This window comes from Cryptomeria japonica, chromosome 8 (assembly GCF_030272615.1).
Source record: "Cryptomeria japonica chromosome 8, Sugi_1.0, whole genome shotgun sequence".
NCBI classification, from domain to species: Eukaryota; Viridiplantae; Streptophyta; class Pinopsida; order Cupressales; family Cupressaceae; genus Cryptomeria; species Cryptomeria japonica.
Genome location: NC_081412.1, coordinates 62,780,944 through 62,853,032, shown reverse-complemented (window position 1 = coordinate 62,853,032; position 72,089 = coordinate 62,780,944). Strand labels below are relative to the sequence as shown.

The following is a 72,089-nucleotide window of genomic DNA, read 5'->3' as shown; positions in this document are numbered from 1 at the left end:
TCTAGGGAATTTCGCTCTAGACCCTCTGGAAGGGTCAAGAGTGAAATTCATAATTGGGCTCAAAATTTTCATTTTCTATAGTTCAAAACCTATTCAAGGCATTCCAAATAGGCCTTTTCACTGAATTCCAGGCTTTGTTTCATTCAAATTAGGAGGAAAAAGGTGATTTTAGGGTTTTTCACCCTGGACCCTCTAGAAGGGTCAGGAGTGATTTTTCCTCCTTAGGCTTACTCCTTTATCAACTTTTGTTGAATCTTTCACTCTTAGCTAGGCAATGTTCTCCCTCATTCAATCCACCCAAATTTGACTTGATCATGCAAGGTAAAATAGGGGTTTTTCAAATTTTCGCCCTAGACCCTCTAGAAGGGTCAGGAGCGATTTTCCCTCTCTGGCCTAGAATCATCAAGTTTTGAAGCAAACAATTACTCATTAATGGTCTTAAAGGTCATTTCTACCTTAGTGCATCCTTGCCTTAGCAAAAACTTAAAAGGAATATGTTTATTTTATGATTTTTGCCCTAGGCCCTCTAGAAGGGACAGGAGCGAATTTTGAGTTTTAGGCACATTCCTTCATGCTTTTAACTTCAAATCACTTCCAAGGCAGAGAACATCATGCCTCTCTCCCATTCAAATCATGAATAGCAAGATTTTGTCTTAAATTTGCAAGAAAGAGGGAGAATTTAGAAATTTTTCCTTGGACCCTCTAGAAGGGTCAGGAGCAAATTTCTTCCTTGGTTTCAAAATTTTCACTTTTAACAATCCCACTTCACTTCAAGGAAATCCAAACATCATTTTAAACCCATGCCTAGGCTTAGCTTTGCTCAAACTTTGGAGGAAAAGATAGGATTTAGGATTTTCACCTTGGACCCTCTCGAAGGGTCAGGAGCAAATTTCCTTTTCTAGGCTTGGTTGCTTCTTCTTGACTATCCCAATTATCTTTAAAGGACAAAAGATATTTCCTCACACTCATTCAAACCATAAAAAACCAAAAAATTGTTTTGACCTTGCAAGAAAAAGGTGATTTTAGAAGGGCCAGGAGCGAAATTCACAATTGGGCTCAATTCTTCCACCTTTCAATAATTTATTTCAACCTTAACATATTCTCAGGGGCAGTTTTTTCTGATTTTCATCTTATCCCCCACTTGCTTTAGCCAAATTTGATAGCAAAAAGGTGTTTTTGAGAAAATTTGCTCTGGGCCCTCTAGAAGGGTCAAGGGCGATTTTCACTATTTTGACCAAAATCCTTCATTTTTTCACCTTGAAGCTTCTTTGCTAAGTATGATTTCACCTTCCACTATGCTAGGAATAAAGTCTCATGTCCAAGGAAGGCCAAAAAATGTGATTATGAGGAATTTCGCTTTGGACCCTCTGGAGGGGTCAGGAGCGAAATTGCCTTTCATGGGTAGAATCCTTCATTTTCTTCATCTCCAAACATACCTAAAGGTTTCAACATTCTCTTTCCACCTTTCATCATGCCTTTAATATTCCAATTTGACCAAACTGAGCAAGAAATGTCTCTCATAAAGATTTTTGCCTTGGACCCTCTAGAAGGGTCAGGAGCGAAAATTGGGTTTTAAGAAAAATCCTTCAATCTTTTAAGTTGAAACTTTCTCAGGAGGAAAAAGGGATTTTTCCTTGTTTCATTCATGCCCAAAACTTGACCCTTTTCATTGCAAGATGAGAGCTTTTCAAAATTTCACTCAGGACTCTCTGGAAGGGTTAGGAGAGAATTTGCCTTCCTTGTCCAAAAATCTTCATTTTGCATGCTTCCAAATCTTCAAATGTATCAAATGACACCCAATATTTCCTCCAAGATGCCCTGCACATCACAATTTAGCTAAAGCCAGTGAAAAATAAGGTCAAATAAAATTTTTGCCCTGGACCCTCTTGAAGGGACACGAGCGAATTCCCTTTTCTAAGCCAAATTTGATCAATTTTCAAGTTTGAAACCATCTCGCCAGGCAAAGTTAGATCATTTTCTAGGCTACGAATAGGATTATAAGTCAACTCAAAGCAAGAAATAGTGTATAGAATGAACTTTGCTCTGGATCCTCTGGAGAGGTCAGGAGCGAAAATCCTCTTTCAGACATTATCTTGCTCTCCAAAATCTATCAAATCCCTCTCTAGGAAAGAACACATAAATTCATCTTCAAACATGTCAAAATGTAGCCAAAATTGTGAAGGAAATCCAGTCTACAAAGAATTTCGCTCTGGACCCTCTGGAAGGGTCAGAGCGAAATAGACATTTTCAGGCCCTTGATTCATTTCATTCTCCATTTAACCAAATCAACTCCCTTTCTTCACTGACCATGCTTAGGTAACAAAGACTCAGAAGCAAACAGGACCCTACCAAAAAAAAACTTCCCTCAATCTAGACCTGACCTATTCACCCTGCCTCTGACCTAACCAATTTGACTCTCCTGAAAGACATGTTTTATTCTAGCAATCTTGAATCTTTAGGCAGACCACTCACTCACTCAAAATGCTAAAAGAAGAGAGAAAAACAAGCAGAGAGAAAGCAAAACCAAAAGCAAAAGAGGGGGTCCCCATTCTAATGGGGCGATGTGTGAAATGGTCACAACAGGTTCCCACAAGAAACACATCAAAATTCAATTTAAAGTGCCCTTGCAAAAGAGGTTTTCAGCAAGCAAAATTTCTCTTACTTATAGCATTAGTCTTATTTAAAATAGATCCATGAGAAGGTAAGACTGATAACTTTCTCCAAACTCAAGTTACCCTACCATCTCAATGAAAAAAAAAGGTAAGGGTTTCCAAATTCTTATAGATAAAAGACAAAGCAACTTTAGAGATGGAAGATTCAATCCTTAATAAAACCTTAGCCAAGGAAGAACTTGTTTGTTTAAAAATCCTATTATTACGCTCTAACCAAATATTCCAAATCACAATAGATGGAGAAATAATCCAAAGACATGCATAGAAAGATGAGGTAAACAAGAGAGGCCAGGCTCTAAAGTGGGAAAGGAGATCCTTACCAATAACAAAGGATAGATTAAGCTTTTCAAACAACCACTGCTAGCAAGCATAGGCAAAATCACAGTGAAGAAACAAGTGTTCAGAGGATTCTAAGTTTTTATTACAAAAGACACAAGAAAATACTGCCATAATACCCAACCTGTACAACCTCATTCCTGTAAGGACCCTATCCTGCACTGCTAACCAAGCAAAAGCACTAGCCTTTGGGAGGCAAGCCATATGCCAAAATAGCTTGTATGGCCAAGTAGATAAATCTTTAGCAACCAAGAGAGAATTATAGCCATCCTTAACTATGTACTTACCAGAGATATTCTTTGTCCAGATAAGCTCATCATCGGCATCAGAAAGAATTATTACTCTCTCCCCCAACATCTTTTCATATTCCAATTTCACATTTTGATCAATATCTAAAAACTCAATTGATTTCCATTTTGCCACCTTAAGATTCCCACTATACTCAATTTCAAAATAATTAGCCACAAAGACACCCCAAAGGGAAGAAAGAGTGGAAATTAAAGGAGACCAATCCCTTGAGTTCACCAAAGGGGGATGTCCATTCCAAACTTCCTCCCAAAACCTGACCTTTCTAACATTATGAACAATCCATGAGAGATGAGGCAAAATCACTGATCTACATTTACATAGAAAATTCTAAATAGCTGAACCAGATGGTAAATTAGAAACTTGAAAAACATACTCTCTTGGTCCGTTATTTAAATATTTAGCAAACATAATTATTGCCCAAAAGGAGAATGGTCTCTCATACAATTTCCAAACCAACTTAGCACCTAGGGCTAAATTTTGACTTTCCAGACTCCTAATGCCTGTGCCCCTAAGGTTTTTAGGCAAACAAACTTTATCCCATGCTACCAAAGGGAGTTTCTTCTTACGTTCTTTATTATTACTCTAAAGGAAGGACCTAAGAGTATCTTGCAAACTAACAAGAACTACTTTTGGAGACTACAAAACCGACATGAGATAAATAGGAACAACATTTAGGACAGACTTAATAAGAACAATCCTACCAGCCAAAGATAACCATCTATGATTCCACGATAGGATCCTTTTAGAGATAACTGAAATGATCTTATCCCAAAACTCAACTCTATCCTTCTTAATGAAGAAAGGTATAAGAAGATAAGAACAAGGAAGATTTCCAGATGCAAATCCCCAGAAAATCTTCAATCTATCCTGAACCAATTGTGAAGCATGAAGGAAAAAAATCTTTGACTTATCAACATTGACTCTCTGACCAGAAAAGGATGCATAATTCTGTATTATCCCCTTTATCACTCTTGCCTCACCCAAAGAGGCCTAACCAAATAACAAGGTATCATCTACAAACAAGCAATGTGAAATGCTTTGTGGAACATTATGAATCCTAATTCCCTTCCAAAGCCCTCCTAGCTTAGCGGCTCTTATAGCCCAACTGAACGTATCAGCTAGAAGAATGAACAAGAAAGGAGACAGGGGATCCCCTTGCCTCAAACCCCTAGAAGAGGAGAAAAAACCACAAGGGGAGCCATTAATTAGAACCGAGAACCTTGCAAAAGAAATACAAGCATGAATCCATTTGACCCATGCCCTGGAAAATCCCAATTTAAGTAGAACAACACACAACACCCCCCATTCTACTCTATCATATGCTTTCATCATATCTAATTTGAGGATCATGGTCAAGATTCTCTGGGTAGAAATAGAATGCAGAACCTCATGCGCCACTATAGCTCCCTCTGCCGTCTCCCTTCCTGGAAAAAAACTACCTTGTTCTAAAGAAATGATCCTAGGTAGAATTTTAGTCAACCTTAAACAAATAGCCTTGGTAAAAATCTTGTACAAAGTATTACATAAAGCAATAGGGAGAAAATTAGCAAATGTCTTGGTAACCTCCTTTTTAGGAATAATTGCAATCATTGTAGTATTAAGCTCTTTCAAAATAGATCTATTCCTTCTAGCTTCCTCAAGGGCCAATAAAACATCATTTCCCACAAAATCCTAGCATTTCTGAAAAAATAAAGGAGTAAATCCATCTGGTCCCATAGCCTTATTAGGGTTCATTGCAAAAACAACATTCTTAACTTCATCCAAAGAAAAAGGAGACATCAACATTTTATTATCTTCCGAAGATACCAAAGAAGGAATATTAGAAGAAATGTTATTATGAAGATCTTCATGCTCTGAAGATAATAGTGACTTAAAAAACCTAACTGCCTCTGAAGCAATATCCTCATGTTCTGTTAAAAGTCTGCCATTTGGACACTCAATACAAGATATCCTATTTCTACTTCTCTTAATTTTTGTTGAAGATTGAATTCTTTTTGTATTTCTATCACCATCTGAAAGCCAAATCTCCCTCGATTTCTGTCTCCAATAGATTTCTTCTATGGATAAAACTTCTTCAAGCTCCAGTTTTAGCAATTTTAGTTCATCAAAAATAAGAGGCACCATACCATGTTGAATCACATCTGAATTAAGACATTCAATCATATATTGAATCCTCAGTTTTTCCTGAAAGATGTTCTTAAAATGCAATATATTCCATTCTCTAATATTAAATTTCAAAAATCTCAACTTCTTAGCAATTTGAAACATTTGGGATCTAGAGCAATAAGGAGCAGAACTCCACCATTTTTTGAGCAAAGGCAAAAAGGAAGAATCTCTAAACCACATAGGTTCAAATTTAAAAGGTGACTTAAAAGGAGCTTTATCTTCAAGAAATGATAGAGAAATTGGAAAATGATCTGACCCCGAAACTGGAAGAATAGAGGAAAAAAATTTGAACTCTGAATCAATCCAAACATCTGATAACAAAAACCGGTCTAACCTTTCTGCAATCTGAGAAAAATCTCTTCGCATATTTGTCCATGTGAAAATCCCATTCTGAAACTGACAATCAAAAAGATGCATGTCCTTAATGAACATCCCAAAGTCTTCCATAATTTTTTTATTAGGCAGAATACCTCCTTTCTTTTCTCCCAAGTCAGTGATAGCATTAAAATCTCCCCAAAAGATTATAAAGGGACCACGCCTTAAAGGGGAGGAAATCTTCTTAAGTTCTCCCCATAATTTAGTCTTCCTTTGAATACCAGAAGAAGCATAAATATTAAAAAGCCAAAACTTAACCTTCGAAAGCTTGCTTTTAACTAAGGCCAACATCCAGTTTATAGTAGAAGCAACTAGCTCAACCTCAATGTTATAGTCATTCCAAAGAAATGCCAAACCCCCTGATGCACCACAAGCTGGAGAGGAGTGGAATTCCCTCTTTCTCCAAGAAGAAAAAACCAAATCAGAAGACTCCTTTGACAATTTTGTCTCTTGCAACATGAAAATATCACACTTAACTAAGTCCATCTAGGACTTAATTAAGTGCCTCTTGTTAGGGGCATTTAAGCCCCTAACATTCCAAGATATAATTCTCATTGCTCTCAAGGGGAGACCAAGGCTCCCCTCTTTCCTTTAGATGGAGAAGAATTTCCTTCTCCAAAACTATGTTGAAGATTACACTTCACAGCCCCCGATCTAGTCACAAGAGGATTGATAATAGACCTCTTACTCCTCTTTCCCTTAGGAGTACAACTTCCTTTTATAGCGTCACTAGGAGAAAGAGACAAAGTCTGCTGAATCCCAGCATCAATTTCTAATTGATTCTTTTGAATCTTTGGAGGCCTACCCCTACTAGGAGAAACCACATATGAAGCCCTAATTAGAGTAGTTTGAACAATTGGTAAACTCTTACTTGACTTAGGAGAAGTCATGACTAAATTATCTATGATGCCCACTTCTGATGAGGCCAAAATCTCAAAAGGGTTAGTAGATGCAGAAATAGGAAGGATCAATTTAATTCCCCCAAGTCATTCTCAATGGAATAGATAACCCTATTCGTAATGTCCTCATCCATCTGATGCTCATGATATTTAAAAAGATCATTTACTTGGTGAACCAGATTTTCACTTGGCACAATAACAGGAATGTCCCCCAACTGAATATTATTTCCTAAGGTGGTGTTAGTATCCGCATCCACATCAACATGCTGCAAAGAATTAGACACCAATTCTTTGACTTGTTGAGCAAGGATAGCATCATTAGGAAACCCTTGAGAAGAAACCCCAACATTAGACTCTGAAACAACCCCATCATTCATCGCAAAAATCTGACCAATCCCTTGACAACTTTCTAAGTATTCTTTTGACTTCACAGGACAGGTAGGATTCCCACCACCATCATTTAGTGACTTATCCAAGGAATTCGAGGTAGTGAGATTTAGAAGCAGATCATCCACATTGATATCCCCCGAAACCACAATATTCTGGTCAGCTACTGTCTTATCCTTACTAGTAAAAAACCCTACAGACTCAGGATCGTGAGACCCAACATAAACCTCTCGCTTCCCAACATCCCTCATAGCCTGGTTAACCTCAAAAGTAATGGGAGGTTTCCCAGTGGAACCATTAACTAATAGTTTACCCAAAAATGGATTATCATTACTACCCAAGCAATGTTTTGCCTTATCCAGAACAAAGGATTTCAAAAAATCCATAAGCAAAGTAGCATCCAATTGCAAGAAAGTTTTACCAAAGTCTTTCTCTAGCTTATTAATTGGTTGTTTCCAGATACCCTCATGAGATTTAATGATATAGGTTCGAGGGCAAACATTATTAGGGTTAGTCAAGACACAAATTTTTACCAAGACCTCCCCCTCCACAAAATCAAATCTTGATGATAAGAAAGAACTACAAGTATTACCAATTTTTCCAAAACCTCTCGATCCATAAATTCAAATGGTAATTTGGGCAAGCCAAACCAAAAAGGAACTAATTTAAAGCTTGACTAAGCAGGGACATAAAATGGTTTGCAAGCCAAAACAAACACTAAATTTTTACCAAACCAGTAATGTGAAGATTTTAAAACTTCATCCCTAACAAAAGAAGAGTTGAAAACAATAATAAATGCATTTGCAGAGAGTAATTGAAAATAATGTATATCAGACTACTTTTTCTACAATGTATGATGAGATTTAGATAAACTAGTTGCATCCCCCCATATTTCCCTAGAAATAGCATGTGTATGCAAACAATGAGCTTTCAAATCCACAACAGAATCAAGTAAATCAATACATGGAACAGGAGCCCATACCTGTGAAGACCCACCTCCTAAATTAGAGCCGGTTTGATTTTCACTTGCCTTATCGTCTTTTCTTGATGTTGGAGATTCCCTTACCTTATCCCCCCTTTGATGTGATGAAGATAAGTCAAGCGGGTTACTGTTAGATTGTTTGTCCGTCATCTTTTCACCAGTGTTCAGCTGAGAAGCCCTAATTGCCTCATTTACAAATGAAAACTTCACAACTTTCGCATAGGGCAGTTTTCCTCCCAGCTCTATAGATCGTTTACCTGGAAGCCTCTTTTAATGATTTGGGATAAAATTTTGCCTCGGGCCCTAACCAAAATGCCAACGATCCAAAAATCGTTGATGCCCATCACCAGATCTGTCAATACTCCACCAATTTCCACTGCTTGGACCTCTGAAAAAACCTCGAAAATACTTGGAGACCGGTTTGAAATTTCGTAAGTCTGCCCTCAACCAATTCTATGCTGCCATATCTACCCATTTTCCCCTTGTGAAGACCAGCTGTGGGACATGCCATATCTACCGATTTTCTGTCATGAATCATTTTATTTAATATTGTGCAATTTAAAGATGTAATGTGATTTTGAAATTTAAAATAGATTAGATCATTCATAATCTAGTATGAGGAAATATAATATGCTTTTTACTCCTGCAAATGATATGAAATTCAATATTCTTTTTGGGTTTGTCAATGCTGATTAAATTTTGAGTGCAAGTAATGTAGGATGAGGTGAAGGAGGTCGAAGGCGAGAACACAAATTAGGTAGAATTGCTTTTAACTAAATGACTTTGATAGATAAGGGAATCTTTCACACACCACATTAGGATTTATAATTTGCATCTTGAAAATGTGGATGATTTAAATGATCTTATTTGAGTGTTTGTTCAAATTGAAATGATGAATTTGGAATGAGTAGTAGATTGATTTAAATAATTATACATGTGTATTGATTGTATGATGTGAGTGGCGATTGAATTGAATTTAAGTTGCATGAGTAATGGTGAAATATTAAGCTTTATGGTTAAAAGAGATAAAATGTGTACATGATTCGAAAATGAATATCGACCCTAGGTTTTTATGTCCTTCTTGTTCAAGTATGTAAATGTATGAAAAGAGTACTTACGAGTTTAAATTTTGTAAATTGAATAATAGTCATATATATATATATATATATATATATATATATGAGAAATTTATTCAATCATATACATATATCAATAACCAATTATCGTGAAATTTGACTTCGTTAAATGTTTTGTCTATTCATACGAAATTTGTCTAATAATAATTTGATCATCTATTTGTAAATATTGAATATGTATGTATGAAATTAAATTAGGAAATGAAAATCAGATATATATATTTCTTTATCAAAGAAAAGGTTTATCAAAGAATATATTAAAAACAAATTTTAATGTTTAATGAAAAGTCATTTACAAATAAATTATAAAACAAACCATATTACACATATAATATTATATATCACTTTATTAAATATGTTAATAAAGGTGGCAGGTTGAAAAAGGTGGTCGACTGTCGAAGCCAAAGGAAGAGCCGCTTTGGTCGGTGTGTTAACAGACTCCTCCACCCACGGTAGCCGCTTTGGTTGGTTTGTTGAGCAGAACCCCCTCCATCCACGGTAGCCGCTATCAAAGCATTAACACAGGTCAAATGCGGTCGGAGGCAATAAGGTAAGATGTTTAAGGTAGGCATAGCTTAAGGGAGATACTAGCGACTACCACTACTCCCATTTGAAATGTAAACAATGTGTAAAACACTCCCACGAGTTGGCATGCAACATCACTCTGCGGTGGATAAGCTAAAGTTGACAGATTCCATGCAGCAATCAAGCTCCAACTGAAATGGTTGGAAGTTTTAAACAATAAGACTCAAACTTTCCACGAAAAAAGGGTGGTATTTAATCCATAAGACTATGTGGAGATTATAATTACAACCACTTGACAATAAAAATAGTGGAACAGTAAATAAGACCCAGAGGATAGCAGCAAACATAACCACAAATTAGAATAAATAGACGTATGCACACGCTAATTCTTTCATTCTTTCTCACAGAAGATTAGAAGAGTGATAATTTCTTGAAGGGAGAGTGAGAATAGTTTGATAGAGAGTTAGAATAGTTTGATAGAGAGGAAGAATAGTTTGAGATAGGGGAAGAATAGTTTGATAGAGAGGAAGAATAGTTTGATAGAGAAGAAGAATAGTTTGATAGAGAGGAAGAATAGTTGGATAATATCATAGAGATTGAGTGATAGAGAGATAGTTGGATAGAGATAAGAATAGTTGGAGAGAAAGAGAGACTTGCGATCAAGGCATGGAATCATTGACGAAGAACGACAAGGTCAAAAGCTTACAATCCACTCTAAGTTTCCAAGAGGTTAGAATCCTTTGTTTATGTTTTATTTTATTTGTTAAATTTGGTATAAAATGTGTAGAAATGGAAGTTTAGATAATAGATATGTACGTCCAAATGGGTATCAATTATTAATATCATATTTGAAATGCTTTATAAACAATTGTGGAATAGAAGAAAAGAATTTAGAGAAAAGATGTTGATAATATCGTATTTTGCACAAAAATAATTAGTTTTAATTCTATTTTTAGAATGTGTTTGCATACTTTTGTTTACATATGAGATTAATTTCATACATGTTTAACACCTTCTATTGTATGTACTTTATTTTGGTCAAAAGATTGATTTAAGATTATTGCTTATAAAAGTTTATTGTTTTTATGAAAGATTGTCTTCGAAAGATATATTAGACAAGTAATGATTAGTAAGCAACAAAAATGATATCTCTATTTTTGTTTTAAAAGAAATATTGTATTCTCAAAAGAATTTGTGTTTGATGGAATCAAGCTAGGGTTAAGCTTGAGTTGGAAAAAATTACCTTTCGGGACGGGTGCCGAATGTGGATGCTTTAGGGAGAATAGTTGCTTTTTCCAACTATTATTTTGCTGTGCATGGCATATACTCGGCCAAGTTATTGTTTTAATTATCCATAGAAAAAGATGGAAATTCCTTATTTATGGTCTCTACCACATCCTAGTATGATAGCGAATGCTTGTTTCTTAGAATGAACTAGGAAAAATGAAAAATGCATATATTATCTAGGCATGCACCAGATTCCCTCTTGCTTTCGAATTCTTTGGTTAAACCAATTCGTGTAGGGTCGGGTATTCTTGATTAACCAAGAATTTCGAGGAAGCGTAAGCTTCAAGGTTTTGCAGAAAAAGTGCCTGATTCTTGTTCTCATCTGCATTTGAAAGACAGAAGGAAGCGACTCAGACTAAAGATGGAGGGATGCATCTTCTTGTATATTCTTAAGGCAATTTGGAAGCCTAAGTAGGAAATAAGAACTTCTTTGTATTGGATATTGTATTATTCATGTGCATTATTATGATATATTTGATGTTTGCTTATATCTTGTATAAAATATGCTTAGAGATTGAAATTTTAGGTTTATTTATGAATAAAGCATAGTTTAGGGTTAGATCCTAAATTAATGTCTTTACATTTTGGTATCAGAGCCAAGTTTATAACACTAGGACCTATATGAGTCACTTCGCTAAGATAAATCTGGAAATTAATAGCTTTATGTTTTACAGAAATGGTTCGTACCAAGCAGACAGCCTGAAAGTCAGTAGCATGATATGCCCATTACCTGAGGGTTAAAAAGGATCCTCAATCATCTGTTAAGCCAGTTTTGGATGATGCTCCTTTTGAAGCAAAACCAGTCCTAGAAAAGAGTATTGTAATAGGAAAGGACCCTACAGAATGTCATATTGAGAAGAATATCCCTGAAAAAGGAAAAAGAGCCTGAGTTGGAATATTCACCTATCAGGCCAATAGTGATCAGTTCTGAGGAATCTGAAGGCTATACCCCTCTAAGTGAGATTGAATCGGAAGGATATACCCCATTAAGTCCTAATGAGTTGGAAGAATCCACTCCCCTAACTCCTCTTGATGAGTGATGTAATGTGTTACAACACTTCAATAAAATGTCTTTCCTTCTATTACAGAATAAGGATGTAATCCCTTCTACTATAAAATAAAGATGTAATCCCTTCTACTATAAAATAAAGATGTATTCTCTTCTACTATAAAATAAAGATGTATCCTCTTCTATTATCAATAAAGATGTCTTCTATTGTATTTTGAGTTAAAAATTGTGTATTCCTTAATGATATCTATATATATACTTTGAACCTAACTTATATAGTAAATAGGAAAGAAGTAGAATGAAATTATTTGATATTGTTATGTTTTAAATTTATATTGTTTTTCTTAATTATTCAATAGAAGTATTAAACTCTCTAGTTTCTTTATAAGGCTATAAGTTAGGGAATATTATAAAAGTTACGAAAGACATAACATAGCAAATATGTCTCTTATCGCTAAGAATTATCAATATCTCCCTATTGCAGAAATAATATATAGAAATGGCCTCAAAAACCACAAGGGTGGGGTCAAGTAATGGGAACGAAAGGTTAGATCAAATTCTAGATCTGCTCAATCAGCAAAGTGCAAGGATGGATGATCTTGAACAAGAGGTTCGAAGGGTCGGAGAAGTCTGACAGAAAGCCCCAAGGGTTGAGGAGCAACCCAACAACCAAGCTAGAATAGAAGAAGAGCTGGCAAAGGATTTGAAAAGGGTAGCCCCACCAAAGTTTGATGGAAAAACAATTGGCGATGGTGTAGAGGCATGGGTAATTGAAATGGAGAAATATTTTGGTCTCTGCAACATGTCAAATGAAACCAAGGTAGTTTGAGCTGCTTATCAGTTGTTTGGTGAAGCTGCTACTTGATGGGACAATGAAAAGTCAGAAAGGAAACTACAACCAAGAGAGATCACTTGGGATTTGTTTTTACAATCCTTTAGGAAAAGGTGGCTTCCATAATTATTCTTCAACAAAAAGATGACAAAATTTAAAAACCTTACTCAAGGTAGTATGTCGGTAACATAGTACTGGGAGAAATTTACTAATCTCCTTAAGCATGTTCTGCAATACTAGATGGATGAAAGGTTCCGCATTCGAAAGTTCATTTTGGGATTAAGAACCCATATAAGAGCGGAGGTGGACATCCATAATCCATTAACCATGGTGGAGGTATTTGAAAAGGCGACTAAGCAAGAGCAGAAGTTACAGCAGTTGGGGAACCTCTGAAAGAATGAGAACAACCGACCGAATTTTGGGAATATAAATTTCCAAAGGAATCACAATAGCAATAATCGACAGAAAAGAAATCTTAAGAGGGGACCTAACACCCAGGAAAAAGGAAGAGCAAATCAATATGGAAATAAGAAAGCAAACTATAACACCAATGCTCGACAAAACATGGACAGAGGAAGGTCAGGTGGCCATCCTGGTCCTAGGGATGGGTGTTATAATTGTGGAGGGAGTCATTACACCTCCAATTGTCCACAACATACCTCAGCATAGAGAGGATCATATTAGCAAGGAGCCCCTCAACATCAGATTCACGCTGTTGTCGACAATCGTCAAGCTGATTTCCAAGCCGCACCTATCCAGATCACGGGTAAGCTCTTTGGACAATCAATTTCTATTTTAATAGATACGGGAGCTACTGAATGTTTTATTGATCCACAAGTAGTTTCTAGAATATCTATTAAACCTGGTTATATTTCAAATTCATGGATGGTTCAGTATGGAAATCGAGCAGAAAAGAGGGTAGATACTTGTCTATTTTGCAGTGAATTAGAACTTTCTAGTTTCCAGACCCAAGTTAACCTTTATGTTGCACCACTAGGATCATATGATGTGATCTTAGGTATTAATTGGTTGACTGAACATAAAGCCATAGTGAACTATGAAGATAAGGTCATTAGTTGCATGGATGATTTTGTGAATTTCGTTGAAATTTTTGGATCTCAAAGTCCTCTTGAATTGAGATGCATTTTGGTGATGCAACTCAAGAAGGCCTAAAGAAAAGGATGTTCCATCATTTCCATCATGGTTAATGATTTGAATAATGTAGAGAAAAGTCCTACAGATTATCCTGTCCTTGCAAAGTTTCTAGATGTCTTTCTAGAAGATCTTACCAAGTTACCACCTAAGAGAGAGTTCAATTTTTCTATAGAACTCTTACCTGGAACGAAGCCGCAATCTAAGGCTCCATATAGAATGAAAATGACAGAACTGTATGAGCTTAAGGCTCAATTGCAAGAATTGCTTAGGCAAGGTTTTATTAGACCAAGCGTATCCCCATGGGGTGCACCAGTGATCTTTGTAAAGAAGAAAGATGGTACTTTGAGGTTATGCATTGATTATAGGATGTTGAATAAAGTAACCATCAAAAATAGATATCCTCTACCAAGGATAGATGAATTATTTGATCAAATGAAAGGTGCATCTGTATTCTCCAAGATCGATCTTTGATCCGGATATCAACAGTTAAGGATTAAGGATGAAGATATTCCTAAAACTACATTTTGAACAAGGTATGGGCACTATGAATTCACTGTTGTACCATTTGGTTTAACTAATGCCCCAATAGCATTCATGAACCTCATGAATAGTACTTTAAGAGAATACTTGGATGACTTTGTTTTAATCTTCATTGATGACATATTGATCTATTCTAAGAATGAAGAACATAAGAAGCACCTGAGGATAGTTTGCAACGATTGAGAGATTGTAAACTTTATGGAAAATTCTCTAAGTGTGCCTTCTTTCAAGAAAAGGTGCAATACTTAGGTCATGTCATATCCGCTGAAGGAATTTCAGTTGATCCTACAAAGATAGAAGCAATAGTAGATTGGCCAACACCCTAGAATGTTTCAGAAGTTCGAAGTTTTATGGGACTTGCAGGATATTATAGAAAATATGTGGAAGGATTTTCCAGGATAGCGGCACCAATTACCTCACTTCATAAAAAAGAAAAAAGGTTTGAATGGACTGAGAAATGCGAGGAATCATTTCAACTCCTGAAGCAGAAATTGACAACAGCACCAGTATTAACAATACCAGATCCCAGTGGACATTTTGTAGTAATTACAGATGCCTCAGGAGAAGGTGTGGGAGCAGTATTGATGCAAGAAGGAAAGGTGGTTGCATATGAATCACGAAAGCTAAAGCAATATGAGATGAATTATGCTCTGCATGATTTAAAACTACTAGCTATTGTGCATGCATTGCAAATGTGGAGGCATTACCTCTTAGGGAAGCCTTTTGAGCTTAAAACGGATCATTTAGGATTGAAATATATTTTTAGACAACCTAACCTAAATGCAAGACAAAGAAGGTGGCTTGAATTTCTAAGTGAGTATGACTTTGGTATTGAATATATCCAAGGGAAGGAAAATAGAGTAGCTGATGCTCTCAGCAGAAGAAGACACCTATCTGCAATCGTTACAACAAGGACAAATTTGAAGCAACAAGTGTTGCAGAATCTTTCCGAAGATGAACATTATATAGGAGTTAAGCAAGCCTTGGAAAGAGACTCTTCAGACCATCGCTATGATGGATATTAGATAGAACCAGAGGGTATTTTGAGATATCAAGGAAGGATGTATATACTAGAAGGAGGAGAGTTGAGGAAGTTGATCTTACATGAGATGCACAATACACCTTATTCAGGACACCCTGGAATAACAAAGATGGTAGCTGCTTTGAAAACATTGTATTTCTGGCCTAAACTCCGGAAAGAAGTGGTTGAGTATGTAGCACAATGTCTGGAATGTCAAAGAGTAAAAGCTGAACATGTTCATCCAGCAGGACTTCTATTTCAACATGTTATACCAGAATACAAGTGGCAGGTAATCAGTATGGATTTCATCCAAGGATTACTGATAAGTAAGAATAAGCATGACACTATCTTAGTAGTGGTGGACAAGTTGACTAAAGTTTCACATTTCATACCTGGTAATCTAAAAGATGGATCATTTGTTCTTGCCAAGAAATTTGTGCAAGAAATTTTTCGATTACATGGAGTTCTAGAAACTATTATATCTGAAGGGGATACCAGGATGACTTCCAGATTTTGGACAACATTGAATGCAGCATTAGGAACAAGGCTAAATTTTAGCTCAGCCTATCAACCTCAAACTAACGGCCAAACAGAAAGGGTTAATCAGGTAGTAGAGGATCTTTTGAGAATGTATTGCATGGATCAGCAGTACAAATGGGAGGAGTACTTGCCCTTAGTTGAATTTTTCTATAACAACTCCTTTCATGCATCATTAGATATGGCACCTTTTGAAGCACTCTATGGGCAAAAATGTCACACACCTATCAGCTAGGATAGACTAGAGGATAGGATCATTATTGGTCTAGATTTACTCAAGGAAATGGATGAACAGATGGTGTTGATTAAGAGTAGATTGAAGGAAGCAGCTGACCGACAGAAGAGTTATGCAGACCAAAATAGAACTTTTAGACAATTCGCTGCAGGAGATAAAGTCTTTTTGAGAGTCAAACCTCATAAGAGCTCTATCTCATTTGGAAAATCATCAAAATTGGCTCCAAGATATGTGGGACCCTTTGATGTACTGGAGGTTATCAATCTAGTTGCTTATAGATTAGCTTTACCCCCTGGTCTAGCTCGAATCCATAATGTGTTTCATGTGTCTTTATTAAAACCTTACAATGCTGATGCATCTCATATTCTTGATTGGCAATCCTTACAGGTTCAGGATCCAGGCGTGGTGCTAGTGGAGCCCATCCAAATCTTAGATCAGCATAGTGTGAAGCTACATAGCAGAGATTTCATTCAGTATAAGGTTCAGTGGGACCAATATTTTGAGGATAGTGCTACTTGGGAGGATGCTGAGATGATTGACCATCATTTTCCTCATTTTCTTTCTTAGGAAATAACTGCTATTTAATTTTGGATATTTTGAAACAATTATTATTATTTTATGATGTAAACTTGGATAGCCTGTGTGCTCTTGGTATTATTATTTTAATTTGAGGTAAAGATTGACATTTTGTGAGATATTATGGTTTTGTGAATATTGATGAGTGGCAAGACATCGAGACGATGTCTCTTCCAAGAGGGGAAGGAAGTCATGAATCATTTTATTTAATATTGTGCAATTTAAAGATGTAATGTGATTTCGAAATTTAAAATAGATTAGATCATTCATAATCTAGTATGAGGAAATATAATATGCTTTTTACTCCTGCAAATGATATGAAATTCAATATTCTTTTTGGGTTTGTCAATGCTGATAAAATTTTGAGTGCAAGTAATGTAGGATGAGGTGAAGGAGGTCGAAGGCGAGAACACGAATCAGGTAGAATTTCTTTTAACTGAATGACTTCGATAGAAAAGAGAATCTTTCACACACCACATTAGGATTTATAATTTGCATCTTGAAAATGTGGATGATTTAAATGACCTTATTTGAGTGTTTGTTCAAATTGAAATGATGAATTTGGAATGAATAGTAGATTGATTTAAATAATTTACATGTGTATTGATTGTATGATGTGAGTGGTGATTGAGTTGAATTTAAGTTGCATGAGTAATGGTGAAATATTAAGCTTTATGGCTAAAAGAGATAAAATGTGTAGATGATTCGAAAACGAATATTGACCCTAGGTTTTTATGTCCTTGTTCAAGTATGTAAATGTATGAAAAAAGTACTTACGAGTTTAAATTTTGTAAATTGAATAATAGTCTAATATATATATATGAGAAATTTATTCAATCATATACATATATCAATAACCAATTATCATGAAATTTGACTTCGTCAAATGTTTTGTCTATTCATACGAAATTTGTCTAATAATAATTTGATCATCTATTTGTAAATATTGAAAATGTATGTATGAAATTAAATTAGGAAATGAAAATCTGATATATATATTTCTTTATCAAAGAATATATTAAAAAAAAAGTTTAATGTTTAATGAAAAGTCATTTATAAATAAATTATAAAACAAACCATATTACACATATAATATTATATATCACTTTTTTAAACATGTTAATAAAGGTGGCCGGTTGAAAAAGGTGGTCGACCATCGAAGCCAAAGGAAGAGCTTTTTGGTCGGTGTGTTAACAGACTCCTCCACCCATGGTAGCCGCTTTGGTCAGTTTGTTGAGCAGAACCCCCTCCATCCACGGTAGCCGCTATCAAAGCATTAATGCAGGTCAAATGCGGTGGGAGGCAATAAGGTAAGATGTTTAAGGTAGGCATAGCTTAAGGGAGATACTACTAACTACTGACTACCACTACTCCCATTTGAAACGTAAACAACGTGTAAAACACTCCCACGACTTGGCATGCAACATCACTCTGCGGTGGATAAGCTAAAGTTGACATATTCCATGCAGCAATCAAGCTCCAACTGAAACGGTTGGAAGTTTTAAACAATAATACTCGAACTTGCCATGAAACAAGGGTGGTATTTAATCCATAAGACTACGTGGAGATTATAATTACAACCACTTGACAAGAGAAATAGTGGAACAGTAAATAAGACCCAGAGGATAGCAGCAAACATAGCCACAAATTAGAATAAATAGACGTATGCACACACACATTCTTTCATTCTTTCTCACATGAGATTAGAAGAGCGATAATTTCTTGAAGGGAGAGTGAGAATAGTTTGATAGAGAGTTAGAATAGTTTGAGATAGAGGAAGAATAGTTTGATAGAGAGGAAGAATAGTTGGATAATATCGTAGAGATTGAGCGATAGAGAGATAGTTGGATATAGATAAGAATAGTTGGAGAGAAAGAGAGACTTGCGATCAAGGCGTGGAATCATTGACAAAGAATGACAAGGTCAAAAGCTTACAATCCACTCTAAGTTTCCAAGAGGTTAGAATCCTTTGTTTATATTTTATTTTATTTGTTAAATTTGGTATAAAATTTGTAGAAATGGAAGTTTAGATAATAGATATGTACGTCCAAATGGGTATCAATTATTAATATCATATTTGAAATGCTTTATAAACCATTGTGGAATAGAAGAAAATAATTTAGAGAAAATATGTTGATAATATCATATTTTGCACAAAAATAATTAGTTTTAATTTTATTTTTAGAATGTGTTTGCGTACTTTTGTTTACATATGAGATTAATTTCATACATGTTTAACACCTTCTATTGTATGTACTTTATTTTGGTCAAAAGATTGATTTTAAGATTATTGCTTATAAAAGTTTATCGTTTTTATGAAAGATTGTCTTCGAAAGATATATTAGACAAGTAATGATTAATAAGCAACAAAAATGATATCTCTATTTTTGTTTTAAAAGAAAGATTGTATTCCCAAAAGAATTTGTGTTTGAGGGAATCAAGCTAGGGTTAAGCTTGAGTTGGAAAAAATTACCTTTCGGGAAGGGTGCGAATGTGGATGCTTTAGGGAGAATAGTTGTTTTTTCCAACTATTATTTTGCTGTGCATGGCATATACTCGGCCAGGTTATTGTTTGAATTATTCGTAGAAAAAGATGGAAATTCCTTATTTATGCTCACTACCACATCCTAGTATGATAGCGAATGCTTGTTTCTTAGAATGAACTAGGAAAAATTAAAATGCATATATTATCTAGGCATGCACCAGATTCCCTCTTGCTTTTGAATTCTTTGGTTAAACCAATTCATGCAGGGTTGGGTATTCTTGATTGACCAAGAATTCCAAAGAAGCGTAAGCTTCAAGGTTGGGTAGAAAAAGCGCCTGATTTTTGTTCTCATCTATGTTCGAAAGACAAAAGGAAGCGACTCAGACTTAAGATCGACGGATGCATCTTCTTGTATATTCTTAAGACAATTTGGAAGCCTAAGTAGGAAATAAGAACTTCTTTGTATTGGATATTGTATTATTCATGTGCATTATTATGATATATTCGATGTTTGCTTATATCTTGTATAAAATATGCTTAGAGATTGAAATTTTAAGTTTATTTATGAATAAAGCGTAGTTTAGGGTTAGATCCTAAATTAATGTCTTTACATTTTCCCTTCGTGAAGACCAGCTGTGGGACATGCCGCTGATCTTCCCAGCCCACATCAATCCACATGCCAATAACCCTAGATTCGTCCATGCAAAGCACTTTTAAAATCTGAAAGATCTGGATTGCGCAAAACCAAATTTACTGAACCTTTTGCTTCTGAATCTTTAAATGATCATTTTGTAACTCTGTACAAAGCCATCAGCTTCTTCCTGCGCAGACCCAATGCTGATATATCTTGGCATTCATACAACATGAATTTCTGGGAAGCAATATTGCATTTGGGATCTCTTTCAGATGGTTCTGATATTCATACCCTGCAACGTTACACCATTCATTTCTTATCGCAACATTAAAAGTAATGGCATCCCTGATCCTTGAGCCGTTCAAATGGCAGGTGTGTGGAAAATAAAATCAGAGCATGAAAATCTTAAAACCCTGGCAACCCCTTATTTTGTAGAGCCAAGCTTTAAACCTGTGTGTGGCGATTGGCTTGCAAATAATTTAGCCTTTTGAGATTTTGGCAGGTGTGTGGAAAATAAAATCAGCGCATGATAATCTTAAAACCCTGGCAACCCCTTATTTTGTAGAGGCAAGCTTTAAACCTGTGTGTGGCGATTGGCAAAAGCTCACAAATTTTCCAGGGTTTGAACCTTAAATCACAGGTTCGAATCCAGATATGGCTGAAGAATTCTCTTTAACTGTTCCACTTCATCTGCTCGCAGTTGCGATGCTTACATTTATCTCCGTGAACCCGTCGATTCTTTCAATTTTATCAACAGACTTCCTCACAGTTTCTTATATCTTTTTAATTCAAAATCATAATGCCTATTGTTCTCAATATTTTCAATATGATGTTTTCAATATTTTTATAGTTAACAGTTTTTGAATATTAATTAGACTTGCGTACAAAAAAATGTTCTGGCAATTAATTATTTAATTTATTTCTGAAAATTCATTGTTTTTTACATTTATTTAATTTATTTCTGGAAAACCATATTTCCAATAATCATTCTTTCTAATATAAATGCATTCAGCGTGAATGGATTTAGAATTGAACAGAAAACGCTACTTTAAAGCATGGGCATGCAGACAGATATAGTCTATCCAAAACAAAAAGAAATGAAGATTTTTTCAAAATTTGTGACTAAACATAGTAAAATTTCTGTATATTTCATTGGAACCTTGTACAATATCATTATAACCTGTCTAGAAAAGGACTATTTGGAAGGAACAAAGTATTGTTTATAAAAATGCGGTAGTTATCATTTACAAGTAACAAAGCCACCATTGTAAACAGAAATTGGCTGTTTGTTATGTAGGGGAATCAGGAAATTGGTTTCCACAAGAAATGAAATTGCTTTTAATAGAATTATAAACTGTTTTCCAATTTTTATGCAAAATGGAAAGTGAGAGTAATTTCCACTTAGCTGCATACTATCTTTCAAAATCAATGGACCACACACTTAAAAGATGTTTAATGATGTTGACGATAATATGAAAGATCAACTTAATGTTTGCCGTTCCATAGTTGCCGCGTGAACAGTTGCAGTGATTAATGAGTTAAATTGATTGTATATTTTCGATTCAAACAATATCTGTGGAAAATTAGTATTTTAGGGTTAACTGCAGTGGTTTAACTCGCGTATACTTTGGTCATGCTGGTCAATATTTTCAACGATTTTGGACCTTTATACTTTCACTGCCATATGCTCTGAGGGTTTTGTAAAATTTGAAGTCACTGCCACATGCTCTGAGGGTTTTGCATAAGATGGTTTATTATTATTTTGTTGCTTAATGATGTTGACGATAATATGAAGCTAGCTAGGTTTCTAGAATGAAAAACACGTGTAATGCTAGATGGCAAAACTATGCCGGCCGCCTGCTTTTCTCAACGATAAACAAACATCTTTGCCTGTCAAAAATCTCCATCCTAAACGCTATTTAATCTTTTGAATACCATAAAGACTATAGCGACAATTGCCAATTCAACAGTTAAACCTGTTAACAGTATGCCTTTTTTTGCAGACATACAACCAAAAATAAATAAAAAATGACTGATTTTGAGATCCACTTAGAAGCACATACAATGAAAAATACAAAATTTCTCACTGTTTTAGCTTCGAAAAAACAGAGATTGGGACTATGAGTAAGAATGGAAAGAAAGAGGTCATTAATCGGTGTCACTGACACAAAACTAATAAACAAACTTTTAAAAAGAAAACAATCTTAAACATTGCATAATCAAATTTACCAACAATCAGCCCATCTTTGCAAAAGTTTGTTTAATAAGTAACGTAATTTCCACTTTCAAAAGCAAGAGAAAAGTGCATACTTTCAATATCAGTCATAACGATGCTATTCTGAAGTAGTCTCTAATTAGTAGAATGCGGTACAACACATTCTCCTCTACAAGAAGCACTCCACAATCTAAACAGCTGAGTTTTTTCCCCTTCATATTGGTCCTGAGACAACATGGAGTACGGTCTGTGCAGTCAAAAATTTATTTTCGAAGCCCTCTTATGATAATATTGTGAAGCACCAAATTTCTATTTATATTCATGTTCTTTGTAGGCATAAAGGCCCATTGGATGGATTTCTATGCAAGAAACATTACCATTTCAATACTGCAAAAGAAATTCTATTATATAAGGCCACATCATTGAAAATTTTTAAGTTTTAGGTAAATTAAGTAATTTATATTTTAGGTTTTAGGGTTTATAATTTAGTTTTTAAGAATTACATTTTAGGGTTTTAAAATGAAGTCTATATTTCAAAATTAAAATATATGATTTACAACTTAAAAATTATCTAAATTCAATGAAAAATTTACAAAGAAAGTTTTACAACGGTAGATATATATCCAAACCCTTCTTATCTATCATGTTTCTTGATCATCCAAGTTAGCATTGTGTGACCTTTGTTTGAAGAACACAAAAAACAAAAGTGTTAAAGCATTAATGCTGTGTGATGTGGTGGATTTTGGCCTTCATGTGTTAGTTTATAGCTTTTGTCATGGGCTACAGACTGTATTTCATAAACAATAGCTTGTAAGGACCAAAAGAAACCTTTTATAAAATTAAAATTCAGCTTTTAAATGTAAGTGTCTTTATTTTAAGATATTTTCCCAACCCACAAAATAAATAAAATTCTCCCAGTTATTTGAAGGGGCCTTCAAATGAAGTTCATGCATGCATTCTTCATTTGAAGATACTTTAATTTTGAAGAAAAAAGTTGAACGAATAGCCTCGATAAGTTTCTACACCATTCTGATTTCAGTTATTACAAATAAATTTTCCAAGGATGAAGGTCTTGAAGAGTCTGAAAAATGTTAATGGAATCATTCTCAAGAATAAAACTTGTAAGCCCCCTTTGAGAAGCTATATATATAGCATTCAAGGAGGCCTTAGGTTCGACAAAGTGATTCGTTTGATGACCAAGTCCAAGACAAAGGTGGAGAGAAGAAGGCCACTATAATCTTTAATAACACGGCCTCCACTACTAACATAAATTATCCTTGTAGGCAGCATCAAAGTTCACTTTATATCAATTATTTTAATATAAAAAGAGAAAAAAAATGCTACAAAATAATTTTTTAAATGTGAACTTTTTAAAATGTGTATCTATTGTCAATAATATCTCTTCAATAATTGACAATTAGAAAGTAAAGAGAAGATTGTCTATGTACAAATATAGTTAGAAATAGATGACTATTTAGATCACACTATTACCAAAGTGTTCCTATTCTTAATAATAAAAGAAGGATCATCATTGCCTTCTAATAGATTAGCAAATTCATTTGAAAAATAATCCCTAAGATATATAATCATACCCATTAAACATTAAGATACAACCATATCATTCCATCTCTTTATTTGAATTACATTATAGACAAACACAAAGAAACAACTAATCTACCATGAACCATAGTCCAATTTGAAATAATCTGAATCAATGGGAACCTTCATCACTCTATTTGGTTGAAGATGAAAGGAAGGACAAGATAAGGGACACAAAGGGATGTGCATGGATAAAGAAATTTGAAATCTTAAATAGATTAAGGCAGACTTCAAATAGCTTGATAGACTCGAGTATATGTTATTGAATATTTCATCTGAATATTTATCTAGATAAATGAAATTCAACAATATCTGTTGGTGTTATAAGTATAATCTAACAAACCGATTTAATTAGATACAACAAATTAATCTAATTTTGATATTCAGATTTTATAACTCCTTAACCACAAAAATCAGAAACTTGAGATATTTACAAGGCACTCTCTTATAGAAAGGAAAATTTCTAGACGGCTGAAATGCATAGTCAGTAAGATCAGCGAACATGTCGTTAAATGCTATAAATGTCCTAGCTTATTCAGAATCCCTAGCATGTAATATAAATGCAATAAATGTCTGAACTTATTCAGGAATCTCTAGTGTGTGTTTCAGGAATCTCTAGCGTGTAATATAAATATAGGGAGAATAAATGCTGATTAATCTAGAGTTGTTCTATATCAGCCATAATCCTCTATATAAGCCAAGTTTTGTAGGGAAGAAAGAACACAAGACAGAAGAAACACAGTGATATAATAACGGATAAGCTGTTTATATTATTACCAAAAACATATTATATAACAGTTTATATAAATGCCTTCACAAAACAGAGCTGCTCATGACTCCTTTCTGCATTATACATTCATTCATTCATCCATAAAACAGAGTATTGCATTTTGCTCTCTTTAAAACAGAGCATGTCCAGAGCAAAAAAACAACAGAGGTTTCTAGAATGCCCGCGTGAAAAACCTAAACATCTAGATGCATCAAAAAGGAGTAGAAGAAGACTCGAGAAAGTGGAGTGAATGCGGTGGTTGGAGTAGTTAGGATACGGAGGCAGGGGAGATTAGAGGAGTCCAGCTGGAGTCCACGTACGCCAACAATCCCCCTTAATCTTCACTGTCATATATGTCTACAATACCAATTCCTTCTTTGAGGTGTTCATAAAAATTCTTTGCAAGTGGCTTTGTGAAAACGTCAGCTAGTTGTTCATTGGCCCTGCAAAACTGAAGATATATGTCACCATTGTTCATCAATTCTCAAATAAAATGATATCTTGTATCAATATGCTTGCTCCGTTTATGAAAGACATTATTTTTAAATAAAGCAATTGCGGAATTGTTATCACAATAGATTTTCGTAGGTTCTTTTTGTTGATACCCCAAATCTGAAAGTACTCTCCTCATCCATACTGCTTGGCAAGTTGCTGATGTGGCTGCAACATATTTTGCTTCAGCTGATGAGAGGGTGACAATTGGTTGTTTCTTTGATGCCCAAGAGATAGCACTGGAACCAAGATGAAAGATATACCCGGAAGTGCTTTTTCCATCATCTATGCTACCTCCCCAATCACTATCTGTATATCCAATCAGTTTGTAGTCATCTGAAGATGTATATAAAATACCAAAACTCTTTGTTGCAACTATATACCTTAAAATTCTTTTCCCAGTTCTCCAATGTGATTCTTTTGGTTTATCCATGAATCTAGAAATAAGACTAACCCCATACATAATATCTGGTCTTGTGGCAGTTAGATACATGAGACTGCCAACTAATCTTTTGAATAAAGTTGCATCTACACTAGGACTTTTGTCATCCTTACTAAGTTTTAAACCCAAAGCAACAGGTGTAGGTGCTAGATTCACATTTGTCATCTTAAATCTCTTCATCAAATCATTAGCATACTTGCTTTGACATATGAAAATGCCTTGATCATTTTGACTTACCTCCATGCCAAGAAAGTATCTCATGACCCCCAAATTAGTCATATCAAATTCCTTTTTCATGGCTGCCTTGAATGAGTCAATGGACATGTTACCTATGAATATCAAATCATCTACATACAAACAAACTATCAAGATTTCTTTTTTATCATTCTCTTTGACATACAAATTTGGTTCATTGCCACACTTGCCAAAACCATTATTCACAACATAAGAATCTATCCTGTTGTACCAAGCTCTAGGAGCTTGCTTCAAACCATATAGGGCCTTTTTCAGTTTGTATACCTTATCTTCTCATCCCAAAATTTCATAACCAGGTGGCTGATTTACATACACTTCTTCTTCTAAAATACCATTCAAGAATGCTGGTTTAACGTCCATTTGAAAAACTTTCCATTTGTTTTGAGCTGCTACAGATAAGACCATTCTTATTGTATCCATTCTCATCACGGGTGCAAATGTTTCATTGTAGTCTATTCCTGGTTATTGTGCAAAGCCTTTAGCCACTAGTCTTGCCTTGTGTTTCTCTACTTTTCCATCACCATTATACTTTGTTTTGTAAACCCACTTAACTCCAATCACATCCTTGTCTTTAGGAAGCTCAACTAGATCCCAAGTTTGAATCTTTTCAATGGATTGGATTTCTTCATCCATGGCTGCAATCCATTTATCGTCTTTAACAACATCTTCAAAGTAAATTGGATCAACTTGTATCAGGAATGCAAAATTAGTGCATATATCATCATTTCCAGCCTCTTGGATTTCATCATAAATCTCCCTTAGACTATGTGTCTTCTTTGAAGTGTTAATGGATCTTGATCTTAGTGATGCAAGGGTTGGATTAGAAGATTCATTGTAGTTATTACTAGCTAGTGTTGTAGCATTTGGAGTTCTAGGTGCTCTAGAAGGTGTTGTAGGTGCATTTGCTTGTGTAATAGGATTCTCAACTTGAGTTTCATTCTCTTCATTCTCTTGTGGAACACTAGCTGCAATTGTAGTTGTTTTGTCTATGCTGCCATCCCGTGCTTCATCTTCAACAAACTCAACATCATGGCTTATAATCAACTTCTTTGTGATAGGATTGTACAACTTATATGCCTTGGATTGTTCACTATATCCCACAAATATTCACTTCTCTCCTCTATCATCTAGTTTCTTTCTCAATTCTTGAGGTATCAAGGAGTATGCCACACAACCAAAGACTCTTAAATGTGATATGTTACGCTTCCTTTTGCTCCAGGCTTCTTTTGGTGTTTAATTTATCACTGCTTTTGTTGGACACCTATTTAATATGTATACCGAGCATGCAACCACTTCCACCTAATACTCATTTGGTAGATTTTTTGCTTTTATCATACTCCGTGCCATTTCCATAATTGTTCTATTCTTTCTCTTAGCTACTCCATTTTGTTGAGGAGTATATCTTGCTGTAAATTGTTTATTTATGCCATTTTCTTTGTAAAAATTCTGAAAATCAATTGATATGTACTCTCCACCTTGATCAATTCTCAATGTTTTAATATAGTATCCACTTTCTTTCTCAACTTTTTCCTTGAACTCCTTAAAAACAGCAAATACATCTAATTTATATTTCAAGAAATAAACCCATACTTTTCTACTGAAACCATCAATGAATGTCAAGAAATATAGCTTTCCACTTATGGAAGGTGTTTGCATAGGTCCACAAAGGTCTAAATGTACTATCTCAAGTGGATGTTTTGCCCTATAAGACTCTCCAATTGGAAATTGTTTTCTATGTTGCTTTGCCAATATGCAACTCTCACATGTGGTTTTAAGTGGCTCTATTGGTGGTAGCCCAAATACCATTTTCTTTTTGTATAACAGATGTAACCCTTTGAAGTTTAAATGCCCAAGCCTTAAATGCCATAACCAAGTTTCATTTTTATATGAGGGTTTGAAAGCTAATTCAGAAACCTTTTGCAATCCTTGTTGCTCTACAAATAGTTCACTTTGAATTCTTAATGGAAACATCCTATTTTTTGTCATTTCTACTTTTGCAATCAGCCTATTGCATGGTTTCTTGTCTAGAATCACACATTCACGATTTTTAAAGTATATTCTATATCCTTTTTGTACTAGTTGTCCAATGCTTATGAGGTTGTGTTGCAATCCAGCAACATAATATACATCAGAAATATGCTTCTCTTCACCTTGCTTAGTTCTTATGTTAATTGACCCTTTGCCCATGACTGAAACTCGTTGATCATTTCCCAATTTTACTTCTAATTTTACTGAGTCATCCATTGTTGCAAACATCTCCTTATTACAACTCATATGATTACTTCAACCACTATCTAGGAACCATACTTCTTTGGAACTCTCTTGTGCTACATTTCATGTTATCAATATGTGTCTTGCTCACTAGTGTTTGTCTGGTTTTCATTTTTAAAGTGTGCCTTTTGCTTATTCATATCAAATTGGTTTTTTCTACATTCTGATGCAAAATGCCCAAATTTATTGCAATAATAACATTGGATGTTTGATTTATCATATCTTTCTCCTTGATGATGGCTATGAGAATGACTGCTCCCCCTTCCTCTTGTTGGTGTAGAATGGGCATGTGGGCTCGATGCTGGTCTTCTACTTTCAAATTGTGTATTTTCTCTTCCTCCCCTTGGTGTAAAATGTCCTCTACCTCTACTGTGATTTGATCTCCCTCTTGTTTTGCCAAATGAAAGTTGAGTCTTGAATGCATTTTCCAATGATGATGTCCCTGATCAATTTATTCTTTGCTCATGCACTAAGAGTGACCCGATTAATTCATCTACTGATAGTTGAGAAAGATCTTTGGCCTCTTGAATGGCTATTACAACTGCATCAAACTTGCCAGGCAGACTTCTAAGTATTTTCACTACAATCTTTTGATCTTCAATAGTGTCTCCATAGGACCTTAACTGATTTACTATTGACATTGCATGAGTGAAAAATGAATCTATTGAATCTGAGTCCTTCATTTGCAGATTTTCAAAATCCCTTCTAAGTATTTATAATTTTGCCATTATTACCTTGCTTGTGCGTTGGTATGTTGTTTGCAAACTGTCCCATGCTTGCTTTGATCTTGTGGCAGCTGCAACCTTTGGAAAGATTGACTCCTCCATTGCTTGTTGAATGAAAAATAGTGCCTTTGCATCTTTCTTCTTGTTTTCCTCTAGCAAATCTTTCTCAGCTTGTGAAAGTGCTTGATATGCTTGTTGATTTGCTGGTTCAGGGAACCCATTTTCAACAAAGTTCCAAATGCCCCGGGAGCAGAACAAAGTTTTCATTTTAATACTCCAATAGTCATAATTTTTGCCATTAAAAATTGGAATTTGTAGTTGTGAAATACTTCCACTTGTTCTTGCCATAATTTTTCAAAATAAAACTTTGCCTCTGCTTTTCTTTGTTTTTCTTTGTCTTCTTGCTATAACAGAAAAGATTTTTCCAGCAATCACCTACTCCAATTCAGGCTTCTGCACTGTTCAACAATCCACAAACCTTGCTCTGATTTCCCTGCTCTGATACCACTTTGTAAGAGAGAAAGAACACAAGACAACATAAACACAGTGATATAATAACAGATAAGGAGTTTATATTATTAACAAAAACATGTTATATAATAGTTTAGATAAATGTCTTCACAAAATAGAGCTACCCATGACTCCTTTCTGCATTATACATTCATTCATTCATCCATAAAACAGAGTATTAAATTTTGCTCTCTTTAAAATAGAGCTTGTTCACAGCAAAAAAACAACAGAGGTTTCTAGAATGCCCACGTGAAAAACCTAACCATCTAGATGCATCAAAAAGGAGTAGAAGAAGACTTGAGAAAGTGGAGTGAATGCGGTGGTTGGAGTAGTTAGGATACAGAGGTAGGGGAGATTAGAGGAGTCCAGCTGGAGTCCACGTACGCCAACAAGTTTGAGTATAGAGCAAAAACAAAGACAAAGATTTGGTTATAGAAGAATCAATAACAATGGCAGACCACAAGAAAGATGTAGCACTTCTTCTTGTTCTTATAGGTATGTTAAGTTGTTCTGCTCAGCTGTTACAACCCTCCATTCTCTCTCCAATTGCAAAGAGACACAATGAAGGAGGGAGAGTACACATAGTAGCTCAACGAGATGATGTTGTGGAGATTAAGGGTCCTCATAAGGTAATATTAATTTCAGTGAACAATTTTTTATTTATAGCATGCAATGCATCAAAATATTAACAAATACCTTTGTATATAACAATGTTTGCTAATTTGATTAGGTTCCGCTATTTTCGATGCTTCAGCAGGGTTTGTATTGTTTTGATTTCATTAAGGTTATATAACAAATTTTAAGATTTTAATATGTTTAGGTGGTTCATATGAAATCACATTAGATTAGTTTACGACTTGCTTTGGTTTTGGTTGGACAAGGTTAAGCAGCACACTCTAAGATTTGATTTGTTTAGATGACTCATCAGAAATCACAGTAGCCTAGCTTAGGGTTTACATTGGATTCAGCATATTCTAAGTTTTGATTTTGTTTAGGTTGCTTATCCAAAACCATGCTAGCTTAGCTTAGGGTTTGCATTGGTTCCAATTTGGACAAGTTTAAACAACACATTCTAAATTTTGATTTGTCTAGGTGGCTCATCTAAAATCACACAAGCTTAGGTTAGGGTTTGCATTTACTATCTGAACATAGTTAAACAGTACATTTTATATTTTAATTTTTTTAAATGACTCACCAGAATCACACAAACTTAGTTTAGGCTTTGCATTGGTTTTGATCTGAACAAGGTTAAAAGACTAATTTTTTATTTATTTACTGGCTCATGAAAAATCACACTACCTTAATTTAGAATTTGTATTTTTTTTTGTTTGAAAGTTTTGATTTATTTAGGTAGATTCACCTATAATATATTTCAGATGAACTATGTAAACAAATTAAAACTTACAATATACTGTAATCTTTATCTAACGATGAAATTAGGAGCACTCCTGATCATTTTCTCTGATCTTTAATTTGATAATGGGTCCAAGATGAAAGATTCTAATTGAAACAATGATGCCGCAGAGGATAGATATGGAGATAGATGATATTATGAAGACCTCCACCAAGATGAGATTCAGTAACTGGTTAAATGATGATAACTCTGGGCGTTCCCCTATTCAGAACCCTTTTTCTACTGATAGTGTTTCAGGTCTAGGTGAGGAAAGTGCAAGTTTCAAGAGCACTTCTGTTTCTAAGCAGTCAGAAATGAAGTTCGATGATGTGGGGAGTTTCACCGATCCAGTATTCGGTGGCATGTTGCCCAAGGGACCTGTCCCTCCCTCTGGGCCTTCCTGCCCTGATCCTGATAAATGTCACGGTCAGTAAGATCAGCGAACATGTCGATAAATGCAATAAATTTCTGAACTTATTCAGCAATCTCTATTGTGTTTCAGGAATCTCTAGTGTTTGCAGGAATTTTTAGTGTGTGTTTCAGGAATCTCTAGTGTTATATATATAGAGAAAGAATAAGTGCTGATCCATTACTGCGCATAAATCGATAGAAACAACGGTTACCAGTAATATTTGTGAATATAGAAAACTATTTCCGTTATTGAAATATGGGTTTCGCCACAGTTCAGATCGTCGACTTCCATTGTTTTCTACGATTAAGATTGATGCATTTAGTGTATATTAACTGTTTGTTATGGGGAAATAGCTCTTCAAATGGACAGAAATGTCACCATTCCTTTACCAAACGTTTCACATTACAGCTAACAACTCGAAGGAATAAAACTATGTAAACTGTGTTGGAAGAAGACTTGGGATTTTGTAAACCAACGTGCAACATTTACAATTCCCTCAACTGAACGATTTCATTCAAATGACTGCCTTCGCTATAATTTTGGATCATTACCATATCATTGCTATACAAGACATTTAATATGATATCTTTCTTTAATGTCTTCACTGGAATATAAAACTTTTAGCACAATAACAGATCTACCAAATTGCAGCAATAAACAGATAAGCAAATTAACAGCACAACACACAACACACAAGATTTTTGAAGTGAAAAACCCGGTTAAGGGAGAAACCACGGTGGGAACCTACCCACAGTAAGATAATACTCTATAGTAGTATGTGAAATATTACAATGGGGAATGCACATGCATTCAGGAACACTTCCTAGAGCTCACTACTCAAAAGATGTTTTCTCAGAAAGCTACAACCCTTAGGGAAGTCTCACTAACTTACAATAAGATTCGGACTACAATCCGGAAGAAATGAACTGAAAGAATAGCATCTCCAAATGCCTGATTAAAGTTTCAGTTAAGCACAAATATATGCCCTACAACACCAATCTCACCACAAACTCAACATCGAACAATAAATCACTTGTTCGCACATAAATCTCTCTCTGATAATATAGACATAGCATCGACACTCAAACTACATGAATAAATCACCTATATATACAATTCATCAACCTTGATAACAAGGTCGGCTAAACCCTCAACCCTCAATCACAAAATTGCATCACACGATACACAGATTGACCACCGGACCAATATAATGATTTTAATAGGATAGCAAGGTCCTAAGTCAAATTCCAAAATGCACAAATCCATTATAAATCATGCCATGATTAACCGCACCATGCTACACCACTAGGAATACCATATAACACGAAAAAATCAATACCGTTTGATGAAAATCACCAAAAAATCGCACACCGGTCAATGCAGATCGAAAAAACAAATAAGAAACTACTAAGAAACCCCAGCAAGCACGTTAGAATCATCCGGAATAGCTGCACCAACACAACTTTTCAAATCTTCATCTGTCAACGTCTAGAAGCTCAAGAACACAACCAATCAATAACTGTCAAAAAGAAAGATAACTTGTAGAGCACCAAATCATGAACCATCTGAACTGAAGATACATAAGACATCCAAAACAATATCCGAAAGTCTCAACACAAGATTTGATCACACAGAAATATACCAGAGGAAATATCAATCTCTGCAAAATAATTATCAGCAAAACGAAACTACAAAACCGGATCAGAAAGTCTTCTCAATCAGATGAATAAATCATAGGAATATGTTGACATCAATGACAACAACATATCCTAGCAACAACAATGATGAACCATAAACAACAATTTCCAACATATCGACCTTCCTAAATTGCTTTCAAATGATTGTAAAGAATGTTTATATAGAAGCTTTTAATCATTAGAACAATAGAAATCATTAGAATCTTCTTGCATGAAAATGATGATGATGGATCAATAATGTTGATGTGATTCATATGGGCATCTCTCCTATTAGCAACAATCAAGAAAGAAGACTAGGAGAGGGGGGGGAAGGGGGCGATCAGTCTTCACCAAAACAAAAAAAATTAAACTTCCAAAACATTAACTGATAAACCATAGCAATAAAAGATGAGTAAATTAACAACATAACACATAACAACAAGATTTTGAAGTGAAAAACCCGATTAAGGAAAAAATCGCAATGGGAGCCTACCCATAATAAGATGATACTCTGCAATAGTATGTAAAAAAATTACAATAGGGAATGCACATGCATTCAGGCTCATTGCCTATAGCTCACTACTCAAAAGATATATACCCGAAAGGCTACAAACCTCAGGGAAGTATCACTGACTTACAAAATGATTCGGACTACAATCCCGAAGGAATCAACTGCAATAATAGCATCTAAAAATGCCTGATGACAGTTCCAGTTAAACACAGTTGCCTGCCCTATATCACCAAACTCACCACAATACTTCGCTGAATGATATATCTTTGTTCACACATTTAAATTTCTCTAATAATAAAGATCCATTACTGACCCTAAATTACATAAGTATATCATCTATATATACAAATCATGAACCTTGACAACAAGGTTGGCTAAACCCTCAACCCTCAACTCACAATTACATGAATTACATTACACAATACAAAGATCGACCACTAGAACAATATTATAATTTACGTTATATATCATGGACCTAATTCAAATTTTCAAATAATTACATCCACCAGAAATTATGCCAAGATCAACTGAAACATGATACACCACCAGAAATACTGCATAACACTCAAATTATCATTGGTTCAAAGAAATCACCAAAAACTTGCTCAATGATCAATGCGGATTGCCAAAACAAATAGGACATTACTAGGAAACATCATCAAGAATGTTAGAATCATCTGAAATTGTTGCACAATCATCTGTTTTCAAATCTTCATTGGCCAATGTCTCAAAGCTCAAGAACACAACCAATCAACAACTGTCACGAAGAAAGATAACTTGTGGAGCACCAAATCACAAACCATCTGAAATGAAGATACAAGAGATCATCCCAAATAATAATCCAAAATCTTAGCACAAGATCTGATCACACCGGAACATACCAAAAGGAATACCGGATACTACAAAATAGTGATCAGCAAAACCAAACTACAAAACTGAACCAAAAATCTTTTCCAAAATCACCGAAATAACTCACAAGAATATATCGAGATCAATGACAATAGCATATCCTAGTAGTAGCAATGAACAACCAAATCAAATAATCTCCTCAAATAATCCAACAATCTCCCCCTTTGGCATTGATGACAACATATGAATGTGAAAAGCAATAAATGCAAAGAAAGAAGATATCAGAAGCAAACTCCCCTTAAGATCAAGATAAATAAAGTAATTTTTCACATGATCTCTCTCCCCCTTTGAAAAAAATGCCGAAGATCACCAAAATTTAAACTCTCTCCCCCTAAAACATGGAATCATGAATCTATCTCCCAAAACAGAATCATAAATCTCTCTCCAAAACACAAACTACTCTAGCAAAGGAGCAACACCAACTTATCAATCCAGATAAAGAGTAAGGCTCTGAATTCCACTAAATTGATGCAAGTCAATGCATCTATCTCTCATAAGGACGGGTGGAGACCCCTAACTTGTCTCTTAGATAGACAAATGTATCTGCAGGCAAAGGCTTCGTAAAAATATCAGCAATTTGTTCCTTTGTAGATACATATTCCAGCTTCACCTTCTTTTTACCGACTTTCTCTCTCAAGTAGTTGTATTTGATTGATATATTCTTAGTCTTTGAATTTTGCACTAGATTCTTAGACATGTTTATAGCACTGGAGTTATCACAATATATAACAGTAGGCTCATCATAAAGAACTTTGGTATCTTTCAACATTTGTTTCATCCATACTATCTGAGTGCAATTACTAGCATCAGCAATGTACTCAGCTTCAATAGAAGATAAAGATATTGAATCCTATTTTTTGATAGCCCATGAAACCAACTTCTTACGCAAAAAAATGCTCCATCAGTAGTACTCTTCCAATCATCAACATCACATGCCCAATCCGCATCACTATAAGCACATAACATGAAATCATCATTCTTTGGATACCATAACATGACTCTCCTCGGATCATCTTGATATCTAGGTTCCATACATACAACATGCATAATGCCAGGCCTAGATTGAGTAAGATATAGCAGTCCACCAACAATATATTTGTATAAACTCTGATTAGATTTAGGAGATTAATCATTTTTAGAAAATTTATAACTAGTCACCATAGGAGTTCCAACCGGTCTAGAATCATCTAATCCAAACTTCTTTAGCAATTCCTCCACATACTTGCTTTGAGATATAAATGTTCCTTTTCCTATCTGTGCAATTTGTAAATGTAATAAAAATTTCACCAAAATGTGATGTGGGGAAAATTGAATGATGGAAAGATCAAGAGGAAAGTTTTTTATCCATCCGAGGAGAGATGAAAGTTTCACTACGGATTTCCCTTCAAACACTTTATCCACATTACATTAAAAGAGGGGGTAAATTCACTAGATCCAATCCCTTAGGAAATAGATTGAATACTAAATGAATTGATAATGATGTGAAATGACAAGATAACCCCTCTTTTAGAGTGTAAAATGGTTGAATTATGTGTTTTGAGACTAAGTGCAAAAGTAGAAAAGAACTAATTATGACTTGAAATAGAAGCGTGAGATGAAGTTATGCACCTGGATCTAGCTATAATATGTCGAGATGAAGCTGCACTGCGAATTTGAAGAAACGTTGTCAGGACTATGCTGAAAGTGCGCACGGTCCTCCAAAAAAATCTGAGAAATGAAAAGTTTTTTTCCATTTCTGCAAATGGAGTCTGAATCTACAAAAATAGCTGCACACTTTTAAGCTACACATAGAAAAGAGAAGAAAAGGGCTTGCGAATGGGGGTTTGCCTTCGGGTCAAACCTTGGTTTTGGAATTAACCAAATGATGAAAGTAAGTACTTGCAAGTAAATTTAAATGAAAGACTGAAATGTAATTCACCTCAAGGGAGGTTGTAGATAGAATGTAGGTAGATTTGGTTGTATGGAATTGAATGTTGAAAGGGATCTCCTCTTCAATGGTTGAATCCTTGACTTGAGTGAAAGACTTAGCCTTGAAGGGAGACTTGAGAATGCTAAATGCTGGAAAGGAAAGCTAGAATGCTTGAATGCTCTTGAATGCTTGAATGCTTGAACTTATGCCCACTCTTCGCTTATCCCACCTTATTTCCTATTGAACTTATGAAAATGGGAGGGCAAATGCGACCTATATATTCGTCAATTAAGGTTACTTGATTGATTTTTAGTCACAGGCCGACAAAGGGAAATATTTCCCGCTTTAATTAAAAATTCCAATGCAAAGATAGGATAGAGGGCAGCCCAAAATAGGGCAGGGATAGGGGAACCACACCCCTATCCAACCCTTGTCTAAGGATAGGAAGCAGGTTCAGGCAGTGTGGAGGGTAGAAAAAAGTGCAGTTTCCATGGATGAGCAAGTCTCCGGTTTCTGATCGGGCTTGGGGATTCAAATCACCAACATGAAAACCCTAATGTAGTCACAAATTGTAGGGGTCACAATTTTATGATACTACATTTAGCCCCCACTTTAGCAGGAGTATAAGTGTACGCCAATACTATCAGTAAAGTACAAGGAAACAAGATTGAAATACTTCTACCATGTCAAGGAGGCAAGTCGCACCAAGGCCTCAATAGCCTAAGGATCTTACGATATCAATTGACAAAGTAAAAGGGAAGATCAAGAAGGGAAAACCATGACTGCAAGTAGCAAAGTTGCCCACTATGAGTCATGAAAAAGATACTAAAATCATAAAGAAAAACCGAGTTCACTAAATAACTTTAAGTATCAAGAAGGAAAATATGAGCAGAGTGTATGCCCCCACATTAAAAAGATCATGCATTCCTTATCAAAAGTGATTGCTTTAAGGTAGGATACACCCAAGATAGAAGAGAGAGGAATAAACCCAAGGATAATGAATACAAAACATGAAGTAGTTGCATTTTCCTTGGGGTCAGTATGCTATATGATAACTCATGTATATCATATATGTATATGTGCATATAATTGTAGATGTCTAAAAATGGTCAACGCTTGCAGAGTCATACTTTAACATTGGCGCATTGCCTTATTTTAGGGTTTTTGCATCACATTAACATTTCTCCTATGTTGCGCACTTGGTCTTTATCATTTGCGAGCATCAAGTCCTTCTTCTGCATTCTTCATTTGTCTCACTTTCGAATTTGGTCTTGTCGATAACAATCTTTAGTCATGATTTTGGTCGATCTTATCCTGTCGCATCAATGTGCATGGTCATTTGGCATATTTTGACATCGTCAATTCAATTTCATTTTGGGCATCGTCAATCCTAATTGATGATGGAATTAGGGTTTTGTCCTCTTATCAATCTTATCATTTTGTGATCGATTTGTCATCGATCATTGTCATTTTCAATCTTGTCATTTTGCGATCGATTTGTCATCCATCGTTGTCATTTTCAATCTTGTTATTTTGCGATCGATTTGTCATCGATCGTCGTCCTTCTCAATCATGTCAATTTGGATCAATTAGTTATTGTTCCTCGTCAATTGGTGCATTTATCAATCAAATCATTTATCAGCATTGGTCCTTTGTCAATCAGAATCATAATCGAATCGGCATTAATTATCTTTTGTAAAGACCTAATTGTCGTCCTTGCATTTCTAATTCATCTTCTAAAGGTTTTATGATTTATCCAATTAATCTTGTTTGTCATTTCTCCCTCTAGGTTAAATAATTTATTTATTTATCCTAAGTCTTCTTGTCACAATTAAATATTTATTTAATTGGCTGACTAATTCCTCCTCTCTTTGTGAATTAATTAATGAGTGAAAAATTATTAATTAATTTACCTAATTTTCATCAATTTTCCTAATATCCAAGTCATCATTTCTAACCTAATTTACTAATTTCTCCTAGTTCCTAATTTTCTAATTTTCATCAATTTTCTAATTTTCTAATTTCTAATTCATCTAATTTCTCCTATTTCTCCTAATTTCATGGGGATGACATGTCAATTTGTCAATCAATCAATTTTGACATAGCAATTTGTCATAATTTGTCATAATTATCAATCAATCAATTTCGCATAGAAAGTGTCAATTTGTCATATTTGTCATTTTTGATTTGAAATTTCCTTTCAAATCTCTTCATGCTAATCTTGTCTTTTCTCCAATTTATCTATAAATTGGATGAATTTCTTCAATCCCAATTAATCACTTTTTCGAATCGATCCCTGAATAAATCACACTTCTAGTATTCTTGTGCTACCATCTTGTCAATCTTGCTTTCACATTATGCTTATGCACTTGAAGGTGAGATCCACAAAACAAAGCAATTTGAAAGAGAAAGAAGGACAATGGAGAATCATGGAGGAGACATTCACGTTTGCGATGGTTTGCATTTGGTTTAAATGTCTTATTTTCAGTATCTCTATTGAGTGTTTTTAGGATTCTTATCATTGCAATCTGGTTTTGTGATTGAGCTAGTTTAAATTCCTATTTGCTTTGATGATTTCCAGATTCCTATCTAAAATAATAATCGTCATTCCCCAAAGAAAGGATACTACCTTGGAAGAAAGGGAATAGAGGATGTCTTTCGAGTCAACATGAAAAGAGACCAAAGGATATCTCAATGCTTTTCATCATCCTCAAGTAGACATTAAGAGAAAAATAGAAGAATAGGGACACACATAGAAGAATAGTCACAAAGAGAAAGAGAGGAGAGAGGGAGAAGATCTACAGTGCTAATATTGCTAATCTAGGATGACATCCACCTCCCGATCTTGTTGATCATTATTTTTGGAAGGCAAGAAACACGCCAGAGGAGCAACATCGAACACAATAGATGGAGCTAATACAAGATCCAAATAAAGGGCTATGCTCATGGGCTAAGTCACTTTGTTCAATTCTAGCAGCTAGGATTAGGGTTTTTGAAAATTCAGTTGATAAACTCTTGTCCACATCAACATATTCATAGTCAATATCAGAAGCATTAGGAGTTGTATTACCATCATTAATAAAACTTTCACTCATTTATTCATTAAGATTTATAGAAAGAGGATCACGAACATGAATAGGAGTAAAACCATCACATGTTTTTCACTTATGATTTGGAGATGTAGGTTCAACATCTTGATTAGGAGAAAAGGAAATCATATCAACTATTGGAGTCTTGGGAGATTGAATTTTTTGAGGAACAACTTCATGAGCTCGATAACAACGCCTTCATCGGTGGTCTCTCGCACAATGATTTTTTTGACTCTTAGTGGAAGATTGATAAGGAGGATGAAAATTTGTGAAAGGAGGAACAGTCTCCTCTTTGATAGCTGGAGATTTAGGTTGAGGTCTTTTAGGTTGGACAAGAGGAGAGGTCGATCTCTTCTCTCTATAAGATAAAGGAGGTGGAACTGCACCATATAAAGGAGGAATATTAGGTGTAGGAAGGAGACCAGGTCTATCATGGGGAGGTAGTATAGGTCTAACCTTAAGAGGAATGTTGTTGGTCTTGTTAGGAGAAGGCATAGATACATCCATAGGAATAGGTTGAGGATCTTCCTTAGGAGGAAGATTAGTTTTATCCAGTAGTGGAAGAACTTTATCTTCAAGAATGATAGTAATGTCAAGTGTTGAGGATCTAGGTTGACTCGAAGATAAAATCATATCTTTCTTCCATTTTTGATAAGATTGGAAAAGAGCATCGCTCCTTTGTGGAAGAGATTGAAATTTCTTAGACCAAAAGAAATCAATAGGAACACCTAGGCTTCTTTCAAATGGTCGAAATAAGTTGTGGTTAACAGTGATGATTTGTTCGTTGTGGGGAAATTTCAAACACTTATGAATTGGAGAAGCAATAGACTTCATGGAAGATAGCCAAGGGTGGCACAAATTCACAACTTCACATGAAAAAAGGCTGGTGAATACAAGATCACCCCTCGAGAGTCAAACGGGAAGAAGTCGAAACTAGAAAAGAAAGCTATTCATAAAAATAAACTCCTCAAGTAGCCAAAGCAGTGGTAGTCGAGCGGGCATGATCTTGATCATGTTTCAAGTGCCCCATACATTAGTGGGGCTAGGAGTTGGGTCCGACACAGGCTAACCATCTTCTTGGTATTTTTATTCTTCTCCTTCTTCCTGCCTAGGAGGTGAAATAAATAGAGTCAGGCGAGGAAATTTAGAGGTGGTGGCAGCAGGCCACCCAGAACCATCACCAGTAGCAAGAGCTAAAGTAATAGGAAAAACAAAAGACCACCTCGAGCCAGAGTCACAACATAGAGGAGAAGCCGAGTGTTTCCTCCACACATTAGTATCCAAAGACTTGTGAGTGAAAAGAACAACATTTCTATCTTTGCAAAGAGTAAATGGGATCTCCATTATGAAAGCATGCCATATCTAGGAAAACTTGAAGGGGATTCTAGGCGAATCACCCAGAAAAGCCATATGCCAAGAAAAGGGCTTAGGCCGAAAAGGCTGAAAGAAATCATGGATCCAACTCCAATACTATTGAGCTCTGCTACAAAACCAAAAAATGTGCATAAATGTTTCCGGATGTCCACAAAAAGAGCACCGAGGATCAGGAACCCCCAAATGTTTAAGTCTGGAACCCAAAGGCAACCCTTGAAAAAGAGCACACCAAGCAAAGTGTGCAATCTTGGGTTTAGTGGTGGCGAACCAAAAAAATAGAAACCTAAGTCTCCAGGATTTCTTAAAAGACTGCAAATGTGACCACTGGTTAAGAATATGGACCATAAGAAAGTGGGGCATCAACCAAAGATAACCCATTTTGGGTTTATAGCTGGTGAAAGGAGTACATCCAATCCTTCCACCAAGGTCTAATAGACTGAATTCCAAACTTATGCAATAGATGTGAGGGTAAGGCCAAAAACAGAAGGTCCATATGTTTGTCGATTAGGTCAAGACAGACGAAACTGGACATGGAGGTCATCCAATGATCAAAGACTCATAGAAACTCTAGAAAATAGGTCCTTAGGTGTTCAAATGTCATGTTTGTGAAAATGCATAGTAGTAACACCCCAGATTTTGGCTAGTAGTAACCCTTGCACCTGAAAAAGAGGTGACCAGCAGAGGTTGTGTTTATTCATGGAGATCCCATCACGAAAACCATCACCAGCCCACCGAAGCCAAGGCTTAATAGCTTCCCAAGCACGCCAGATGCTTCTAACAACAAAAGTACCCTGGATCTGAATTGGGTCTTTCCTAATGAGAAGGGATTGAAAACTAATCCCCTTCTAGGTAGTGATAAATTTAAGAAACCCCCCTCAAGAAAAGATATAAAATCTTGGCAATTTTTTTTATATTTTTGATAAAAAAATTAATTTTTATTGGTGAATATTTTATTTTTTAAAAGAAACTATTAATTTAATTGGCGATTTTTTTTAGAACAAAATTCTTTGGTTTCGCAAATCTTAGAAAATAATATGATTATGCATTAATTACTATTGCATAATTTCATTTTATAGAAAAGTAGAGTGATATGGTGGAAATCATTAATGAGTTTAAAGGGTAGACGCTACTTTAAGTTACTGCCATTAATTTAAATTATTCTAATAGCCCTTTTTGAATCATTGTGGCAACTAAAGATTTTTGATAAAACCCTAAAGTAACTAATAATTATGATGTATTATTGGCAAATTAATTTAATTTTTTACAATAAATTATAAAACATTGGCGAATCTGATCCAATTATGTATCACATATTTTGGTGAATCTTTGAGTTCAAAAGTTTAATAAAATAAACTCTCGCGGTTTAAATAAGACAAATAAAAATTTCTAAAAATGTGGCGATTTAGGTCACCTAAAAAAACTTGAACTATTAGCCAAATTTTGATTTTCATATTTTAAAAAATAGCCAAATGGTGAATATCATAAAAAATAGCCAAATGGCGAATAGCCACTAAAAAAATCACTATAGTTCTAGGCCGGCCTATTGGCAGGAAAACCAGAAGAAATGCAATGTGGAAGGATGATTTTCCAAGCCTCATCGCTAGATAAGGCTCTATGATCCATTTAGCACATAATCGGGACTCCTTGGGAAGGCAACAATATTCCCAAGGGACTTTGTGAAAACTTTGATGGTTGGAACTAGAGGCAAAAGTATTTCCAACTTCATATAAGAGACCTTGTTAGGAGCCCAACATGAAGACTAGTAGACATGAGTGGCAGCCAAAACATTTGAATAAATTTGAAATTTGCCAGCAAGAGAGAGTCTTCGTTATCTAATAGGCTAATTTTTTTTTCTCGATCCTGACTATCACAGACGGAACTTGAAAGGCAAAAGGAATGCTCAGAAAGAGAAAAATTTGTTCTTGGAATTTATGTAACATAAATATTTAATAACGGTTTCCCGCATACAACAATAACTGTATATATTAATAAGTTAGACTTGTGTCTGAATATCTATTGTAGCCTTTAGAATTTTATATTTGTCCCTTGATCTAAAGGTTTGATCTACCCGTGGATTGTTTTTCTCTATTTATGATTTGATGTCCCTCCTCCATTATAACTTCTTTTAGTTGAATGGATGTTTTTTTTTTTGAGCTGGTTCTTTCTCTTGGAAGGTGGCGTCTCCTCAAGTGTCCTAATTGCAGCTCTTTGACTAACTTGATATCTTAACAATCTATTTGGGAAACAAATTCAGAATCCCACTGATTATTCTTCCTTAATGCATGGTAATTAACCCATGGTCCTATCCTTAACATGGATTTTTTATTTGCTGCTCCAAATGCCTCCAATGCCCTTCTATCCCATCATTAATTTCATCCAAAGTTATTTGTAAATGTATATTCTTTGTCATTGTGTATTCACTGTAAGGGGCATGACATTACTAGATTATTCATTCTCCCTTATCTCATTAATGTGGTTAATTATACCTTTTTATTCTCTTTCTTTTTTTTTTATAGTTGTCATATTTTATCTCCTTGTCTTTTCTTATTTTTGCCATGGTTTCTATGTAGAATTTTGATCTTGACCTATCCTCTCTAAACTAGCTGATTAGAAAACAATAATAACAAAAAGAATATATTGCAAAAAGAAATCACAATTTAGAATAAAAAAACAAAGTGCCCTATTTTTTGGAATTGCACACACCAATTTCTTTATTGAAGCTTAATTAAAAAATTACATAGAGGCTGTATATATAAAGAATTTGTAGCCTAGAAGAATTAATAATAACTGTAGTTCTAAATATATTCCTAGCATTGCATGGAAAGCTACTAAGGCTCTCAAACTAAAAAAACAAACTACTCCCTAAATTAAGAATACAATAAGTGCATGCACAACATGCTTTATTTACTAAAAACAAACTCATGAAAAAAACAAAACTAAAAATAGTCCTAAGGATTAATGCATGTTGGAGTACATGCTTTATTTGCATGAATAAACAAAAAACTATTAACTAAATTAATCTAGTTGCATGCTAGAGAAGCATCAGTTATCAACATACTCCCCCTTGATGCTGAGAGGGATAGCAATCTTCTCATAGTGCTATAAACTAAGCTTTCACAACTGCTTTGGTGAATATATCTGCTAGCTGATCCTGGGTGTTGATGTGCTTCAATTCAACATCCTTCTTCGACACCAAATCTCGTATCAAGTGATATTTTAAATCAAAATGCTTTGTTCTGCTGTGATGAATTGGATTCTTTGCTAACTTGATGGCACTCACATTGTCACAATAAATTACTATAGGCTGAATTTGTTTTTCTCCATTTCTTCCAAAATGTTTTTGAGCCAAATAGCTTGTGTACCTACTGAGGTAATTGCAACATACTCTGCTTCTATAGATGAGAGGGAAACAATACTTTGGTTTTTTGAGCTTTAGGTAATTAAACTAGAATCAAAAGAAAAATAATTTCCAGATGTAGATTTACGGTCATCCATACTACCTCCCCAATCTAAATCACTAAATCCTACAAGATTGAACTTTTCAATAAAGTAGTAATGAATACCAAAACTTAAATTCCCTTTCACATACCTCAAAATATTCTTGGCTGCCTTCATATGTATTTCAAATGGATTTGTCATATACCTTGAAACAAGTGAAACTGAATACGCAATATCAGGTCTCGTGTGGATTAGAAACATCGAGCTCCCCACAATACTTCTATAAGCTGTCTCATCAACTAAATCATCACCATCATCTCAACATAACAAAACTCCATGAGCACTTGGAGTGGAGGCAAGGTTACAATCGGCCATATTAAATTTCTTCAGCATATCTTGTGCATACTTTGTTTGACAAATGAAAATCTCATCCTTACTTTGATAAACCTCCATTGCTAGAAAATATTTCTTCAAACCAAGATCTTTCATCTCAAATTATTTCATCATAGTAGCTTTGAATTTATCTTTCATCTTAGAACTACTACCCATATACAAAAGATCATCAACATACAAACTTATGATGAGGATATCAATACCTTCTTGTTTGTAGTATAGGGTAGGATCACTCTTACTTCTCTGGAAGCCATTCTCCTGAAAGTATCCATCAATTCTGGTATACCACACTCTTGGTGCTTTCTTGAGGTCATACAAAGCCTTCTTCAACCTATACACTTGATGCTCTTTTCCTTCCACTTCAAAACCTTGTGGCTGCTCCACATATACTTCCTCTTCTAAGTACCCATTCAAGAAGGCACTTTTCACATCCATATGATGTATGCTCCACTTCTTCTGAGCTACTAATGAAATCAACATTCTTATAGTCTCTTGTCTTGCTACTGGTGCAAATGTCTCTTCATAGTCAATTCCATACTTTTGTGTGAAGCCTTTAGCAACTAATCTTGCCTTGTGTCTTTCAACACTCCCATCATTGTTAAACTTGGTCTTGTAGACCCATTTGGTGCCAATCTTTTTCTTCTCAAGCTTGAGTTTTGTTAACTCCCAAGTGTCATTCCTGTGAATGGAATCCATCTCTCCTTCCATGTCTTTCACCCAAACTTCATTAGTACATGCATCTTCAAAACATGATGGTTCAAAATCAGCCTTGGCTAATAAAACAAAATTCACTGTCTCACCTATTGGGTTTTCTTCATGTACTTGATTTCCACTCTTCTGGTAGATATCACTCAATCTCCTTGCCTTCCTTGTAGAATTTGGAGAAGAAGCTGGACTTGAACTTGGTACTAAAGAACTTGATGAAGGATTGCTTGGTGGAGTTAAACCATTGGATATAGAAACATTAGTTGGTTGCTCATGATCAATATCAGCAATTATATCATCATTCAAAATAGATTTTGGCTTCTCAACATGGCCTTTTTGATGACCATAAACTCCCCCTTCATAAAAAATCACATCTCTTGAGACAATAAGCTTGTTAGTGAGGGGATTATACAATCTATAAGCCTTGCTTTTCTCACTATACACAATAAAAATACATGACTCACTCTTTGCATCTAACTTCTGTCTATTCTGATTAGGTACATGCACATAGGCTAAACAACCAAAAACTTTGAAATGATTAACATTAGGCCTTTTTCCATACCAAGCTTCATAAGGAGTCATCTTTTGTAGTGCATTGGTGGGGCTACAGTTGAGGATGTACACAGTTGTAGAAATTGCATCTCCCCAATAAGAATTGCTCAATCCCTTGGTTTGTAACATGCACCTTGCCATTTCAACCACAGTACGATTCTTCCTTTCAGCTACTCCATTCTATTGAGGTGTGTATGCAGTAGTAAGTTGCCTCTTGATGCCATTAAAATCACAATAACTTTGGAAAGCCTTTGAGAAAAACTCTCCTCCACGATCAATCCTTAAACATTTGATCTTGCACCCTTTCTCATTTTCCACAAGGGCTTTAAACTTCTTGAATGTATCCAAGGCTTCATCTTTGGCCTTCAAAAAATATACCCAACAATTTCGTGAGTAATCATCAATAAAAATGATGAAATATGCTGACTTACCCTAACTCTTAGTCTGCATAGGACCACATATATCTGAATGAACAAGCTGAAGTGGGTCATGAGCCCTCCATGTATTGCCCTTTGGAAACTTTTCTCTTGCATGCTTTCCTTTAGGACAACCTTCACAAACCTCCTTGTGTTCCTCAACCTTGGGCAAACCAGAAACTAATGCATGTGAGGTTAGAAACTTCAAACTATGAAAATTTAAATGCCCATACCTGAGATGCCATAACCAACTTGAATCCTCATAAGCCATATTTTTCAAATTGTTGTTATGTTCACCAAACCTCAAGGGGAACATCCTATTTCTTGTCATAAGAACAACAGTGAACACCTTATTATCCTTATTCTTATCATAGATAGTACAAGTCTTATTCTCAAAGACTACTTTATAATTTTTCTCACATAGCTACCCAACACTTAACAAATTGTTCTTCAATTGTGGAGTATAATAAATATCATGAATACTCTTTATATCTTCTTTTGTTTGGAACTCCATAGCTCCTTTGGCAGCAACCTCCAATGATTTATCATCACCAAGCTGGATCTTGGATTTGAAACTTCCATCCTTTGTTGAGAACAACTTCTCATTCCCAGTCATATGGTTAGAGCATCCAGAATCTAGGTACCAAACATCTTTACTAGTACTTTCATCCTTTGCATAAGATAAAAATAAGTGATCAGGAGGATTCTCACTACTTTCTTGAGCATAGTTAGCACTTTTACCTTCTTTCAATCTACATTCTCTTTCAAAGTGGCCATACCTATTACAATGGTAACATTGAACATTTCTCTTATCAAATCTTCCTCTACCTCTTCCTTTGAAACCACCACTTCATCTTGAGCCACCTCTTCCTCTACCTCTTGAAGAATTTTGGCTTTTCCCTTTACCTTGGCCTTGATTGATTTTGGAACTACTGCTGCTTGCATCTTCATTTTTTGTGATTAACAATTTAGAGGAAAAATACATTCTCTACACCTTTAAAAGAATCTTTCAACCTTTCTTCATGAGACATCAGGGATCCAACCAGTTGATCAAACTGTAGTTTTGTCAAATCCTTGCTTTCTTCTATGATTATTGCTACATGATTCCATCTGGGTGTCAAAGATCTCAACACCTTTTTAATTAAAACTTAATTGCTTACAATTTCCCCAAGTGTAGCCATTTTATTGACCACATCTTTGACTCTGACACAATAATCACTTATACTTTCAGCTTCTTGCATCTTCAAATTCTCGAACTCTCGCTTCAATGTTTGAAGCTTGACCACTTTATCTTGATCACTACCCTGGTAAACTTCTTGTAGAGTCTTCTAGGCATCTTTGGCAGTTGTTGCTCCTGATATTCTTGGAAATAAGCTCTTATCAAGAGCTATTAGAATGTGAAACAAAGCTTGAGCATTCTTTTTCCTTGCTTCCTTTCTTGCTATTTTGTCATTGGTTATAAGGGCATTCCAATCAGCTAGCTCTTCATAACCCGATTCAATAATCTCCCACAAATCTTTTCCAATAAAAAAGGCCAGCATCTTAATGCACCAATAATCATAATCATTCCCATCAAATTCTAGAACAGGCATATTGTTAGAATTTGACATGATTAACTTTGGCGAAATTCCAACAATAAAACTTTAACCCAAAACAATTTTACCTGCTCTGATACCACTTGTAGAATTTTGAACCTGACCTATCCTCTCTAAACTAGCTGATTAGCAAACAATAACAACAAAAAGAATAAATTGCAAAAAGAAATTACAATTCAGAATAAAAAAACAAAGTGTCCTATTTTTGGAATTGCACACACCAATTTCTTTATTGAAGCTTAATTAAAAAATTACATAGAGGTTGTATATATAAAGAATTTGCAGCCTAGAAGAATTAATAATAACTGTAGTTCTAAATATATTCCTAGCATTGCATGGAAAAGGCTCTCAAACTAAAAAATCAAACTACTCCCTAAATTAAGAATATAATAAGTGCATGCACATCACGCTTTAGTCCTAAGGATTAATGCATGTTGGAGTACATGCTTTATTTGCATGAATAAACAAAAAACTATTAACTACATGAATAAACAAAAAACTATTAACTAAATTAATCTAGCTGCATGCTAGAGTAGCATCAGTTATCAACATTCTGGTCAATGACCAAACTAACTTTTCTCTAACTATTCATGATTGGTGATTTTGTTAGACGTAGCTAATTTTGACAATCAGTGAAGTTGCCTTAGGTTTGGTTGGTGATTTTGTTAGATGTAGCTAATTTTGACAATCAGTGAAGTTGCCTTAGGTTTGGTATTTTCTTCCTTTAATAGTTGTTATGCTAGGACTTTAATAGTTGTTATGCTAGGACCCTCTTATTCTTCTTTGCTTCATCTTATATTCTTCGTACAAATTTTTCCATACATAACTTTTGATTTGGTTAATCTTTTACACATGCGGCTCCTACATACATCTCATGTGCATTTCTTGCTACATTACCCACAATTTCTTGGGATTTATTTGTATCATGTGTTTTTCTCCTATGGATGCATATTCCTCAAAGTGTTCCATACTCTGTATAGTCTTTCTGGTTTTCCTTGACCTTTTCAATCCTCTATTGTGCCAAGCTCGCTTTAACCTAAATTGCTCTTATGCCACCCAAAATAGGTAATATATGTGATTGTGTAGATGATCTTTCTCAAAATTGTATTTTTCAAATTCAAATTTTAAGTCAATCTTACACCTCACTTCATTGTTCTATGTTTAGAACACACAAAAATGTTTTATTCATGACTCTTGGAGCTGCATTTAAAAGGTAACCCTAGTTCATTTTAGATTCACGTAATACCAAGAAAAGAATTTGATGCATTTCTAACTACATCATCATCTAGGTATCTACTCCCTGTTTGCCTATGGTCTTCAATCATTCTCTATGCCATGTTAACTTAGCGTCTTTACAAGTTTGATAAAAAGAAGAAATTATCATTGCCACATGAAAACTCTCAACCACAACCAATTTTTTTGTGGGGATGGATAGAAGAGTTCACAACAGACAACGGACAAAAGACTGAAATTAAACAGTTATAAAAAATTAGCTTCCTACATCTTAATCTTAATTACATATGCACAAGTCAGATTTGTAGATGAAAAATCAATCACACTATTACAAAAAAAATGATCTACAATTATAAATTAAAAATTTATTGAATCTATAACATATTTAGAACTACACTGAATTTTCTACATCATATTAGACCATTTAAAACAGTTTATTACAACATTACCTACATAAATATTCAACTGAACATCATTATTTAACAAGTTTCTCAGCTCTAATCACATTCTTTAGCTGAAATATATTTTAACGTTTAATATTGTTTAACGATCAATTCATCAATGTTCAGTCTATAGAAAGACGATTTTAAAGCTGTTTCACAAAGAAATCCATAATTTGGAACTTTTACTTATTTAGAAATAAGTGTCTATAATTTGAACAGTTTTCATACATTTAAAAACTTATTTATAGGCCTGGAGAAACCCTCCACTTTTGGCTCTGTAGTTCTCAAACTCTCACTTTGCTAATGTTTAATTGAAAAACTATTATTGTTAATAATAGGGGACGGCCCGGAGGAAGGAACAGGTCCCTTTGGCAACTTGGCGAAATCCTCCACATCATCATTTCGATTGTTGAAGTTCTCCATAACGTCATCTAACTCCACTTCCATCCGCATAATTTTCTGCATCATTCGTTCAAAATATCAGGTAAATTGATAGTACTGTTTGTTCTTTATTGTATATTTTCGATTTAAACAAGTTCTATGGAAAATTCGTTTCTTTAGGGTTAATTACACTGTTTTCGCGTATACTTTGATCGTGCTGGTCAATATTTAGAAGCACATACAATGAAAAATACAAAATTTCTCACTGGTTTAGCATAAAAAACAGAGTTTAAGACGGTGAGTAAGAACGGAAAGAAATAGGTCATTAATCTGTGTCATTGATTGAAAATTAATAAACAAATTTAAGAAAAATAAAATATATTAAACATTGCATTATCAAATTGGCTAATGGAGATAAGGGTCACTTACCTCTGGGTTTGTCTCAACAATTAGATTTATTAGTTGAATTTGATAGAACCTTTTGATTCCTCTACTTTGTATTTCTTCTTGATTGTTTGATTTTATTACAAATTTATCAACAATCAGCCCATCTCTCCAAAAGTTTGTTTAAGAAATAACAACAGAGAACCTTGTAGGTAATTTCCACTTTCAAAAGCAAGAGAAAAGTGCAGACTTTCAATATCAGTCATAACAATGCTATTCTAGATTAGCAAAATGCAATACAGCACATTCTCCTCTACAAGAAGCACTCCACAATCTAAACAGCCAATATGAAGTACGGTCTGTGCAGTCAAAATTTATTTTTGAAGCCCTAGTATGATAATATTGTGAAGCGCCAAATTTCTATTTCAACCATAGTGATTACCATGTTCTTTGCAGGCATAAAGGCCCATTGGATGGATTTCTATGCACGAAATATTACCATTTCAATGTTCCAAAGAAATTCCATCATATAATGCTATATCATTGAAAATTTAAGGGTTTTAGAATGAAGTCCGCATTAACAAATTAAAATACATGATTTACAACTCAAAATTTTTCTAAATTCAATGAAAAATTAACAAAGAATGTTTTACAATTGTATACCTATACATTTGATGCATTGCATGGTATCAATAATAAATTTGTTATCACTGTAATTTATATTACCTGATGAGGAACCTTCATCTCCGCAACATCACCTGACTGAACTGCTATCTGTATTCTCCCTCCTCCATTGTGTCTCTTTGCAGTTGGATAGAGAATTGAAGGTTGAAACGGACGAGCAGCACAACATAATATGCATGCAAGAAGAAGAACTGCTATCTGGTAGCCTGCCATCTCTACTCAAACCTGATTCAATGAACAGACCTTGCCTTTGTTTTATTCTCTACTCAGGCTTGACTTATATAGGATGATATATGATATTAAAAATTTGAAAATAATGTTAATATAACCCTAAATTACGCAAGACGGCATCTTTTCATCGCCATTAAGTTCTAGATTTTTATTTTTGACTAAGAGTTGTTGAAAACGTAATATCAAACTTAGATTTTCATGTAGGGGAATCAGGAATTTGATTTCCACAAGAAATGAAATTGCATTTAATAGAATTATAAACTGTTTTCCAGTTTTCATGCAAAATGGAAACTGAAAATAATTTCCACATAGCTGCATATATGGTTCAAAATCAATGGACCACACACTTTAATGATGTTTAATGATGTTGACGATAATATGAAAGACCAAGTTAATGTTTTCCGTTCAACAGTTGCCGCGTGAACAGTTGCAGTGATTTATGATAGTATTCTTTGTTCTTTATTGTATATTTTCGATTTAAACAAGTTCTCTGGAACATTAGTGTTTTTAGGGTTAATTGCAATGGTTTCGCGTATACTTTGATCGTGCTCATCAATATTTTCAACGATTTTGGACCTTTATGCTTTCACTGCCATATTCTCTTAGGGTTTTGTACAAATTGAAGTCACTCCCCTGCATAAGATGGTTTACTAATATATTTTGATGTTGAGATACAACCAAAAATAAATAAAATGATTGATTTTGAGATACATTTAGAAGCACATACAATGAAGAATACAAAATTTCTCACTAGTTTGTTGGAATAGTAATTTCTCTCACATTCCAAGAAGAACTGCAATGTGGGAGAAATTGAAGAGTTATGTTTTTGTAAGCAGGGCAGGAAATATGTTTTCATCACTTTTCAAGTGAAAATAAGATGGCAGTTATATGTTAATCAAAACACTTAGTTTTTTATAAATTGGGCCCTTGAGCTATGATAATATTTACTATTTGATCTAAAGCATTGAACTCTACAAGGACAATGTATTTATAATAAAAATAGCATGCCATCTGGTAGTGATTGGTATCACCTATCCAATAATCTTTTCTACACTAATAAAGTTACAATTTGCTGAAATTTCTTTTAATGAAAACAAATGTGAAACATTCAATATGTTGCATTTAAATTTTGGTAATGATTCTTTCAATTTTATCAACAGACTTCTTCACAGTTTCTTATATCTTTTTAATTCAAAATCATAATGCCTATTGTTCTCTATTGATGTTTTCAATATTTTTATAGTTAACAGTTTTTGAATATTAATTAGACTTGCGTACAAAAAAATGTTCTGGCAATTAATTATTTAATTTATTTCTGAAAATTCATTGTTTTTGTACATTTATTTAATTTATTTCTGGAAAACCATATTTCCAATAATCATTCTTTCTAATATAAATGCATTGAGCGTGAATGGATTTAGAATTGAACAGAAAACGCTACTTTAAAACATGGGCATGCAGACAGATATAGTCTATCCAAAACAAAAAGAAATGAAGATTTTTTCAAAATTTGTGACTAAACATAGTAAAATTTCTGTATATTTCATTGGAACCTTGTACAATATCATTATAACCTGTCTAGAAAAGGACTATTTGGAAGGAACAAAGTATTGTTTATAAAAATGCGGTAGTTATCATTTACAAGTAACAAAGCCACCATTGTAAACAGAAATTGGCTGTTTGTTATGTAGGGGAATCAGGAAATTGGTTTCCACAAGAAATGAAATTGCTTTTAATAGAATTATAAACTGTTTTCCAATTTTTATGCAAAATGGAAAGTGAGAGTAATTTCCACTTAGCTGCATACTATCTTTCAAAATCAATGGACCACACACTTAAAAGATGTTTAATGATGTTGGCGATAATATGAAAGATCAACTTAATGTTTGCCGTTCCATAGTTGCCGCGTGAACAGTTGCAGTGATTAATGAGTTAAATTGATTGTATATTTTCGATTTAAACAAGTTCTGTGGAAAATTAGTATTTTAGGGTTAACTGCAGTGGTTTAATTCGCGTATACTTTGGTCAGGCTGGTCAATATTTTCAACGATTTTGGACCTTTATACTTTCACTGCCATATGCTCTGAGGGTTTTGTAAAAATTGAAGTCACTGCCACATGCTCTGAGGGTTTTGCATAAGATGGTTTATTATTATTTTGTTGCTTAATGATGTTGACGATAATATGAAGCTAGCTAGGTTTCTAGAATGAAAAACACGTGTAAAGCTAGATGGCAAAACTATGCCGGCCGCCTGCTTTTCTCAACGAGAAGCAAACATCTTTGCCTGTCAAAAATCTCCATCCTGAACGCTATTTAATCTTTTGAATACCATAAAGACTATACCAAAAATTGCCAATGGCTGTTGGGTGTGGAGTGGTGCGGGGGTTTGGGTGGGTGACGGACTGGTGGGAGGTTGTTCGGTGGGGGGGAAGTGGCTGGTGGAAGCGGTGGAGTAAGGGTTGGCTGGAGCCCAAGTGAGTTGGGTGGGATCATGGCTGTGGTTTCCAATAGTCTGGTTTTTACAGGCTCGAAGCCATCTCAAAAATTTTCAGAGGCTATGCATGCACAAAAATTGTAGTCATCTTTTGTGGGTGAGAGCTCTAAGCTCAAGAAAGTGAACGGATGTCTGCCACGGAGTCAAGATCGGCCTGTTTTGGTTATCTCTCCGGAATCTGTCCACGAAGATATCGCTTATTGGAGCCAACATGTTTTGATCTGCAAGTTCTTGGGTATTCGGATTCCTCTCTCGGCATTAGAATCTTGGATCCGTCGAACCTGGCATGTTGAGGGGGATTTTGATTTATTGGTAGCTGCAAATGGCTATTTCATGGTCGATTTTTCTAGTATCTCGGACCGTAATCGTGTTTTTGAAGGAGGGCCATATTTTTACAATCATGTTGGCTTGTTCATTAAGCCCTGGCATAGTGGTTTTAATGCGACAGAAGATCTTCCTACTCGGGTTCCTGTTTGGGTGCGTCTTCCATGGCTGCCGTTGGAGTTTTGGAGAGAGGATATTCTGCTTCGGATTGCTGCTCTGTTGGGGAAACCGGCTGCCATTGCTCATAATACTTTGGAGAAAAAGGTATTTTCTTATGCTCGCATCTGCGTTGAAATTGACTTAAATAATCCTTTGCCAGACTCTTTGGAAATTTTTATTGGCTCGGCTTCGTGGATTCAACTGCTTGATTATGAGTCCCTCCCTTTTCGTTGCCGCTTCTGTCATGAGTATGGACACCTTCAGCGCCAGTGTCCTCGGGCACCCAAAGTTGCTGGGGTGTCTTCTTCTCCTTCTTCTGGGCCCTCGGTGGAGAAAGGGGATAAAGGGAAGGAATCTGGGGTTGAGGGTGGGCCTGATAAGGATGGCTTTATCCCTGTTAAGCAGAGAAATAAAGGGAGGGGGCACAAGCGGGCCTTTAAGGATAGTCAGAATGATCAGGGTTTCAATCGGTTTGAGGTCCTGGATAATCAGGCTGTGGAGGAAGGGATTCCTATTGAGCTTTCTGCTGGGGCCTCTGGTATGGATGTTGGGATGGATACAGGGCTGGAGAAAGTGATTGTTGTGCAGAATTCATCTTCGGCATTGGTGCAGGGGAGTTCGGAGCCTCCTGGGGCCTCTGTAGATGTGCAGGATGATATTGTTTTAGCAGATTTGGCTAAGGCAGTATTTTCTTCAGGCAAAGGGTGAGGATCATCTCCTTCCTTGGGGGTGTTGCAACGCCCTCTCAAGAAGGGACATTTTGAATTTTCTTCGAAAGTTGGTCGTAAGAAGGATGCAGACAAGCTTAAATCTGCTGGGGATCTTTTGGTGGAATCTGGGGCTATTAAGACCCTTGAGGCCCACTTCTCTCAACCTTCCTCATGATTATTCTCTCATGGAATGCAAGGGGGTTGAATAGAACCCCCCGTCAAAAGGCTATTCAAGATTTGATTGTTGTTCATTCTTCTGATATCTTTTGTATCCAGGAAACTAAGCTTATGGTGGATCTCATGTTTCAACATGCTCCTCGTATTTGGTTTTCTGGCCAGTGTCAGTGTATTGGATCTAGGGGAACCTCTGGGGGTCTGGCTCTTTTCTGGGATCCTCGTAAGGTTGTCCCTCATTGGTGGATTTCCAGCTAGTCTGCTATTTCTATGGTGGCCTCGATTTTGGAATCTGGTGAGACTATTTTGGTTAGTAATGTTTATGCTCCAATTGATATTCGTGGTAAATCCCAGCTTTGGGCTCATATCAGGTATGTTAGGTCCTATGCTCCCTTTCTACCTTGGATTTTAGCTGGTGACTTCAATGCTGTGTTGAGCTTGGAGGAGAAAAGGGGAGGGCTGCCTAGGCTTGGCCCTGCTGCAGATATGTTTCGGACTAATGTGGACTCTCTAGCATTGATGGATGTAAAACCCTCTAATGGAATTTTCACTTGGAATAATAGACAGAGTGGGCCTGAAGCGATTGCCCAGCGGCTTGATCGTTTCCTTGTCTCTTGCTCTTGGGTTAGAGGTAGCTTGGTGATTTGCTCTGAGATTCTTGACTGGCGTGGCTCTGATCATTGGCCAATTAAGTTTTCGACTTCAGCTTTTCCAAATCCTAAGAACCCCCCTTTCAAATTCCAGCTCATGTGGTTGCGTGATCCGTCTTTAGGTGATCTTGTGGCTCAATGGTGGCGGGATGACGCCCCTACCTTTGGTACATCTATGTATTCTCTGGTTAAGAAGTTGCAATATGTTAAGTTTCATCTTAAGCGATGGAATAGGTTGAGTTTTGGTAATTTTCGGGCTAGGAAAAGAGAAGCGCTGGACTGCCTTGCTGTGATTACCCGTCAGATTCGAGATTTGGGCTTCTCGGAGGCTCTTGGGCATGCTGAATCCCAGGCTCTGAAATTGGTGGAAGAGTGGGAGCTCCGTGAAGAGATTTTCTGGAAACAAAAGGCTAGGATTGATTGGCTTCAAGAGGGTGATCGGAATACGGCCTTTTTCCATTATTCTGTTCAAGCTCATCGAAATAAGTGCTTTATCTCTTCTCTTGTTAACTCTGAGGGTATTTCAATCTTTGCTCAACATGCTCTGTCTAGAGAGGCTCGTCAGTACTACTCTAATCTTTTCACTGAGGATTCTGTACCTGCTGAGGCTGATGAAAATAGAGTCCTTGCTTGTATTCCTTCTTTAATTTCTAATGAGGTGAATGCTTCTCTTATTTGCCCGGTGACTCTGTCTGAAGTGGAGGAGGTGGTGTTTGGGATGAACAAAGGGAAAGCCCCTAGCCCTGACGGGTTCCCAGTTGAGTTTTTCTAGGAGTTTTGGGATATTGTGAAGCAGGATTTGTTAGAGGTGGTTTGTGAGTCTCTTCATAGTAAGCAGATGCTTCGCGCCTTGAATGCTACTTTTCTGGTTCTCATTCCTAAGAAGGAAGGTGCTGACAAACTTGATCTCTTTAGACCTATTGCACTCTGTAATGTGGCGTATAAGATTATTACGAAGTTGATGGCTGAGAGACTCAAATCTTGTTTGCCAATGATTATTTCTGAGGAGCAAGGCGGCTTTGTGGCTGGGCGGCAAATTCTGGATGGGGTGGTGGTTGCGTCTGAAGCCATTCATTCCATGGCTACTTCTCAGGAGAGGTCTATGTTTATCAAGTTGGATATGGCCAAAGCCTATGACAGAGTTAAATGGAGTTTTCTTCAGAAGATTCTGTTGGCCTTTGGTTTTTCCTCTGATTGGGTGAGTTGGGTGTTGAGTTGTGTGACTTCTTCCTCCTTTTCGGTTATTATGAATGGGGAGCCTTCTGAGCTTTTTGGGGCTACTAGGGGTCTTCGTCAGGGGGATCCACTCTCTCCTTATTTGTTTATTATTCTGGCTGAGGGGCTTGGCCGTCTTCTTAAATCTCAGGTTTCTCATGGCTTGATTCATGGTTGGCAGTGGGGGATGGGCTTGCCTACACTTTCTCATCTCCAATTCGTGGATGATACCTCTCTTATGGGTCTGGCTCGTATTAGGGAGGCTGATTCCTTCAGGAAAACTTTGGACATCTTCCTTGCGGCTTCGGGCCAGAGAGTCAATGAGCAAAAGTCTTCTATTTTCTTCTTTAATACTCCTCAAGCTATCTAGCATAGGATTGCTGCTATTCTGCGGTTTCAAATTGGAACTCTTCCCTTTGTTTATTTGGGTATTCCTCTTACTGTTGGCCGTTTGCCCAGATCTTCTTGGCAGCAGTTGCTTGATAAGCTTAGGAGAAAGGTTTCTCATTGGACCCATCGTTGGTTGTCTTCTGTAGCTAGATTGACTCTTCTTAAGTCTGTCATCCAGGCCCTTCCCATCTACAGGTGCTTTGTTCAAGTGGCTCCTATGTATTTCCTTAAGGAATTTGATGCTCTTTCTCGTCAATTTCTTTGGAGCGGTAATTTATTGTCTTCAAAATGGAGCCTTGTTAAGTGGGAATCAGTGTGTAGACCTAAGCAGGAAGGGGGTCTTGGTTTACGCTCTGCTATTTTGAATGGAAAAGCTCTTGCTGCTAAGCTTTAATGGCACTGGTGCACCCATAAGCACCGGTTATGGGCTCGTATTCTCAACCTTAAATATCTTCGGGGTGTTGCTTCTTTTGTGGTCCCTCGCTATCCTCTGGAGGGGGGTGGTTCTATGATCTGGCATACTTTGAAAGTGGGGGCGCAGTTGATTAAGGATGCTCTTTTTTGGACTGTCATTCAGGTTCACAGGCTCTTTTTTGGTTAGATTCCTGGGATGGTCACCCTCCTATTCTTTCTTCTTTTCCTCATCTCCAGCCTCTGTCTGAGGTTTTTAGCGCAGCTGGCTGGGATACTGTGGAGCATTATAAGGTGGCACAACATGATGGTTTGGTTCTTCGGTTTCATTGGAAGCACCCTTTGGAGTGGCCTCCAGGAGGGTTTGAGGGGGATAGGCGTGAGCTTTCCCAACTTTTGGCTTCCCGTGCTTGTAATTCTTTGAGAGGAACTGATGTTTTGGCTTGGGATGGTTCAGACTTGTCTGGAAAGTACTCTGTGGTTGCTGGTTATAAACAGATTGGTAGGCAGTTGTTTGGGGACATTGAGGTCCCTTGGTGGAAGCATGTTTGGCACAAGTTGTCATGGCCCAAGTGCAACTTCTTTATGTGGTTAGTGGCCCAAAATCGGTGTCTCACTTGGGATAATTTATGTAAGCGTGGTTTTCAAAGCCCTTCTATGTGTGTTTTGTGTCAAGGCTGTGAAGAGAGTGTATCCCATATCTTCTTCCAATGCTCCTATGCTAGGGAGATTTGGCACTTCTGGTGGGGAGTGTGGAATACGACCTGCTGGCATGTTTCCTCTTTGGTGGAATTTTGGGAACGATGGGGAAGGGCCCCTGTTTCTACTTCCTTTCTCCAAGCTGCTTGGGCCATTGGGCCTTCCTTTATTATCTGGAATCTTTGGTTGGAGAGGAATAGGCGGATCTTTCAAGATTTGCAGCTGATGGCTCCTCACCTTTGGAGGAAAATTTTACACTCCTTAGGGGAAACTATTGTGGCTAAGTGTGATATGACTATGCGGGTGGACCCTCGGGATGTTGATTGTTGTAATCGCCTTCATCTTCCTCCTCCGCAACGACAACTCATGCGTAACAGGTGTAGGCATCCTACCCCAAAGGTGAATAGGGAGGGAAGATGGTCCCCTCCTCCCTTGGGAGTCCTAAAAATCAACTCGGATGGCTCTTCTCGTGGTAATCCTGGTCATGCTGGCATTGGAGGTGTGGGCCGTGATAGCTCAGGGGATGTTCAGTTTATTTTCTCTGAGTATAAGGGTCTTCATACGAATAATCTTATGGAGGCTCAGGCTATTTTAGTGGCTATGGAGTGGGCCAATCAGTTGGGTTGGCGAAGGATCATATGTGAGTCTGACTCCCAGGTTGTGGTGAACTTACTGAAAAGGCAGTATATGGATAATGTGAGCTGGCAGCTGGCCTTGATTGTTGAACAAATTCTCACTCTCTGTGCATCTCTGGAGCATGTTACTTTCAACCATATTCCCCGTGAATGGAATGGTGTGGCTGATTGCTTGGCTAAATGGGCTTCCGATCATATGCATGATTGGAATTTGGTGGATCGGGGCCATCTGTCCCCGGATTTGTCTCATCAATTGGATCACTTGGTTGATCTTGATAGGGCCATTTAATGGCCTTGCTTTGTAATGTCTCCTTGGTTTAATAATATTTTTACCCCTTTATGTTATACCAAAAATTGCCAATTCAACAGTTAAACCTGTTAACAGTATGCCTTCTTTTGCAGACACACAACCAAAAATAAATAAAAAATGACTGATTTTGAGATCCACTTAGAAGCACATACAATGAAAAATACAAAATTTCTCACTGTTTTAGCTTCGAAAAAACAGAGATTGGGACTATGAGTAAGAATGGAAAGAAAGAGGTCATTAATCCTTGTCACTGACACATAACTAATAAACAAACTTTTAAAAAGAAAACAATCTTAAACATTCCATAATCAAATTTACTAACAATCAGCCCATCTCTCCAAAAGTTTGTTTGATAAGTAACAACACAGAAGCTTGAAGGTAATTTCCACTTTCAAAAGCAAGAGAAAAGTGCATACTTTCAATATCAGTCATAACAATGCTATTCTGAAGTAGTCTCTAATTAGTAGAATGCAGTACAACACATTCTCTTCTACAAGAAGCAGTCCACAATCTAAACAGCTGAGTTTTTTCCCCTCCATATTGGTCCTGAGACAACATGGAGTACGGTCTGTGCAGTCAAAAATTTATTTTCGAAGCCCTAGTATGATAATATTGTGAAGCACCAAATTTCTATTTATATTCATGTTCTTTGTAGGCATAAAGGCCCATTGGATGGATTTCTATGCAAGGAACATTACCATTTCAATACTCCAAAAGAAATTCTATTATATAAGGCCACATCATTGAAAATTCTAAAGTTTTAGGTAAATTAAGTAATTTATATTTTAGGTTTTAGGGTTTATAATTTAGCTTTTAAGAATTACATTTTAGGGTTTTAAAATGAAGTCTATATTTCAAAATTAAAATATATGATTTACAATTAAAAAATTATCTAAATTCAATGAAAAATTTACAAAGAAAGTTTTACAATGGTAGATCTATATCCAAACCCTTCTTATCTATCGTGTTTCTTGATCATCCAAGTTAGCATTGTGTGACTTTTGTTTGAAGAACACAAAAAACAAAAGTGTTAAAGCATTAATGCAGTGTGATGTGGTGGATTTTGGCCTTCATTTGTTAGTTTATAGCTTTTGTCATGGGCTACATAGTGTATTTCATAAACAATATCTTGTAAGGACCAAAAGAAACATTTTATAAAATTAAAATTCAGCTTTTAAATGTAAGTGTCTTTATTTTAAGATATTTTCCCAACCCACAAAATAAATAAAATTCTCCCAGTTATTTGAAGGGGCCTTCAAATGAAGTTCATGCATGCATTCTTCACTTGAAGATACTTTAATTTTGAAGAAAAAAGTTGAACAAATAGCCTTGATAAGTTTCTACACCATTCTGATTTAAGTTATTAGAAATAAATTTTCCAATGGTCTAGCTAAGAGAATGAAGGTCTTGAAGAGTCTGAAAAATGTTAACGGAATCATCCTCAAGAATAAAACTTATAAGCCCCCTTTGAGAAGCTATATAGATAGCATTGAAGGAGGCCTTAGGTTCGACAAAGTGATTCGTTTGGTGACCAAGTCCAAGACAGAGGTGGAGAGAAGAAGGCCACTATAATCTTTAATAACACGACCTCCACTACTAACATAAATTATCCTTGTAGGCAGCATCAAAGTTCACTTTACATCAATTATTTTAATATAAAAAAAGAAAAAAAATGCTACAAAATAATTTTTTAAATGTGAACTTTTTAAAATGTGTATCTATTGTCAATAATATCTCTTAAATATTTGACAATTAGAAAGTAAAGAGAAGATTGTCTATGTGCAAAATTAGTTAGAAATAGATGACTATTTAGATCACACTATTACCAAAGTGTTTCTGTTCTTAATAATAAAAGAAGGATTATCATTGCCTTCTAATAGATTAGCAAATTCATTTGAAAAATACTTTGTAAGATATATAATCATACCCATTAAACATTAAGATACAACCATATCATTCCATCTCTTTATTTGAATTACATTATAGACAAACACAAAGAAACAACTAATCTACCATGAACCATAGTCCAATTTGAAATAATCTGAATCAATGGGAACCTTCATCACTCTAATCCAAGTACAATCCACCCTGTGAAGAATGTTTTGGTTGAATAATGAAAGGAAGGACAAGGGACACAAAGGGATGTGCATGGATAAAGAAATTTGAAATCTTAAATAGATTAAGGCAGACTTCAAATAGCTTGATAGACTCGAGTATATGTTATTGAATTAACGGTCATTTCATCTGAATATTTATCTAGATAAATGAAATTCAACAATATCTGTTGGTGTTATAAGTATAATCTAACAAACCGATTTAATTAGATACAACAAATTAATCTAATTTTGATATTCAGATTTTATAACTCCTTAACCATAAAAATCAGAAACTTGAGATATTTACGAGGCACACTCTTATAGAAAGGGAAATTTCTAGACGGCTGAAATGCATAGTCAGTAAGATCAGCGAACATGTCGTTAAATGCAATAAATGTCCTAGCTTATTCAGAATCCCTAGCATGTAATATAAATGCAATAAATGTCTGAACTTATTCAAGAATCTCTAGTGTGTGTTTCAGGAATCTCTAGGGTGTAATATAAATATAGGGAGAATAAATGCTGATTAATCTAGAGTTGTTCTATATCAGCCATAATCCTCTATATTAGCCAAGTTTGAGTATAGAGCAAAAACAAAGACAAAGATTTGGTTATAGAAGAATCGATAACAATGGCAGACCACAAGAAAGCTGTAGCACTTCTTCTTGTTCTTACATGCATGTTAAGTTGTTCTGCTCGTCCGTTACAACCCTCCATTCTCTCTCCAATTGTAAAGAGACACAATGAAGGAGGGAGAGTACACATAGCAGTTCAACCAGATGATGTTGTGGAGATTAAGGGTCCTCATAAGGTAATTTTAATTTCAGTGACAACATTTTTTTATTTATAGCATGCAATGCATCAAAATATTAACAAATACCCTTGTATATAACAGTGTTTGCTAATTTGATTAGGTTCCGCTATTTTCGATGCATCAGCAGGGTTTGTATTGTTTTGATTTCATTAAGGTTATATAACAAATTTTAAGATTTTAAAATGTTTAGGTGGTTCATATAAAATCACATTAGATTAGTTTACGGCTTGCTTTGGTTTTGGTTGGACAAGGTTAAGAAGTACACTCTAAGATTTGATTTGTTTAGATGACTCATGAGAAATCACATTAGCCTAGCTTAGGGTTTACATTGGATCCAGCATATTCTAATTTTTTATTTTGTTTAGGTTGCTTATCCAAAACCATGCTAGCTTAGCTTAGGGTTTGCATTGGTTTCAATTTGGACAAGTTTAAACAACACATTCTAAATTTTGATTTGTCTAGGTGGCTCATCTAAAATCACACAAGCTTAGGTTAGGGTTTGCATTTACTATCTGAACATAGTTAAACAGTACATTTTATATTTTAATTTTTTTAAGTGACTCATCCGGAATCACACAAACTTAGTTTAGGCTTTGCATTGGTTTGATCTGAACAAGGTTAAAAAGTTAATTTTTTATTTATTTACTCGCTCATGAAAAATCACACTACCTTAATTTAGAATTTGTATTTTTTTTTGTTTGAAAGTTTTGATTTATTTAGGTAGATTCACCTATAATATATTTCAGATGAACTATGTAAACAAATTAAAACTTACAATATACTGTAATCTTTATCTAACGATGAAATTAGGAGCACTCCTGATCATTTCCTCTGATCTTTAATTTGATAATGGGTCCAAGATGAAAGATTCTAATTGAAACAATGATGCCGCAGAGGATAGATATGGAAATAGATGATATTATGAAGACCTCCACCAAGATGAGATTCAGTAACAGGTTAAATGATGATAACTCTGGGCGTTCCCCTATTCAGAACCCTTTTTCTACTGATAGTGTTTCAGATCTAGGTGAGGAAAGTGCAAGTTTCAAGAGCACTTCTGTTTCTAAGCAGTCAGAAATGAAGTTCGATGATGTGGGGAGTTTCACCGATCCAGTATTCGGTGGCATGTTGCCCAAGGGACCTGTCCCTCCCTCTGGGCCTTCCTGCCCTGATCCTGATAAATGTCACGGTCAGTAAGATCAGCGAACATGTCGATAAATGCAATAAATGTCTGAACTTATTCAGCAATCTCTAGTGTGTTTCAGGAATCTCTAGTGTTTTCAGGAATCTTTGGTGTGTGTTTCAGGAATCTCTAGTGTTATATATATAGAGAGAGAATAAGTGCTGATCCATTACTGCGCATATATCGATAGAAACAATGGTTACCAGTAATATTTGTGAATATAGAAAACTATCTCCGTTATTGAATTATGGGTTTCGCCACAGTTCAGATCGTCGATTTCCATTGTTTTCTACGATTAAGATTGATGCATTTAGTGTATATTAACTGTTTGTTATGGGGAAATAGCTCTTCAAATGGACAGAAATGTCACCATTCCTTTACCAAACGTTTCACATTACAGCTAACAACTCGAAGGAATAAAACTATGTAAACTGTGTTGGAAGAAGACTTGGGCTTTTGTAAACCAACGTATAACATTTACAATTCCCTCAACTGAACGATTTCATTCAAATGACTGCCTTGGCTATAATTTTGGATCATTACCATATCATTGCTATACAAGACATTTCATATGTTATCTTTCTTTAATATCAATATAGTTAAGTAGATGTTATTATTTCTGATTTTAAATGGTGGGTTATAACAATATTATGAGTTATTATACATGGTTTTAAGGATATGAATTTTTGTGGATGATTATTTTATCATATCCCATGAATTATGCTCACCCTATTAAGCTACTATCATTTGGCTAAAATATCTATATAATTTTTGTTCAATGAATTTTGCATAAAACAAGATATCACTTATGAAGAAAAAAGTAAAAAAAATTTAATTAATTTAATGAAGTTTTTAAAAATATATCTCCTCGTCCTAAATATAATTTCTATTATTTCTATAATTTTATACAAATTTAAGGTAAATAATATTGAACATTAAAATACTTTTCAAAGAAAAAAATGAAAAAAACAATAAATCATCAATATGATTTTTTATTGTTTCATAGTGACAAATGAATTACAATCTATCACAAAGGGCTTACACTATGTTAGGCAACAACCATTCGAGTCCATATAGACACACTATATGGAAATTAAAGAATTCAAAAAATATTACAATAGAATCCCAATGCTTATCTTATTAGTAGCAGGCAAGAAGGAAGACAAAGAGAGGGAGGGGTGGGGGGGAAGGGAAGGGGGCGTGTGAATTAGTCTTCACTAGAATATAAAACTTTTAGCACAATAATAGATCTACTAAATTGCAGCAATAAACAGATAAGCAAATTAACAGCACAACACACAACACCCAATATTTTTGATGTGAAAAACCCGGTTAAGGAAAAAAACACGGTGGGAACCTACCCACAGTAAGATAATACTCTATAGTAGTATGTGAAAATATTACAATGGGGAATGCACATGCATTCAGGAACACTTCCTAGAGCTCACTACTCAAAAGATGTTTTCTCGGAAGGCTACAACCCTTAGGGAAGACTCACTAACTTACAATAAGATTTGGACTACAATCTGGAAGAAATGAACTGAAAGAATAGCATCTCCAAATGCCTGATTATAGTTTCGGTTAAGCACAAATGTATGCCCTACAACACCAATCTCACCACAAACTCAACATCAAATAATAAATCACTTGTTCACACATAAATCTCTCTCTGATAATATTGACACACCATCGACACTCAAACTACATGAATAAATCACATTTATATACAATTCATCAACCTTGATAACAAGGTGAGCTAAACCCTCAACCCTCAATTACAAAATTGCATCACATGATACATAGATTGACCACCAGACCAATATAATGATTTTAATAGCATTGCAAGGTCCTAAATCAAATTCCAAAATGCACAACTCCATTAGAAATCATGCCAAGATCAACTGCAACATGCTACACTACTAAGAATACCGTTTGATGAAAACCACCAAAAAATTGCACACCAGTCAATATAGATTAGAAAAACAAATAAGAAATGACTAAGAAATACCAGCAAGCATGTTAGAATCATCCGGAATAGCTGCACCAACACCACTTTTCAAAGCTTCATCTGTCAACATCTAGAAGATCAAGAACACAACCAATCAACAACTGTCAAGAAGAAAGATAACTTGTAGAGCACCAAATCATGAACTATCTGAAATGAAGATACATAAGAGCATCCAAAACAATATCCAAAAGTCTCAGCACAAGATCTAATCACATAGGAATATACCAGAGGAAATATCAATCTTTGCAAAATAATTATCAACAAAACGAAACTACAAAACCAGATCAGAAAATCTTCTCAATCAGATGAATAAATCACAGGAATATGTTGACATCAATGACACAACATATCCTAGCAACAACAATGACGAACCATATCCAACAATCTCCAACATATCTACCTTCCTAAATTGCTTTCAAATGATTGTAAAGAATGTTTATATAGAAGCTCTTAATCATTAGAACAATAGAAATCATTAGAATCTTCTTGCATGAGAATGATGATGATGGATCAATAATGTTGATGTGATTCATATTGGCATCTCTCCTATTAGCAGCAATCAAGAAGGAAGACTGGGAGAGGGGGGGGGATTAGTCTTCACTGGAACACTACAAATTAAACTTCCAAAACATTAACTGATAAACCATAGCAATAAAAGATAAGTAAATTAACAACAGAACACATAACACCAAGATTTTGACATGAAAAACCCGGTTAAGGGAAAAACCACAGTGGGAGCCTACCCACAATAAGATGATACTCTGTAATAGTATGTAAAAATATTACAATAGGGAATGCACATGCATTCAGGCTCATTGCCTATAGCTCACTACTCAAAAGATATATGTTCGAAAGGCTACAACCCTCAGGGAAGTATCACTGGCTTACAAAATGATTCGGACTACAATCCCGAAGGAATGAACTGCAATAATAGCATCTAAAAATGCTTGATGACAGTTCCAGTTAAACACAGTTGCCTGCCCTGTATCACCAAACTCACCACAATACTTCGCTGAATGATATATTTTTGTTCGTACATTTACCTTTCTCTAATAATACAGATGCATTACCAACCCTAAATTACATAAGTATATCATCTATATATACAAATCATGAACCTTGACAACAAGGTTGGCTAAACCCTCAACCCTCAACTCACAATTACAAAAATTACATTACATGATACAAAGATCGACCATTGGAACAATATTATAATTTACATTATATATCATGGACCTAATTCAAATCCTCAAATAATTACATCCACTAGAAATTATGCCAAGATCAACTGAAACATGATACACCACTAGAAATACTGCATAACACTCAAATTATCACTGGTTCAAAGAAATCACCAAAAAATTGCTCAATGATCAATGCGGATCGCCAAAACAAATAGGAAATGACTAAGAAACATCATCAAGCATGTTAGAATCATCTGAAATAGTTGCACAATCATCTCTTTTCAAATCTTCATCAGTCAACGTCTCAAAGCTCAAGAGCACAACCAATCAACAACTATCACGAAGAAAGATAACTTGTGGAGCACCAAATCACAAACCATCTGAAATAAAGATACACAAGATCATCCCAAACAATAATCTAAAATCTTAGCACAAGATCTGATCACACTTGAATATACCAAAGGGAATACCAAATACTACAAAATAGTGATCAGCAAAACCAAACTACAAAACCGAACCAAAAATCTTCTTGAAAATCACCGAAATAACTCATAGGAATATGTTGACATCAATGACAACAGCATATCCTAGCAGCAGGAATGAACAACTAAATCAAACAATCTCCTCAAATAATCCAACAATCTCCCCCTTTGGCATTGATGACAACATATGAATGTGAAAAATAGTAAATGCAAAGAAAGAAGATATCAGAAGCAAACTCCCCTTAAGATCAAGATAAATAAAGTAGTTTTTCACATGATCTCTCTCCCACTTTGACAACAATGCCGAAGATCACCAAAAATTAGACTCTCTCCCCCTAAAACATGGAATCAGGAATCTATCTCCCAAAATAGAATCATAAATCTCTCTCCAAAACACAAACTACTCCAGCAAAGGAGCAACACCAACTCATCAATCCAGATAAAGAGTAAGGCTCTGAATTCCACTAGATTAATGCAAGTCAATGCATCTATTTCTTATAAGAAGGGGTGGAGACCCCTAACGTGTCTCTTAGATAGACAAATGTATCTGCAGGCAAAGGATTCATAAAAATATCAACAATTTGTTCCTTTGTAGATACATATTCCAGCTTCACCTTCAGTTCACCGACTTTCTCTCTCAAGTAGTTGTATTTGATTGATATATTCTTAGTCTTTGAATTTTGCACTAGATTCTTAGACATGTTTATAGCACTGGAGTTATCACAATATATAATAGTAGGCTCATCATAAATAACTTGGGTATCTTTCAACATTTGCTTCATCCATACTATCTGAGTGCAATTACTAGCAGCAACAATGTACTCAACTTCAATAGTAGATAAAGATATTGAATCCTATTTTTTGATAGCCCATGAAACCAACTTCTTAACCAAAAAAATGTTCCATCGATAGTAATCTTCAAGTCATCAACATCACCTGCCCAATCCGCATCAGTATAAGCACATAACATGAAATCATCATTCTTTGTATACCATAACATGACTCTCCTCGGATCATCTTGATATCTAGCTTCCATACATACAACATGCATAATGCCAGGCCTAGATTGAGTAAGATATAGCAATCCACCAACAATATATTTGTATAAACTCTGATTAGATTTAGGAGATTAATCATTTTTAGACAATTTATAACCAGTCACCATAGGAGTTCCAACTGGTCTAGAATCATCTAATCCAAACTTCTTCAACAATTTCTCCACCTACATTCTTTGAGATATAAATGTTCTTTTTCCTGTCTATGCAATTTGCAAACGTAATAAAAATTTCACCAAAATGTGATGTGGGGAAAATTGAATGATGGAGAGATCAAGAGGAAAGTTTTTCATCCCTCCAAGGAGAGATGAAAGTTTCACTACCGATTTCCCTTCAAACACTTTATCCACTTTACATGAAAAGAGGGGGCAAATTCACTAGATCTAATCCCTTAGGAAATAGATTGAATACTAAATGAATTGATAATGGTGTGAAATGACAAGCTAACCCCTCTTTTAGAATGTAAAATGGTTGAATTATGTGTTTTGAGACTAAGTGCAAAAGTAGAAAAGAACTGATTATAACTTGAAATAGAAATGTGAGATGAAGTTATGCACCTGGATCTAGCTATAATATGTCGAGACGAAGCTGCCCTGTGAATTTGAAGAAAAGTTGTCAAGACCATGCTGAAAGTTTGCACAATCCTCTGAAAAAATCTATGAAATAGAAGGTTTTTTCCATTTCTGCAAATGGAGTCTGAATCTACAAACATAGCTGCACACTTTTAAGCTACATACGGAAAAGAGAAGAAAAGGGCTTGCGAATGGGGGTTTGCCTTCAGTTCAAACCCTAGTTTTGGAAATAACCAAATGATGAAAGTAAGTACTTGCAAGTAAATTTAAATGAAAGACTGAAATGTAATTCACCTCAAGGGAGGTTGTAGATAGAATGTAGGTAGATTTGGTTGTATGGAATTGAATGTTGAAAGGGATCTACTCTTCAATGGTTGAATCCTTGACTTGAGTGAAAGACCTAGCCTTGAAGGGAGACTTGAGAATGCTAAATGCTGGAAAGGAATGCTAGAATGCTTGAATGCTCTTGAACGCTTGATTGCTTGAACTTATGCCCACTCTTCGCTTATCCCACCTTATTTCCTATTAAACTTATGAAAATGGGAGGGCAAATGCGACCTATATATTCATCAATTACGGTTAATTGATTGACTTTTAGTCACAGGACGATAAAGGGAAATCTTTCCTGCTTTAATTAAAAATTCCAATGCAAAGATAGGACAGAGGACAACCCAAAATAGGGCAGGGACAGGGGAACCATGCCCCTATCCAGCCCTTGTCTTAGGATAGGAAGCAGGTTCAAGCAGTGTGGAGGGTAGAAAAAAGTGCAATTTCCATGGATGAGCAAGTCTCGAGTCTCTGATCGGGCTTGGGGATTCAAATCGCCAACATGAAGACCCTAATGTGGTCGCAAATTGTAGGGGTCACAATTTTTGGACACTACATTTAGCCCCCACTTTAGCAGGAGTATAAACGTACACCAATACTATCAGTAAAGTACAAGGAAACAAGATTGAAATACTTCTACCATGTGAAGGAGGCAAGTCGCACCAAGCCCCCAATGGCCTAAGGATCTTACGATATTGATTGACAAAGTAAAAGGGAAGATCAAGAAGGGAAAACCATGACTACAAGTAGCAAAGTCGCCCACTATGATTCACGAAAAAGATACCTAAATTATAAAGAAAAATTGAGTTCACTAAATAATTTTAAGTATAAAGAAGGAAAATATGAGCAGAGTGTATGCCCCCATGTTAAAGAGATCGTGCATTCCTTATCAGAAGTGATTGCTTTAAGGTAGGATACACCCAAGAGAGAAAAGAGAGGGAGCACGTTATCATAAGGATTTAGCCTCTAGTCGAGGAATAAACCCAAGGATAATGAATACAAAACATGAGGTAGTTGCATTTTCATCAAGGTCAGTATGCTATATGATAACTCATGTATATCATATATGTATATGTGCATATAATAATCATCATTCTCCAAAGAAAGGATACTATCTTGGAAGAAAGGGAATAGAGGATGTCTTTCGAGTCAACATGAAAAGAGACCAAAGGATATCTCAATGCTTTGCATCATCCTCAACTAAACATTAGGAGAAAAATAGAAGAATAGGGACACACATAGAAGAATAGTCACAAAGAGAAAGAGAGGAGAGAGGGAGAAGATCTACAGTGCTAATATTGCTAATCTAGCATGACATCCACCTCCTAATCTTGTTGATCACTATTTTTGGAAGGCGAGAAACATGCCAGAGGAGCAACATCGAGCACAACAGATGGAGCTAACAGAAGATCCAAATAAAGGACTATGCTCATGGGCTAAGTCACTTTGTTCAATTCTAGGCACTAGGATTAGGGTTTTTGAAAATTTAGTTGATAAACTCTTGTCCACATCAACATATTCATAGTCAATATCAGAAGCATTAGGAGTTGTATTACCATCATTAATAAAATTTTCACTCATTTCTTCATCAAGATTTATAGAAAGAGGATCACAAACATGAATAGGAGTAAAACCATCACATGTTTTTCACAACTTATGATTTGGAGATGTAGGTTCAACATCTTGATTAGGAGAAAAGGAAATAATATTAACTATTGGAGTCTTGGGAGATTGAATTTTTTGAGGAACAACTTCATGAGCTTGAGAATGACACCTTCATCGGTGGTCTCTCGCACAATGATCTCATTGATTCTTAGTGGAAGACTGAGAAGGAGGATGAACATTTATGAAAGGAGGAACAATCTCCTCTTTGATAGTTGAAGATTTAGGTTGAGGTCTTTTAGATTGGACAAGAGGAGAGGCCGATCTCTTCTCTCTATAAGATAAAGGAGGTGGAACTGCACCATATAAAGGAGGAATATTCGGTGTAGGAAGGAGACCAGGTCCATCATGGGGAGGTGGTACAAGTCTAACCTTAAGAGGAATGTTGTTGGTCTTGTCAGGAGAAGGCACAGATACATCCATAGGAATAGGTTGAGGATCTTCCTTAGGAGGAATTTTAGTTCTATCCGTTAGGGGAAGAACTTCATCTTCAAGAATGATAGGAATGTCAAGTGTTGGGGATCTAGGTCGACTCAAAGATTAAATCATATCTTTCTTCCATTTTTGGTAAGATTGGAAAAGAGCATCGCTCCTTTGTGGAAGAAATTGAAATTTCTTAGACCAAAAGAAATCAATAGGAACACCTGGGCTTCTTTCAAATGGTCGAAGTAAGTTGTGGTTAACAGTGATGATTTCTTCATTGTGGGGAAATTTCAAACACTTATGAATTGGAGAAGCAATTGACTTCATGGAAGATAGCCAAGGGTGGCACAACTTCACATGAAATTTCTTGAAAGAAGAAATGATATTAACAAAGTTTACGTCCATATATTTAGTGTGAACTTCAATAGGAAGGGTGATAGAACCAATGGTAGGACAAGAGAATCAATCAAATAGCTTCACAACCACATTAGTGTCATCATAAATCGGTTTATGCAATCTTAAGGTGAAAAGATACTCCTTAGTGATGACATTAACCATGCAAGAGGGATCAACAAGATCTCCATGGCAAGGCATGTCCTTAACCTTCACAACTATGTATAAAGGGCCATCGGGTGCTTTAATGGTCTTAGTAGGGTCAAATGTAATACAAGGGTCCTTAGGTGTCTCTTGTTTCTCTACCATATTACCAAATTTGGAGTTGTGGTAGTAAGATCAGAAGGAGAGAAAGAGGTATGTTCAATCTCAATCACGTTAGAGACATGAGAAGGAAAAGGATCAATAAAAATCTTAATATTTTCATTAGAAGGAGCTATTGATTTGTTTTCCTTATCATACACACCTACCATAGATATAGTATTATTATCAATCAAATCTTGAATCTTACTTTTCAAACCAAAACATTTCTAAGTATCATGACCAAGCTAACAATGAAATTGACTTAAGGAATTGCTATCAAAATAAGGGGATGCAAGCTTAGATGGGTCAACT

General features: G+C 35.5%; 1 protein-coding gene across 1 annotated transcript; it reads left to right on the top strand.

Moving 5' to 3' along the window:
* The first annotated feature begins 53,459 nt into the window (after positions 1-53,459).
* On the top strand, positions 53,460-59,254 carry LOC131046358 (uncharacterized). Its single transcript, XM_057980087.2, has 7 exons — positions 53,460-53,516; positions 53,683-54,765; positions 55,068-55,193; positions 55,320-56,321; positions 56,412-57,160; positions 57,290-57,489; positions 57,798-59,254. The coding sequence occupies exons 1-7, from the start codon at positions 53,460-53,462 to the stop codon at positions 59,252-59,254; spliced, it is 4,674 nt and encodes a 1,557-aa protein (XP_057836070.2).
* Positions 59,255-72,089: the final 12,835 nt, after the last annotated feature.

Coding starts and splice junctions, on each gene's coding strand:
- LOC131046358 (XM_057980087.2), top strand. CDS start 53,460: ATGGCTGTTGGGTGTGGAGTGGTGCGGGGGTTTGGGTGGGTGACGGAC. Junction 56,322..56,411: donor CTCTGTCTGAAGTGGAGGAG/GTGGTGTTTGGG, acceptor ATTGTGAAGCAG/GATTTGTTAGAGGTGGTTTG. Junction 57,161..57,289: donor CAGAGAGTCAATGAGCAAAA/GTCTTCTATTTT, acceptor CCGTTTGCCCAG/ATCTTCTTGGCAGCAGTTGC.